The following is a 72,089-nucleotide window of genomic DNA, read 5'->3' on the forward strand; positions in this document are numbered from 1 at the left end:
AGACATCGCATTGATCTATGGATGTGAAAACTTGGTTCCAACATCCCCCCACACTTCTTCGGGTGAGACTTCAGCCTGTGCTACATGGGTTGATGCCGAAAGGGCCAGTAGTGTAGGGTTTTGTTTGATGGAATTAACTCTGAATCTAGGTTAGGACCCAATAAGCCAACAAATGGTTCCATTGCTAGGACCGAGATCCGCTTAAGGAGATGTGTGACGTCACATCACTGGAATTCAACCAAGAAGGAAATTAAGAAGTGGTTGGATAGAAAAACGCACGAATTCATGATCCAGGAGAATAGGAATTTTCACCTATCAAAGGAGTAGTGGTTAGAAAAATATTTATATACAAAAATACATGAAATTTTCTTATGTACCTTCCTGATCAAACTATACGAATGGATAGCTAAGTTGGCATACGACCAAGGAAGGTGGAAGCTTGATGGTCCAATAATGTTGACTCCAAAGTTGGTATGATGATTAGAAGCCTCTGAAGACAAGGTTGCACATGTTTTTGACCACTGGCTCGATCAGATTATAAGAGGATTTGCTATAAAGTTCGTCATTGATACCTCAGTCAACTATAGCAAAGTACAACGACACTTCTTCAAGGGACTTCGAGGTAATTATCTGAGATCTTTGAATACCTGGATTAAGATGCTCTTGTGTGAGAAACAGGTTATGACATTCCCTTCATTTTTGGAGCTACGTGAAGTGGAAAACTCTTTAGAAATTGAGAGAAAGGAGGTCCTGAATATATCCCGTTGATTGGACCTCCTTTGAGTGACAATAAGGGAACGATACAGGCCTCACCATAGAGTGTTTTCCAACTGATAAGATAAGGTTTTCCGGTGATACACCATCCATATACTCCACCTCCACCTTCACCTCCACAACATACACCTTCGCCCACACCTCTGCCACCACCAACTCCATTCAACATGTCAAACTCAATAAAGCTGCCAATTTTGAAGGGTATAGGGAGCAAAGATACAAATCAATTCTCATTTGTTGCGAATGCTGTGTGGACCACACAATAGATCACTGATGATAACATAAAGAAGGTGCAGTAAATTACTACTCTGCAGGATCACACACTGACATGGTATATTAAGTATTGCATTGATCATCCTATAACAATGCTAGCAGAGACCAAGGATGCTTCAAAAAAGGAGTTTAGTAAGCCTAATTCTGACTCACATTCAATGGTTAGATTTAAGGAAATTATGATGAGGGTTGATGAAACGCCTTGGGAGTTAGATCAAAGGCTGAAGTGTGTGATCAGCGAAGCTAATATGCAGATCACATATGGTTAGCACCATGAATGGTTTATAGTCTTGCTTCTACTCCACTTGAGGATTTATTTGTCATAGGAGAAGATAGGAACTCGAGTAGAAGCCCTCTAAATTATGATGATATTGTATGTGATGCCTATTCATGACGCAACCTTGGGGGTATAGAAGATTCACTTGCAGTTGCAAAACCTCTATTTGGAATTGCACAGCTTGAAGAAAGAGAAGGAGACTAAACCCAAGGTGCATGAGGAAGTTTGGTGCCTGAAATGTAAGAGCTAGGGGCATGATAAAGACCATTGTCCCGTATTTATGAACTATATCACAAGAGGGGGACCAATTCCCCTGAGGCCAGAAGCTCCAGCAGGACCAAGTGCAGGGGCCACACTATAGTGTGCTATTTATCATATGGTTGGGAAACATGCAACAAATAATTTCCATTTACTTCAAAAGTTCATTTAGACACCACAAAAATTATTCTACAACTTCTGCGAATCAGTGGACCATGATGAGTGCCACTATCACAACTATGAACTAATGATGGAAAGAATGCCTACCTATCAAATGCAAACAAAAACTCGGCCTCCAGATAAGGGTGCTGAAGGAGCGAGTGGAGGATATTAGGGCTAAGGATAAGGCCGAGGAAGAGGGGGGCCTAGTAGAGGCCGGGGTCAGGTTATTTTCTATAATTGTGGGACACCAGGGCACTACGTGCGGGAGTTTAAAAATCAGACATGCCCATCTTGTCAATACTGTATCCAGTTTGAACACACTATAGAAGAATTCCCTCTGTTGATGGCGAAGATGTAGGAGAAAAAGGCGCAACATCCACAACCTACACAAAACTTAGAAAGGATGAGAGTTGAGCCCTGCGAGGAAGATCCGAATCTGAATATCGGTCTGAGAAGCAAGATTACAACTAGGGATGATAAGGGAAGACAAACTGAAGAGGATGGATGGGTCCACAAGGCCCCAAAGAGAGAAGTTGGATTAGATCTGGAGCGTGTGGAGGAAAAGTTTATGGAGGCCAAGAAAAGCTTCGTTGAGGCATCTACCTCAGGAAGTCAGAACAAAGTACCATAATCTAGTAGGCTTGTAGGGGTTTGTCCCTCTATGCTTACCATGTTCTTGGAAGGCCTGCAGGAATCAATAAACAAGTGTGCTGGTAAAGAAAACACCCCTGATGGACATCGCGTGGTTAGAAAATTTGGCAAACATAAGGTAAGATTAGGGTGCGAGATGAGGCTCACTGTGCAGATAGGAGAGTATGAGATGGATGAGGTCATTTTGTATCTGGTGTGTGACGCAAACATTTTTCCTAAACAAACATGGGAGAGAATGGGGATACCCACAATGCATTGGTCTTTGATCCAACTTAGAATGGAAAACTAGCAGAAGATCATCCCTATGGGATGACTACATGGAGTGACAGTGGATATAGAAGGTACAAGTGCATTGGCTGATTTCGAAGTAATAGAGATCATCGATGAAAACAATCCATACCCTACTCTCCTCAGAATTAACTAGGACATTGACATGAATGGAGTCATCAAATTGAAGAAGAGGATGATGTTGTCTAAAAGGAAATCACTTCAGGTTGTAGTACTATTGGACCCTGCAGAAGGACCGTGCTATACTGAATCAATCCATGATTACGAAGAGAGTGATGATGACTTGGATCAGAACTACAAAATAACTATGTGTGATCAAGATTGGATTAATGCAACAGCTAATGGATAGATTGCATGGGATTGGGAGAGTTCCTATACATATGATTCAGATGAAGAATTGGAGCATTGGCAGAATAGGTTGCATGAAGTATCTATGTTGCGCTGCAACATGATGACTAAATCGCCGCGTTGTGTGTCATCGGCGTTATAGACATTTTTGTTCCTTACAGCATTGAGCATGAAATGTCCATAAACTAAGGGATCCAAAGTCCCTAAACATGTTGTTCCTACCCCTAGAGGAACAAGGCCAACTAACCACAGTAATTCACAGGAGTTCTCCACCTGAAAACACTAAAAAACAAGCCAATTCTGGATCATGTCAACTGCTCCACTGAGCATCTGTGCTGATTGTCAACTGCTACACTGGCTACCTGCGTTGAATGTCAACTCCAACACTAGCTACCAGCGCTGAGCGAGTTTGGACATGTGGCAGAGTCATTCCTCAAGGTGTCAATGCCCAGGAAGCTTCCAAAATGACACTTGCATCAAGGAATTCGACTGGTGATGAGTAAGAGGTTCCAAATCTCCAAGTGGAAGCAAGAACCTCCAAGTGGACTCAAGAACTTAGAGAGGGAGAGGACACTAGTCAGATCTCAAGTTGACTCATCCTCTCTCCAAAATAACTATATATAGATCTCTCCTCCGTGGGACCTAGAGGCTGGAATGTTGTGATTGCAAAGAATTGCTGTTGGTTTGTGGCTGGAAACATTGGGTGCTTAATGCTTTGAAGGGAGCTGAAGAAGGAATTCCATTCTGCTGGGAAGGAGATGCTGGATTGGAGCCCTATGGGTTGTATCTCTTCCTGAACCCTGTTACTTATCAATAAAGCTATCTTGATTCTTTCCTATATGCTGGTGTATTTTTGTATGATTGCATTAGTGTATTTGATTTACTTCTAATCCTGAATCATTTATGAATATGTATATTTGCCTTTGTATTGTGTTCTTCTCTTGTCGCAAGTAGTTGTTCTCTTGTCACAGGTAGCTGTTCTCTTGTGATCTCGTGGGATTCAAGTAGCTGTTCTCTTGAGCAAGCTAGGAGATAAGTAGCTGTGGACACAGAAAGAGAAGAGGATCTAGATCAAGGGACAATCGAAAGACAACGGTAAGTCTGCCAATCTCCCCTCTTTCACATTTCATAAAGGAAGAAATCATAATAGCTGTATTCGTTTGTTGCTAAGGCGCTGTCACACCTTAGGTGGATAGGATCGTCCTGCATAGGCATTTTTCCCCACAACAAATTGGCGAATCCGCTGGGGAAGAAATTGTTTATTCATTTCATTTGTGTTTCTGTCATTTTTTTACTTCATAGACTTGACAGTAACTATTGAACTGCATCTTTCCCGGATGCAAAGTAGAAAGTTGCTGCTTTGATCCAGTTGTTGGACTTGTCTATGATCTAAACTAGATCCACAAATGATTTGATGATCCTTGTGATAGTCTTTAGTACCCTATCAAAGCATCCCTCTGCTTATACCTTGCTTGTGTTTCTGATTTGGCCTGAAATAGTTGATTTTTGAGCATTTTATGACCCAGAACCCAAGGGAAACGAGAGTTTCTCTTTCAGCGCAACTGCTGTGAAGGCAGTTTGCATTTCAACGCAGGTCCCGAAGGGGCTACCTGCGCTAAATGTCAAGTCCTCAGTGTTGAGGTTACGCTGAACCAATTTTACTTTGAGCAGCTGGGGTTCTTTGTCCTCTGTTGCCCTGTTTTGATCTCTGTTTTTTGTAGCCTTTAACCAGCATAGGTACCAGTCTGATAAGCCTTTTCTTTGCTTAGATTTCGCCTCTTTTTTGTACAAAAGACTGTGAATGTTTTTATGTGTTTGTGGCGTCATTTACAGTCTTCCTTTGCATGAGTAAAGTAGTCATCCTGTAGCCTCTGATTCAGATCTGATTGATAGTGATCTTAGAAGAGAGTTCATTGGCTATTTTCAGATTGATTATAGATTTACTTTTGCTTATTGGTTTGAATTTGTCTCTTTCAAAGTGTCAAAACAAGTCTTTATTTCGAAAATCCCAAAGTGATTGTAATCTCTTCTACCCTTGTTGATTTCGAAGAAAGTGAACTTGTTTGTATTGATCATTGTGAAAGCAAATTCAAAGTTGTGCAAAAATCTTTCTTTGTAGGCATTTATACTAAGAAAGTGGAAAACAAACACCTGCATTGTGCATTTTGCATTTGATAGTTTGCATGTTGGATTTAGGGAAAGTGCATTAAAGTGTGCTGATTGCTCTTTGAGAAAAGATAGTGTTATTCTTTTCCCTTAGTAGCTAGGATTTTCAAAGTTGAAAAGATAATAAAGCTTGCTTATCATCTTAGACTGCATTTAGGAATTTGTATCATACATCTCGTGGTGAACCTTGAAAGGCAAAATTTAAAAATATCAACCTAAAATAAACTGAATGAACCTAACAATGCTTTGTAATATAACGCACAACATAGAGGTCTAGGCTAGAGACGTGTTCCGGCGTCGTTAAGCCTAGTGACTGTCGATCTCGAAGAAGGTGGGTGATTCCTCCTTAGAGACGGTGGCGCTAGTACAGATTTGTGCTCCCACGTACCGTCGCGTATATATTGGGAGACCCCTATAGGCATATATCTTTTATCCTTAGGAAGCCGTGTCGGCTGCCCTACTGATCGCAATGCAATGAACACAGCATTCACGAAGATCGACCACCCGTACCGTAAAAAGTATTCTGTGGTTTTGCGAAAAGTTTGGCACACCCTCTGCCTACAACTCCAGAGCAGTTTCTTTTGGCCTTTTTCAGACTCTATAACAGAAAAAGTCCATCCGAGAATTTGTCACTTCGGGCTCGTTAAAACATCGAAGGAGACTAGAGTCATCTTTAGCTTTTTCTCGACTCTTTAAAACTGAAAAAGCAAGTTGTGTCTAAAAGCGTCGTTAACAATTTATTTTAAACGGAACAATCACCCTTTAATTCCTGCGTTGATCTTTAGGTTGAAGAGATGGAGCACACCAACCAAGGAATTCCTCTTGGTGGAAATCCTAGTCCCTTCTCCTCTTGGGGAGATGTTGGTGCGCCCCACATGGCCACATTGTCGCTTCCAGGACTGACAATTGGCCTACCAGTTTGGCTCTTTTCGACCAATGTCGTTCAGAATACCACCATTCCTGAACAGTCGAGTCAACAGTTAGATCAGACAAGAGTTGCCTCCCAGCCTTCAACTTCATCTTCCTCCCCTCCTTCCTCTTCGCTTGACGGAACTGGTCGAATTAAAAACCAGGTTCCTAAGGAGAAGAAGGAGAAGAAGAAGAAAGAAAAGAAGAAGAAGGAGCCTAAGGCGACTGGGGGCAAACAAGTGTCATCTAACAAGAATCCACACACCGCACTCGTAAGGCCTAAATCGCCATGCATCATATGCAATGGAGACCACTTCCATAGAGATTTTCCCTGTATCCCGCGGATACTAAGAGACTGGTCCCCCCGTTTGCACAATTCGGTAGCATCGACCTCTGATAGCCATGTCGACTGCTCACCGTCAACTAGTGGGAGTGAAGCTCCAGGACAGAGCGGGAGAGCTAAATTTCCCTGCAGACTATGTGAAGGTGATCACACCATCCACTGTTGTCCCTTCTTAGATGAGGCAAAAAGAGTTCTGGAAGATCGCCCGATTTTACGAGCGCATCTCCCTCCTGGATCTCAAAGACTCCTGCCAAGTCCCTCACTAGTTGAGAATCCGGCTGAGCCACATAGGTGGTCAGCCGAAGAACCTGTCATTGAAGATGAATCGTCTGGATCCATGCCTGACGAAAGTCAAAAAGGTTGATACGGCAGTTGACCCGGTTTCGCCTTCAGAGGCTCCATCTTCGAATGACACCATCACATAGGAGAATAAAGACGACACCGTCCAGATTCTCTTCATCAGCACTGACTCTGATGATCAAGGGGGAAATGCCACCATTCCTTTGTCGCAGCAAGGAAGTTCATCAGAGCGCTATCCGGCCGTATATTCGGTCCCACCACCAAGCAACCTGGTTGTGTCCTTTGATTGGAACCAACTAGGCAGACCCCGGTTTCCAGCCAGTATACCATTCAGAATTATGTGTCAAATATACAGAATGGTAATGGCTGGCACTATCATTGATGAAGGGGCATCTGTGAGTATCCTTTCCTCTATTTCTTGGAAAGCGCTTGGTTCGCCAGCGCTTTTTCCTGAGATGAGAAGTCTATCAGGCTTTGATAAAGGAACCAGTCGACCTTTAGGGATCCTCCCCAATGTGCCTATAACATTGAAAGGGAAGACTGTTCAAATGAACGTGATGGTCGTTCAAGGACCCTTGGATTATAACCTACTCCTTGGACGAGACTATATATATTGCATGGGAGCTGTAGTCTCCTCACTCTTTAGAGTAATGTGTTTTCCGCATGAAGGAAGAATGGTCAAGCTCGTGGACCAACTTTCGTTTCCCGGATCACACATCGCAAATAGTCATGTGCCATCCCTAAATAGTCTATTCATGCAAGAAGTGTCTCAACCCACGGTCCGTCGTCCTAATGAGCGCGAGTAATCCGGGAGGATATGACTGGAACCTAGGGGGCATGCGTCCTGGTCTGCTTCGGCAGGAAAACTTTGGGTATAGGGTAGGTTTCCGCGGGAGAATATGACTAGTCCGTACCCCGTCCGTGGATGGAAGAGGGGTTGTTCTAGAATAAGATTCTTTTGTCAAAGTTACGTGTTTGGCACCAGAGTCATTCACCCTTGTCTATTTCGGTAGACATTGCCGAGGAAGTGTTTTGTTTGAAACAGTAACGAGACAATCTTTGGGTAACCTGAAAGAGGTAAGCCTCTCTCGATTAAAACAAATATTTTGGCGGAGGGTAAGTAGAGGTAACCTTGAAACTCTGTTTTATACCTGGGGGCATGCAAACTTTTGGAGTGCAAGCAAGGGGCGACTATTTATTTTTTAAATTTTTAGGTCCTCCCTTTAAGCCTGTAGGTCTAACCCTTTAAACTCGTAGGATTAGCCGTTTCCAAACTTGCATAAAGAAAGGATCAGGAGCAAAGCTTAGTGAGATGAAGCTCCATAAAAAATAGAATATTGATGAGACACTCTTATCAAATGACTGGGTAATCGATCATTTTTAGCATAAAGTTCATGCTCGTTAAAAAATAAACGTAAGATCCGAGCAGTTTTAACGCGGTCTTCATGCTCGTTAAAAAAGAAATATAAGCAGTGAGCAGAGTTTCCTCCAGTGTTTAAGCTCATTTTTAACTAAAAAATGAACCTATCCCAGTAAATAACCACTGTGAATGTAATTTATCAGCCGTTAAAGCCTTGGTCGTGTTTTGCACCTGCCACCTCCACTTTTCATTTGGCCGATCGTTCACCTCCATATGATTGTTTACCCATTTTGAGGAACAGCTGCGAAGAGTGATTTCACCTAGCCATCCTTGTGACACTGCCGTGATTGGAAAATTCCAACCTGTACCTGGAATCAGTTGCTATCCCTATTTATCACTCGTTCCTCAAAAAACGAGTCTTCTTTAAGCTCTTTTCAATTGACTCGTAAAATATGAAAAGATTGCCGAGTTTTGGCCTTCCAGCTTGTTAAAGGACAGGAAGAGATATCCCTCCTCTAGATTTTAATCTTTTTGGACCTGAGGGATTATTGCACAAAAAGGTCGAGCGCTTGTTTTATTCGGCTCGTTAAAATTATCGAAAACTCATCCCTTCTGTATTGTTTTATACTTTTTCGGACTTAAGGGATTAGATGACGAAAAAGGAATCTTGGAGTTAACTTTATGTACCTTTTCAGACTCTCTAAAAATGAAAAGGACCGAGTTATCCTTGTCGTTAGACTCGTTAAAATTATTAAATAGCGAAAAACTTGTCTTTAGACGAGAACGAGTTTCACTATCGCTAGGCTCGTTAAAACATAGCGATGGGCTTGCCCGAAGGGCAGGTTATAGAACAAGCATATGATATCCTCCTCAAGCTTGACAAAAATAAAGAGGTACTGGTCAGCAATGACTGGGGAAAAATTGGGAAAGAATCGAGAAAACTTTGATGGTAGCAGGTCGCTCTTGAACATGATACTTTTCCTCCGTACCACATTCGGGTTGGGTTGTTTCATTCACCGGTCACATCACCATGGTCTCGCCATACCATCCATATTTGGGGTAATGCTACCAATCCATCGCATCAGTGTCGCCATATGTTCAAGAGAATTCGTTCAGAAAGAGTCAACCGGGTCCCATCCACTGCCATACATTATCCTTCATCCATTCATGACCGCCACCCTGAATCATATGTCACAGATCGTTTTCACCTCCATTAAAATCATTAGCTCCGTTCCGTGTCACTGATGTGGGATTCATTAAGGCCCTCCTGTGACGAATTGACATCAGCTCATTATCCAAGAAGTTGATCTAGGAACACCCCCTTCAGTACTTTGAAGCTTGCATGCCTCAATGGCAAGCTTCTCACTTCCGGCGACAGGTATACATCAATGACCTTCGACCAGAAGATTTTGCGTGGTGTTCGACGCCAAGTACTTTATTCACACCACGTGAATTGTACTGCAGTACCTTGAGGGTCATCATCATTATCGGTGATTCCTCTCGCGCTTGTTAACAGTTTACATCATTGACCAGTAATCAAGCGATGTCTTTCCATGTTCGACTTCAGCGCAATTCTCACATGGATCGACTTGTACTTAGAGTGAAGATTGAACGAGTTTGAAGACCCCGGATCTAGTTTCATCCATCCGGGCTACGATATATATTCAGGAAAGATAAAGACATTTGACATGTACATCATTGCAGAAGATGATCATCCTACTCAAAGGATGATAATTTCACCAAAATTATCAGTCTAACATCAGACGATCGTCTGTTCTATGTACAAAAATGAATTTATAAAGCTGAGCATGGGAATGCCTGCCTCAGCTAGATCATGAAAGCAATATGAATCATAATGTGTTGTATTGTATTTTATTACAGGTCTCCCCCCAGCAGATGGATGAACTTCGGACCCTCCTGGATAAAGCATTTCACCCGATAAACGGCCTCATACTTTAGGGGGCAACTGTTATAGACATTTTTGTGCCTTACAGCATTGAGCATGAAATGTCCATAAACTAAGGGATCCAAAGTCCCTAAACATGTTGTTCCTACCCCTAGAGGAACAAGGCCAACTAACCACAGCAATTCACAGGAGTTCTCCACCTGAAAACACTAAAAAACAAGCCAATTCTGGATCATGTCAACTGCTCCACTGAGCATCTGCGCTGAATGTCAACTGCTACACTGGCTACCTGCGTTGAATGTTAACTCCAACACTAGCTACCTGCGCTGAGCGAGTTTGGACATGTGGAAGAGTCATTCCTCAAGGTGTCAATGCCCAGGAAGCTTCCAAAATGACACTTGCATCAAGGAATTCGACTGGTGATGAGTAAGAGGTTCCAAATCTCCAAGTGGAAGCAAGAACCTCCAAGTGGACTCAAGAACTGAGAGAGGGAGAGGACACTAGTCAGATCTCAAGCTGACTCATCCTCTCTCCAAAATAACTATATATAGATCTCTCCTCCATGGGATCTAGAGGCTGGAATGTTGTGATTGCAAAGAATTGTTGTTGGTTTGTGGCTGGAAACATTGGGTGCTTAATGCTTTGAAGGGAGCTGAAGAAGGAATTCCATTCTGCTGGGAAGGAGATGCTGGATTGGAGCCCTATGGGTTGTATCTCTTCCTGAACCCTGTTACTTATCAATAAAGCTATCTTGATTCTTTCCTATATGCTGGTGTATTTTGTATGATTGCATTAGTGTATTTGATTTACTTCTAATCCTGAATCATTTATGAATATGTATATTTGCCTTTGTATTGTGTTCTTCTCTTGTCGCAAGTAGCTGTTCTCTTGTCACAGGTAGCTGTTCTCTTGTGATCTCATGGGATTCAAGTAGCTGTTCTCTTGAGCAAGCGAGGAGATAAGTAGCTGTGGACACACAAAGAGAAGAGGATCTAGATCGAGGGACAACCGAAAGACAACGGTAAGTCTGCCGATCTCCCCTCTTTCACATTTCATAAAGGAAGAAATCATAATAGCTGTATTCGTTTGTTGCTAAGGCGCTGTCACACCTTAGGTGGATAGGATCGTCCTGCATAGGCATTTTTACCCATAACAATCGGAGGTAAGAAATTTACCCTATTACGATGGTTTGACGCACGTAGATAAGTATTTGGATGCCTTTGAATGAGAAATCCCTAAGGATCATTGATTCCAAGCACTGGATTTGGCACTGCACGCTATGCCCATACGATGGTGGGGTATGTACAAGGACAGATTCAATGAATGATGAGATTATAGAAGCATGATGAGGTTACGATTTGGTCATCCTAAAGTTTTCCTAACATAGAAATATGATGGAAGAAATTATCTTCTCGATCATTTAGTGAAGTGGACGAAAGCCTATGGAACAGAGCCACAGCTAGAGTGGGTGCAATTATTCTGTCATACTTTGGATACAATTCCTATGAATTGGTATTTGAAAATAGAGCTCCACCATGGCATCGCAGAGTGGAATATATTAAGGGACGGATTATTAATGACCTTCAGTTTTGAAGATGGGTTTGAGAGCACTGATGAAGCCTTGCAGGAGATTAAGGTAGTCATCTTTAAAATTTCGCAGGAACCTTTAGACTTGGTTCAACAAGATTGGAACACCCAACTACGCCATGTGCTGGAATGGTATAATGTGACCACTGAGGGGGAGGATGAAGATCCAAGAAATATCAATATTCCAGAGGCAGAAGACCATCGCGAGGTCAAAGGTCCACAAATGGAGAACCAGGACATCACTGCGCCATTGAAAACCAAGCAAGTGAACATTGGTACTAAAGCAGAGCCAAAATTTTCAAAGATTGGGGATTACTGGGATGATTCCACAATGGATAAAGTTACTAAGTTACTCCACGAGTACCAAGAACTTTTTCGTACACATTTTTTGGACTTGAAGGGCATCATAGGTGACTTGGGTGTGATGGAAATCACCTTGAAACCAGACACGAAGGCTATTAAGCAGAGGCTATATCGTCTTAATCCCAAATACAAGGAAAAGGTCTGCTTGGAGTTAGATACGGTGCTATAAGTAGGCATCATAAAACCTATGCAAGAATCTGATTCTGTGAGCTCGATGGTGGTTCAAGAGAAGAAATAGATGGGAGAAATAAGGATTTGCATCGATCTAAGGAAGCCTAATGATGCCTATGTCCATGATCCTTTTCTGACACCATTTACTGATGAGGTAATGGACAACGATGGAGGGCAGGAGGCCTACTCATTCACTGATGGGTTTTCTGGGTACCATTAGATCGAGATCACGCTAGAGGACAGGAGCAAAACAACCTTCACGAGAAAATGGGGTTGTTTCCAGTATATTGTAATTTCGTCTGGACTTGAGAATGTGCTTGCAATATTCTCTTGCATAGTTATAGCGACATTTAAGGAGTTAATTGATAATTTCTTGGAGGTGTATTTGGATTACTAGACAGTGTTTGGTTTAGTGAAGCGCCATGTAGAAAGTCTATGCCTGATGCTGGATACGTGCCACAGATACCAGATCGCTCTAAATTTGAAGAAGTGTTTATTCTGTGTCCCCTATGGGATCTTGCTAGTTCATCTGGTGAAAAAGCAAGGGATGATGGTGGACCCTGACAAGGTTGAGTTAATAGTGAATTTGGAGGCCCCAAGAAGTGTCAAAAATATCCGTGAAATTCTCAGGCATACAGGATATTACAGGAAGTTCATCAAGACTTATGCTTAGATTACCCTGCCCATTGAGAAACTACTGAAGAAGGATGCTACACTATGTTGGGATGAAGAATGTCAATGCAGTTTAGACGTATTAAAGGAGAAGATGGTCACCATGACGATTTTGGTTTTCCTTGATTAAAAGAAGGAATTCCATGTACATGTCAATGCCTCTTGCATTGCGTTGGGATAGTGCCAACAATGGCCAGTGAAGGAGAGATGGACCACCCTATCACCTTTGAAAGTAGGAAATTATTGAAGTATGTGAAGAATTAATTGACAATAGAGCACAAAGGCTTGGCTATGGTGTACGCACTTCAAAACTTCAAGCACAATATGTTGGGCAGGCATTTCAAAATGTACACAGATCATTTTTCCTTGAAATACCTAGTCAATAAGCATGTGTTGGGGGGAAGATCTGTCGATAGTTGTTTCTATTCTAGGAGTATGCCTTTGAGATGATTATGAAGCCAGGAAAGTTGAATGCAGGACCTGACCATCTATCGCAGATCGAAATAGGAGAAGGACCTACTAATTTGGAGGAAGGGTTGCCTAATTCGCAGCTCTTCGTGGTGCATGTAGTAGATAACTACTTTATAGATATTATTCACTTTTTGACTACAGGGATGGCACCGGAGGGGTATACAAGTCAAAAAAAGAAGGAAATAGTAGTATATGCGAAGGATTTCTTAGTGATTGCAGGAAATTTGTACAAGATGGGTGCAGACAAAATATTGCGACGATATGTGCCAGATTTTGAGTGGTATTGCATCCTCACTGAAGCTCATGGAGGGGCTGCAAGAGGACATTATGCATGAAAGGAAACATCACAAAATATTTTGCACAAAGGTTTATGATGGCCTATGTTGCATAAAGATTCTAAATTGTATTGTAAGGTGTGCGATGCATGTCAATGAATGGGAAAACCAACACAGAGGGACGAGCTACCACTGAATCCTCAAGTATCGCTGCAACCATCTGAAAAATGGGAAATTGATTTCATTAGGCTACTTCAGTCCCCAGGGAAGAATACATGTGCGAGCTATATCATCACTACCACAAAGTATCTAACCAGATGGGAAAAAGCACAACCGATTAAGGATTGCACAAGGTCTACAACAATGAAGTGTTTGTTTGAATATGTGTTAACCAGATTTGGTTGCTGTTAAGAAATCAGCTCAAGAAAAGATATAAAAGATAGATCAATGCCTTAGAATTTAGCCTCTTCGAGGGGGCAACCTCCTTTACATTACATAAATGAACAATTCTTGGATGATTCAAATGACAAAACCTCCTTTCTATATATAGGAGTCTAAGGAGTCACAATATAACCCAGCTGACTTAACAATAATAATATAAAGCCACAAAAGTAACAATAGAGGGATTCTATGGGGCATAGTAATAACAATATGGGGGCAATAGGGGCACAACAATATTAATAAGGGGTATAACTACAATAATAACGGGGTTAATCACTAGTATTATAGGGACCCAACATGCCCCTCTCCTTCAAAAAAGTGTTGTCCTCAATGCTTGAGTAGTTCTAGATACTTTTGTATAAAATTCTCATCCTCCCATGTGGAATCTTCAGTGGATAAGTTCTTCCACTTGATAAGATACTCCGAAATTGATCGATTTCGTAGTTGTCTAGTTCTTGTTTCTGTGACTTCTTCCGGTTCCAATATAATTTTTCCTTCCTCGTCAAGTTCTGGCAATATTGTTTGAACTGGGAGCTTGTCACCTATAACCTTTTTTAAACATGAAACATGGAAAACTGGGTGCAATCGAGAAGTTGCAGGAAGCTCCAATTTGTATACCATAGTACCAATCTTTTGTAACACCTTGTACGGACCATAATACTTTGGTGATAATTTATTATCCTTCTTAGCTTGCTTGAGGGACATTTGCTTATATGGTTGTAGCCATAGGAATACCCAATCACCTACATCAAAACTTCTTTCACTGCGATGTTGATCTGCCTGTTGTTTCATTCTATTCTATGCCAACACGAGGTTATCCTTTAAGAGTTGGAGGACTTGTTGTCGATGTTTGATGTGATGTTCCACTACTTGAACCTTAGAATTTTCTCTTAAATATGATGTGATGGATGGTGGTTGATACCCATAAAGTGCCATAAATGGGGTCATTTTTGTTGCTGTATGCAAGGAAGTGTTATACCACCATTCAGCCAGAGGCAACCATTTGACCCATTGTGTCTGTTTCTCAGATACAAAGCAACGAAGATATCCTTCCAAACGTTTGTTTACTATCTTAGTTTTCCCATCAGATTGAGGATGATAAGATGAGCTATGAGCTAACTGAGTACCAAGGCAAAAAAATAATTCTGTCCAAAAATTTCCAGTGAAAATGGGATCTCTGTCACTTACAATACTCTTTGGGTTTCCATGTAGCTTTTGAATTGTTTCCATAAATGCAGTAGAAACTGTACTAGCTTTAAATGGATTTGATAATGCACAAAAGTGTGCATACTTGGTAAGTCTGTCAACTACCACCATGATGACACTCTTTCCCTCAGACTTGGGTAAACCTGTGATAAAATCCATTGAAAGCTCCTCCCAACGTTGGCTTCGAATGGATAAAGGTTGTAATAGACCCGGTGTCTTAATTGTTTCAACTTTATTTTGTTGGGAAACCAAACATTCCGCCACAAAATTTTGGATATCTGATTTAAGGCCATCCCAAAAAAATTCCTTCTTAACCCTGTGGTAAGTTTTTAAAAATCCTGTGTGCCCTCCTAAGGGAGAAGTGTGCAATTCCATAAGAATATTTTGTTTCAGCTGGGAATTCTTACAGAGGTATAAGCAATCTTTGTACCATAACGAATCATTTTTCCAGCGAAATGTATCAGACGTACTGGAATCTTGTTGTAACTTTCGAATAAGTGCCCACACTTCTTCGTCATTCTTCCATTCCTCCCTTGCTTCGTTTATCCAATCTGGTTGGATAATAGAAATGGCACACAACAATGCTTCCACATCCTCATCCTTTCTTGAGAGTGCATCTGCCACCACATTTTGCTTCCATTTTTTGTAGATGATTTCAAAGTCATAACCCAACATCTTTGTGACCCACTTTTTTGCTCTTCAGAGGATAATCTTTGTTCTAAAAAGTATTTAAGGCTATCATGATCTGTTTTTACCTTGAAGTGTCTTCCCATTAGGTAGGGTCACCATTCCTTAAGTGCATGGAGTATTGCCAACATTTCCTTCTCATAAATAGCTTTGCTTAAAAAATTTCCCTTGATTGGAAGACTTTCAAAAGCAATGGTCTTTCATCTTGCATTAGAACAACACCAATTCCATTTCCTGAAGCATCACATTCCACAATAAAGGTTTTTGTGAAGTCCGGTGTAGCTAAGACCGGTGCTTGGTACATTGCCTCTTTAAGATGTTCAAAGGCCTTTGTTGCTTCTGGAATCCATGAAAATGCATCTTTCTTCAATAATGTTGTTAGAGGTGCTGCTATTCTCCCATAATTCTTAACAAACTTGCGATAATACCCTGTCAACCCGAGAAATCCTCGCAGATGCTTTATGGATGTAGGGAGTTTCCATTCCTTAATGGCTTTAATTTTGCTAGGGTCTACCTTAACTCCATGAGATACAATATGACCCAGATATTCCACCTCCTGGACTCCAAAGAAACATTTGGATCTTTTTGCATATAATTGTTTCTCCTCCAATAGTTGTAGCACCCTATCAACATGTTCAACATGATCCTTCCAAGACTTGTTGTAGATTAGTATATCATCAAAAAATACTAACACAAATTTTCTAAGGAATGGTTTGAAAATTGAATTCATCAAACCTTGAAATGTTGAAGGTGCATTGGTAAGGCCAAAAGGCATGACCAAAAATTCATAATGACCCTCATGAGTTCTAAATGATGTTTTTGGAATGTCTTCAGTCTTCATTCTAATTTGATGATATCCTGAACGAAGATCCAACTTGGTGAAGTAAATTGATCCATGCAATTCATCCAGTAATTCATCAATGACAACAATGGGGAACTTATCTTTAATAGTGAGCTTGTTGAGCTCCCTATAATCTGGACACATGCGCCATGATCCATCCTTCTTGTGCAACAATACTACTGGAGCAGAGAAAGAACTTTGAGTCGGTTGAATTATACCAGCCTCTAGCATTTTTGCAACCATACGTTCAATTTCACTCTTTTGGACATAGGGATATCTGTACGGCCTGATGTTTGGAGGAACACTTCCTAGAATTCGATGAATAGCATGATCATGATCACGCATAGGTGGGAGACCTTTGGGAGTCTCAAATACCTTGGAATGATTGTCTAGGACTTTTTGGAGATCTGGAGAAATAGATGATTCCGATGTGGAAACATCTAGCGAACATAATTGTGCAATTACACCTCTTTGTTCCTTTTTTAGAAGCTTTGTCATACCATTAGAGCTGATTATCTTTCCTGGTTTCCCTGCAATACCCCTTAATTAAACTTCCTTTCCTTCCGTAGAAAATTTGATGAAAAGTTCTTGAAAATTAAAAGCTATTGTACCCAAGGATTGTAGCCATTGGACTCCTAGTACAACATCAACACCTCCCATTGGAATGGAAAGCATTGGGCTAGTCAATACATATTCTCCCATGGATAGCTTGATATTATGGCACTTTCCAGAGCAATTTATTGTTCCTCCATTTGCAATCATCACTTGACACTCTGGTGCTAGATATAGGAAGCAATTCAATTCTTTTTCTACCTTACAATGAATAAAATTGTGGGTGCTTCCTGAATCAATCAACACTATTACCTTTTTCTTCTTGATTTGTCCTTCTATCTTGATGGTTTGAGGAGTCGTAATTCCCGCCAATGCATTACAAGATATGGTCGGATTTATTTGTTCTTCATCTAGGCTTTGTTCCTGGAGTATATCCTCTCCTTTTGACCTTTCTTGCTCCTTTTCTTCTTCCTCTTCACAATCTATGTAGAATAATTTCTTCTCAGCACACTTATGACCTTTAGTGTATTTGCTATCACAACTGTAACAAAGCCCTTTTGCTATTTTTTCTTCCAATTGTTGTGTGTCAACCTTATAGGTTGTGGAAGACTAGGTGTTGTGGGGAAAAATGCTTATGCAGGATGATCCTATCCACCTAAGGTGTGACAGTGCCTTAGAAACAAACAGAGACAGCTATTCTAGTATTCTTCCTTTATGAATTAAGAATGAAGAGAGATGGATGGACTAACTGGTGTCTTCCATTTGTCCTTCGATCCGGTTTCTCTTCTCTTTGAGAGTTCCCAGCTACTTGTCTTCTCGCTTGCCCAGCTTCAACAGGTCTCTGCAAGATCACAAGAAAAGAACACTACACAAAGACATAGATTCATACTCATAACTAGTTCAGGATTAGAAATAAACTAAACATACTAATGCAATCATACATCAAAGATACATCAGTATATAGGAGAAACCAAGATAGCTTTATTGATGAATAACAAGGTTCAGGAAGAGATACAACCCAGAGGGATCCAATCCAGCATCCCCTTCCCAGCAAATGGAATTCCTATCTTCACCCCCTTCAAAGCATTAAGCACCCAATGATTCCAATCTCAAACCAACAACAATTCTTTGCAATAACAAAATTCCAGCCTCTAGATCTCATGGAGGAGAGATCCATATATAGATGTTTGGAGAGAGGATGAGTCAGCTTGAGATCTGACTAGTGTCCTCTCCCTCTGTCAGTTCTTGATTCCACTTGGAGGTTCTTGCTTCCACTTGGGGATTGGGAACCTCTTACTCATCATTAGTCGAATTCACTGAGGCAAGTGTCATTGAGGAAGATTCTGGAAGATTTGTGGGTCTTGACACCTCTTGGAATGAACTTGCCATTTGTCAACTCTCGCTCAGCGCACCCTGGTGGTGCTTCTACCTGCGTTGCAGTGCAGGTAGCCAGTGTTGACTTTGCATTTCAGCGCAGACAGCTAGTGGAACCACTGAATTGATCCTGAATTGACTTATTTTTTGAGCAGTTTCTGGTGGAGAACTTCTGTGAATTGCTGTGGTTTGTTAGCCTTGTTCCTCTAGGGGTAGGAACAACATGTTTAGGGACTTTGGATCCCTTTGATTATGGACATGTCATGCTTATAGCTGTAAGGCACAAAAATGTCTATAACAGTTTCCCCCTAAAGTATGAGGTCGTTTATCGGGTGAAATGCTTTATCAGGAGGATCCGAAGTTCATCTAATGCTGGGAGGAGACCTGTAATAAGATACAATACAATACATTATTTTTCATACTGCTTTCATGATCTAGCTGAGGTGGGCATTCCCATGCTTAGATTTATAAATTCATTTTTCTGTACATAGAATAGAGAATCGTCTGATGGTAGACTGATAATTTTGATGAAATTAGCATCCTTTGGGTAGGATGATTATCTGCTGCAATGATGTACATGTCAATGTCTTTATCTTTTCTGAATATATATCACAGCCCGAATGGATGAAACTAGATCCGGGGTCTTCACACTCGTTCGATCTTCACTCTAAGTACAAGTCGATCCATGTGAGAAATTTTCTGAAGTCGAACATGGAAAGACATCGCTTGATTACCGGTCAATGAGGTAAACCGTTAACAAGCGCGAGAGGAATCACCGATAATGATAATGACCGTCAAGGTACTGCAGTACAATTCGCATGGTGTGAATAAAGGACTTGGTGTCGAACACCACACAAAATCTTTCGGTCGAAGGTCATTGATGTATACCTGTCGCCAGAAGTGAGAAACTTGCCATTAAGGCATGCAAGCTTCAAAGTACTGAAGGGGTTGTTCCTAGATCAACTTCTTGGATAATGAGCTGATGTCGACAAGAAGTGATCCGTCAAAGGAGGGCCTTAATGAATCCCACATCAATGACATGGAATGGAGCTAATGATTTTGATGGAGGTGAAAACGATCTGTGACATATGATTCAGGGTGGCGGTCATGAAAGGATGAAGGATAATGTACGGCAGTGGATGGGACACGGTTGACTTTTCTGAACGACTTCTCTTGAACATATGGTGACACTGATGCGATGGATCGGTAGCATTACCCCAAATATGGATGGTATGGCGAGACCATGGTGATGTGACCGGTGAATGAAACAAACCAACCCGATTGTGGTACAGAGGAAAAGTGTCATGTTCAAGAGCGACTTGCTACCATCAAAGTTTTCTTGAGTTTCTCCCAATTTTCCCCAGTCATTGCTGACCAGTACCTCTTTATTTTTGTCAAGCTTGAGGAGGATAACATATGCTTGTTCTATAACTTGCCCTTCGTGCAAGCCCATCGCTATGTTTTAACGAGCCTAGCGATAGTGAAACTCGTTCTCGTCTAAAGACAAGTTTGTCGCTATTTAATGATTTTAACTAGTCTAACGACAAAGATAACTCGGTCCTTTTCATTTTTAGAGAGTCTGAAAAGGTACATAAAGTTAACTCCAAAAGTCCTTTTTCGTCATCTAATCCCTTAGGTCTGAAAAAGTATAAAAAAATACAGAAGGGATGAGTTTTCGATAGTTTTAACGAGCCGAATAAAACAAGCGCTCAATCGTTTTGTGCAATAATCCCTCAGATCCAAAAAGATTAAAATTTAGAGGAGGGATAACACTTCCTGTCCCTTTAATGAGCTGGAAGGCCAAGGAATCAACAATCTTTTCATATTTTACGAGTCAGATTAAAAGAGCTTAAAGAAGACTCGTCTTTTGAGGAACGAGTGATGAAACGGGTTAGCAGTTGATTCCAGGTACAGGTTGGAATTTTCCAATCATTGCAGTGTCACAAGGATGGCTAGTGAAATCACTCTTCGCAGCTGTTCCTCAAAATGGGTAAACAATCATATGGAGGTGAACGATCGGCTAATGGAAAAGTGGAGGTGACGGTGCAAACACGATCGAGGCTTTAATGGCTGATGATATTACATTCACTGTGGTTATTTACCGGGATAGTTCATTTTTTTAACGAGCTTAAACGCGGGAAAACACTTTCTCGATCTTATGTTTATTTTTTAACGAGCATGAACTATGTGCTAAAACTGCTCGATTTATATGGTCAAATTTTTTATTTTTTACCATGACTAGCTTTGCCCTTTTCAAATATAGTACTGTATCCTTAATTGCTGCATCAAACTAGTTAGAAATGAATAACATATGCTTGAAAATGAGATTAAAACCCTAATATTTCGCTTTGAACTACGTAAAAAGCAATTAAAAAGTGTTTTTACCTCTCATTTTACCATTTCATTTGAACTTGGTTTGTTGGAGCTTTGGAGGTGCCTCTTCGCCCTTGATTTTCATCAGCTGATTCCGGGAGATTCTGCGGACGATTTTCGGCGCCGTCTGGACCAGGTAGGAGCTAAACCCTAGCTCTTTCTTTTCATGGTTTCCTTTTTCCATTCTATGTCGGTTTTCCTATTTCCCTGAGCCCCTGGGGTTTTGTTAGGGCTCTCTGCCATCAGCGCACCTGGTTCACTCGAAACCTGCGCTGAATGTCAAGCTGCATGAAGGCAGTTTGACCTTCAACGCAGGTGGAACACTGGCTAGTTACGCTGGGCACAGAAAAATAGTTTTTGTTGCATAGTTTTTGATGAAAATTTTGCCAGTTTCTCATCAAATCCAGGATCTAACTCCTCTCATGTTTGTTTTTCATAGATTATTGGAGCAAAATGACCCTTACATGGCGAGAACGAGAACACGAAGAAGAGGACATGATTTCCCTCCATGATCCTGTCACGGTGAACGCGCTGCGGAACTGTGGTCTGCTGAAGTTCTTCCGTATCTCTAGTATGAGAGCACAGATCTCCCTACTGCAGTATATGCTTGATGCTTGGGATCCTATCAACCAAGTATTTCAGATTAGGGGCAAATCTATCCCCTTAACCTTGGTAGACATTTACTTCTTGACTAGTTTGTCGAGGCGGGGTGCCCCCATTTCTTTGTCAGGTTCGGCCTGAGGGAATGACTCTGTGAGAGATTATGTCCACCAGTATTGTAGGGAAGGATCTCAGCCGAGTAGAGATGGCAAGGTCGTTATCCGTGAGATTACTGACAGGTCTCGCAGGTCCATTCTGTATACTATTGGTAGGATGGCCGGTAGTGCATCTCTTCATGTTGCCAACAGATCCTATGTGCAGCACGCCTTGGAGTGCCTCCAACCAAAAATATTCAACTGGTGTGATGCAGTACTTCTTCAGATGAAAAGTCAGTTGACCAAGGTAAAGGAAGGGAAGCTGAAGAACTTTGGATTTGGTTCTATTTTGACTGCCTTTGCCTTGGAGAAGATACCACTGATACAGCCTCAGTATATCACACTCGACTTGCCTTCTCCTACACGAGCCACGCATGTAGAGATGGGTTGATCACATGTCTAGGCATGCTGGTCAATCTCAGACTTCTTTCACTGATACCTTCTTCAAGTGGTTTGAGCGTCAGGAGATGGTCTATTCTGAGTATCCATATGTTGGCATGGATTTCCGAGGTGATCCGGACTTGGTACTGCCGAATGGCGAACAGTGGGGCGCTATTGGTAAAATCTTCGACCATATCACTGTTTACTGTTTTTTATTTATAATGTCCTTGTGCTTTATTCTATCAAGACTTTAATCAAACTCATGTGTGCATGCAGATGTTGGTCCTGTTCATCCAGCAGTTTGCCCAAGAGCGCCAGTTGCTGCCCCAGCAGGGGAGACTGCTGGGAGGGTTATTCTTCGTGACCTTGATGTGGCCGAGACCCTCACAGTTGTGCAGGAGCAGGTTGAGAGCCTTACTCTTGGCATTCCGGATGTGAGGATCGACGAGTTACCTCTATAGTTGCAGCGGCATACTACTGGTGTGCCTAGACGATGGACTCGTCTCTTACACATGATTGCACATGCCGTGACGTGCTATCATGAGCATCACTAGGCTAGGGTGCCCCCTAGCATTTTGAGCTTTTGGGTCATGCGACCGATTTTTGTCTTGGTTACAGAACATCATGTATAAACGATAAACAACTTATATATTTTGATTTTCGGGGTTTATTCTGGTTGAGTTATATGATCCATATGTACAACATTGATGATGTGTCTATTTTTATAAATGTCGCAAATGTCTATCTAACACATAGTTTGCTAATGAGTCAGTTAATGTGTTTAAGTTTATGGAAATATGTTGGTATTGAATTAAATCAAATTGTCTTTCCAAAATCTCAACCCTTAGGAACATGCGATAAATAGCTGGGTTGCGGACGGAATATATACCATTGAGTTGTAGTATTACGAGTTGTGAGTCTAGCCTGACGATTAGTCGGCATATACCATGGGTGATGGCATCTGAGAGTATTTCTATCAACGCGCTATACTCAGCGATGCTATTCGTTGATTGCCCGATACATACACCTCTGAAACTTACTAACTCGCCGCTTGGATCAAAAACGGCCCAGGCTACGGAGGACAGGTTCCGCGAACTACGACTCGCTCCGTCGGCATATCCAACACATGTCTCCAGAAGGTTTGACATCTGCAATAAATGTAAAAAGGTGGATTACTTGACCAAAACAAACACTTTAGCGAAAACAAAATACAACAAAAGCATACAGGTTACTATTTAAGCATAGTAACGCTTGAGGTACAACCCATTACGGGGTTGCGCCAGTGGAATTCCGTCATAATCCATTAACTCGTAGGCTCCTTTTGCTAACACTCGTTTAACAATATAGGGGCCCATCCATAAAGAATTAAATTTACCTGCTCCCAATTTATCGGATTCTTGGTCATAAAGAAAGACCAAGTCACCTTCTGAGAAGACACGGGGTTTGACATTTTTGTCGAACTGTGCCTTGACTCGTTTCTTATGGGCTTCATTAGCCAAAGCGGCATCACAACGAGTTTCATCCAATTGGATTAATTCCAAGAAACGGGCCTCCTCTTCTGAAGTTCCGGGGAGGAGATCAATTGCGAGTTTAAGAGACGAGATTTCACATTGGATTGGCAAGTTTGCTTCCAGGCCATACACCAGTTGGAAAGGTGTGAACCCGGTCGCATTCCTTACCGATGTTCGGTAAGCCCACAAGGCTGAGTACAGGATTAGGTGCCACTTTCTTTTGTGAACTCCGATCATCCTTTGCAACATACGATTCAGGACCTTGTTGATTGCTTCAACTTGTCCGTTAGCTTGTGGATAATACGGGGTAGAGCTATCGTGAGATAGCCCTAGCTTGGAAGCTAATTCAACCATCATGTGATTGCGAAAATGCGATCCATCATCTGTAACTATAGCCTGTGGTACGCCGAACCTGGCGACTACATGATTGAAAAAGAAAAGGGCATTTGTTTCACCAGTGTTATCTAATGTAGGCATCGCCTCGGCCCATTTGGTAAAATAGTCAACGACGACTATGATATACCCATGCCCCCCGGTCGAGGTGGGGTTACATGTCATGAAATCGATGCCCCATTTGGCGAAAGGCCCAACAACAACTATTGGCTGTAAAGGTGCGGGTGGTCTTCTAGTTTTGCTATCAAAAATTTGACAAGCATGGAAACTTCTGACTGCGGTTATGCAATCTTTGAACATGGTTGGCCACAAGTATCCTGCTCGTAAGATTTTCTGTTTCTTCATAACAGGGACAATATTCGATACGCAATCGGTTAGAGGAACCGGGTAGATGAAACCAGCATGGAGAAGCTTTTCAACTTCTGCCTTAATAGCAGCGGCTTTCTTGGGGTGTACCTGCCTGAGCCGTTGTCTTACTGGTTTGACATTAGGATACATCTTAATTTCATGTTCAACGATACTCGAGTCAATGCCTGGCATTTCATCATATGACCAAGCAAAGACATCTCTGAACTCGCGAAAAAGAGCGTTATATTTTTCCAGTTCTGAAGGAGAACAACTTTTGCCGACATAAATATTCTCTACAACATTTGTTTTAGTCGAGATATTTATGGATATAGTCTCTTCAATATTGGATAAGTTTCACTCGGAATCCACCGTATTTACAGTGTTTGATAGGAATTCAAAAACTAAAGGGTGGTAAAGGTCATGTTGAGTATCTTCTTCATAATCCGGAAGAAGGGAACGATGGTGGAAATCATTCCATGGTGCCCCCTCAATCAACATTGATTGTAGGATTCCTTCGTCGGTTCCATGCACTCTCGACCAAGGATCTAATGGGGTACCATATTCTCTAGACCTATCTACCCAAACGCTTGATGAGTGTTGATTTGGGTTTGCCTCCCATGCCCGAAACATTGATTGCTACAATATTTCTATAGGGCTTGGGGGCAAAACCATTTCATGATCCATGTTGATATCGTCTTCTGAGATATTCATGGAAGATATTATATTGCAGGCTCTTACCAACGCTACTTCTCCTATATAGATTGGAGGTGGAAGTGCGAAAGTTCCCATTAATGTGGGGTCTTTTAGTAGGCCTACTCCAATATCTTGAAGCGAATGGTTGCTCCCATGGATCATTGGAATGCTTCCCGTAACTTGAGAACCATTAGGGAGGAAGTTTTTTTGGTCGACGATCGTAATCCATCCTTGAAAGGGGAATGCGATATTTCTAAAATAGGTCGACACAACAACTGCCATGGCATAGATCCACGGTCTTCCTAGTAGGATGTTGTAATCAAGATTCCCATCGATGACTTCAACATCTATTTCTACTATTTTTCCCTCTAGTTCAACCTTCAAGTTATTTAGGATACCATACGGGGTATATGTCCTTCCGTCGAATGCTTTTAATGTTGTCGGAGATCGCGACAAGGTTGGAGATCCTAAGGTATTCCAGCAACTCATCGACATAATACATGTAGATGCCCCCTCATCAATAATTGTTCGGTGAACAGTTTTGTTGAGGGCTTTCACTTGAATAAGGAAAGCTAGTTGAGCTGGTAACTGAGGATCATATCCTTTGTGGTCGAAGGATACAAGATTGGAATCCTTAGGATCAACCCCACCAATAGCCGATAACAAAGCCTGCCTTTGGGATGGGCAATTCTGTAGTACTTCAAGAGTCGACATAGCGGATGGAGATTGGGCCAAATATTCCACTATGTTATAATGATGCGCTGCTCTAGCGCGAGGATTAAATGTCGACTTGTGTACTAATCCCTTTGGCGGTTTTATTGTTAATTCAGGAATGATGGGTGGTACAACTTCTGTCGAAGTTGTCGTCGAACTGCTTGGTTGATCTTTTCCCTTGTCGTTTGACAGCTTCGAATTCCCATAATATTTGTTCCTTGTCGAAATCAAAGCATCATTCTGCTGTTTTGAAACCGACAACATAAGCACTTGCGACGGGGAAGCATTTCCACTATCAACCAGATTTTGTCCTGGATTTTGAAACGGATCAGTTAACACAGCTGAAGTTTGTGAACTCTTAAAGAATCTTTTAAGATCAGCTCTGTATGGAAAATCGGCTGTCCAATGATCCTCATCACCTATAAAACATGGATTTTTTGGTTTCCCTTTCCTAGGAGGGTTTGAAGAAGTTTTCTCAGGGGATGACTCACCCTGTTTCTTCTTCTTCCCTTTGTTTTGCTTCTTCTTGCTTCCTGGTTGATTGGTTTCTTTGCCTTTATCTGCTGATACGGCATTTACTTCCGAAGCAAGAATTTCTTCTTTTTCATTTTGATCTGAAGTCTTACGGGCTTTCTTAGACGAAGCCCTTGTCGATTTCGCGTTTTCCGTGCCAATCACACCATCGTCGGCATGAGAGTCACTATTTGATTTAGGAGGAGGAGGAATTGAGAATTCCGGTCTAGGGGCGTCAGGTATTTTGTCGTAGAGCGTGCCAGACTGAGTGTAGACTAAGTCTAGATATTGCGCATGAGAAATAAATTGCTCCTCCGTTACGACTCCCCCCTTGGCCACATCTTCCGTTATGGCAGGAAGTAACGACTTGATAAACCATTCAGCTAATAGCTGATCGGGAACGTACGTTTTCACCATCCTACAACGACAACGCCACTCATGTATATGATCGGATATATGAGTGGCCGTTGTCCGCTTGAAGTTGGTTAAGATTTCTGTTCCCGTTTCATACCTTATCGGTAATTGAAAATGGGTTAAGAAAGTCGTGGCTAGGGAGCTGAAATTGTCGAACGAAGCTCTAGGTAATTCAATATACCATTTAGCCGCTGGACCCGTTAACGTCCTCTGAAAGAGGAAAAGCCTTATCGAATCATCGTTTAAGGTGTTTGATGAACACCATAGATGAAAGGTCATCACGTGATTCGATGGATCTTCACCCGGATTTCCATTAAATTTAGGAATGTCTGAAGGAAGTTTGTGAGGAATCGTTGGCCACCAAGGGGCGTAAGCAATTGGATCATTTGTCAACCGGTGTAAATCGGGTAACTCTAAGGTTTCCATGAATGGTAACTGTTGATTCAGGTTAGGTGAAGCATACCCAGGGTACGATGGAATTGCCTGAGAAGTTGGCCTTTGCATACCAGCATAATGAAATTGATGTTGGTATGACTGATACGGTTGGTGGACTTGACCACTGTAAAGTGGTTGATTTTGACCGTTTTGAATGTATGGTTGTCCACTGTTCGCAAAGATCTACTGCTCAGAACCTTGGTATACTTGTTGGAATTGTGGTTGTTGATATTGCACCAGCCACGGTTGCGAAGCCATGTTCTGTTGTGCTATACTAAGCGTTGGACCAAGGTGTGGGGTAATTGTACCCGTTTGGACCTGTGTCGCCCCACCAGTAGGCGATTGTGGTTGAGTCACAGGGTCAAGGGGCTGTTGCATTACAACCTGAGAAATCTGAGATTGACATACAACAGGCAACGTTTGAACTTGCGACACTGTCACAATAGCCGGTGTGGTCGGGATGTTCGACATAGGTACACATTGTTGCATATAATACACAACCCTTGGTTCTTGAGGTAGCATAGGTACCCAACCACTTGATGTAACTCCAGTATAACCTGAATACTGTTGTGAACTCCCGTATGGATACCCTCCCGGAGGGGGTAATGAAAGGGCATACTGCCCCCCATACGGTGGAAATCCGGAACTCAAGGGGATTGTTTGTCCTTGGGGACTGGATTGCCCAAATTGACCTCCAAATGGACCAATCTGGCGAGTCTCAACATAAGAGTTGCTGGATATTATTCCGAAGGAACAAATTGGAACGGATCATGGTGTGCCGACAAACATTGTCGGAGTGACAGCAGGGAGTTCTGCTATCGTTGTGTCATTCGACACAGTCCTAGATGTTGACGGTTGTTCAGACATTTTGAGTCTATCCAAGAGATTACCTAGTGATTCTACAGGAACTTCCACTGGTGGTAGACTAACTTCTGATGTAGAAAGAAATAGAGTGACCCCGACTCCAAAATGTGTTGGAGTACTTGCTTGCAGATCTTCTACAATTTCCTCTATCGCAATCAAACCAGGTGGAAGGGGAAGACCTTCAGGTCCGTAAAATATTTCTGGTTCCGAAGAAGGGGTTGAATTGACAGCGATAGTTGTTTGAGGAGCAAGACTCTTTGAACCGGTCACAGATGGAACTGGTTCAGTAACGCAAGTATTTGCTCCCAGACTAGGATCAGTGTTACTGTCCCTCTGTGGCTGTTGAACTTCTTCTATAGAGGCAGGGTTTCCAGAAATGTTTGGAGTAACCAGAATCTCAGATGTCGTTGGAACACTTGTTCTAACTTTAATAGGAGATTTCGAACCGGTTAAACGAGTTCGCTTTGTCCGTATTGTTTTCGATTCCGGAGACAAAGACGGTTGACTCGTAAGCCTCCGCGAACGACGAGGTTTCAATTGACTTTCTTCCACGATTGCGGATTACTCGATCAACCAAAATACGAAAGGGGAAAGTGTGTTTCAGAATTAAATGAATTTTTTAGACGCTTTTAGACACAACTTGCTTTTTCATTTTTAAAGAGTCGAGAAAAAGCTAAAGATGACTCTAGTCTCCTTCGATGTTTTAATGAGCCCGAAGTGACAAATGCTCGGATGGAATTTTTCTGTTATAGAGTTTGAAAAAGGCCAAAAGGAACTGCTCTGGAGTTCTAGGTAGATGGTGTGCCAAACTTTTCGCAAAACCGTAGAATACTTTTTAAGGTACGGGCGGTCGATCTTCCTGAATGCTGTGTTCAGTGCATTGCGATCAGTAGGGCGGTCGACATGGCTTCCTAAGGATAAAGGTTTTATGACTATAGGGGTCTCCCAATATATACGCGACGGTACGTGGGAGCACAATCCGTACTGGCGCTATCGTCCCTCAAGAGGAATCACCCACCATCAACGAGATCGACAGTCACTAGGCTTTACGACGCCGGAACACGTCTCTAGCCTAGACCTCTATGTTGTGCGTTATGTTGCAAAGCGTTGTTAAGTTCATTTAATTTATTTTAGGTTGATATTTTTAGAAGTTTTCCTTTTGAGGTTCACCACGAGATGTATGATACAATTCCTAAATGTAGTCTAAAGATGATAAGCAAGCTTTATATCTTTTCAACTATGAAAATCCTAGCTACTAAGGGAAAAGAAAGACACCATCTTTTCTCAAAGAGCATTCAGCACACTCTAATGCACTTTTCCTAAATCAATCATGCAAACTATCAAAATGCAAATGCACAATGCAAGTGTTTGTTTTCCGCTCTCTTAGTATTGATGCCTACAAAGAAAGCTTTTTGTACAACTTTGAATTTGCTTTTAAATGACCAATACAAACAAGTTTACTTTTTCGAAATCAAAAAGGGTAGAAGAGATTACAACACTTAACGATTTCTGAAATGAATACTTGTTTCGACACTTAAAAGAGACAAACTCAAACCAAAAGCAAAAGTAAATGTATAATCAACTGTAAATAGCCAATGAACTCTCTCCTAAGATCACAATCAACAGATCTGAATCAAGGGCTACAGGATGACTATTTCACTCTTGCAAAGGAAAAATGCAAATGACGCCACAAACACATAAAAACACTCACAGTCTTTTTATACAAAAGGAGGTGGAATTTAAACAGATAAAAGGAGTTATCAGACTGGTACCTATGCTGGTTACAGGCTGCAAAAATCAGAGATCCAAACAAGGCAAAACATAGCAGAGAACCCCAGCTACACAAGGCCTAACTGGATTAGCGCAACCTCAACACAGGGGTTTTGACATTTAGCGCAGGTAGCCTTTACGGGACCTGCGTTGAAATGCAGAACCTCTACACAAGGTCTGCGCTGAAGGAGAAACGAGAGTTTCTCACTGGGTTCTGGGTCACAGATTGCTAATTAATCTACGGTTTCAGGCCAAATAAAAGCAACAAGCAAGGTACAATCAAAGGGATGCTTTGAGGGAGTACTAAGATCTATCACAAAGGATCATCAAATCATTTGTGAGTCCATTGTTCAGATCATAGACAAATCCAGTGATTGGATCAAAGCAGCAACTGTCTACTTTGCATATGAGAATAGCAGATGCAGTTCGATTGTTGCTGTTGAGTCTATGAAACAAACAATGATGGAAACACAAATAAAATGACTAAACAGATCTCCCTAGCGGAGTCGCCAATTTGTTGTGGGGAAAAATGCCTATGCAGGACGATCCTATCCACCTAAGGTGTGACAGTGCCTTAGCAACAAACAGAGACAGCTATTCTAGTATTCTTCCTTTATGAATTAAGAATGAAGAGAGATGGATGGACTAACTGATGTCTTTCGTTTGTCCTTCGATCCGGTTTCTCTTCTCTTTGAGAGTTCCCAGCTACTTGTCTTCTCGCTCGCCCAGCTTCAACAGGTCTCTGCAAGATCACAAGAAGAGAACACTACACAAAGACATAGATTCATATTCATAACTAGTTCAGGATTAGAAATAAACTAAACATACTAATGCAATCATACATCAAAGATACATCAATATATAGGAGAAACCAAGATAGCTTTATTGATGAATAACAAGGTTCAGGAAGAGATACAACCCAGAGGGCTCCAATCCAGCATCTCCTTCCCAACAAATGGAATTCCTTTCTTCACCCCCTTCAAAGCATTAAGCACCCAATGATTCCAATCTTAAACCAACAACAATTCTTTGCAATAACAAAATTCCAGCCTCTAGATCTCATGGAGGAGAGATCCATATATAGATTTTTGGAGAGAGGATGAGTCAGCTTGAGATCTGACTAGTGTCCTCTCCCTCTGTCAGTTCTTGATTCCACTTGGAGGTTCTTGCTTCCACTTGGAGATTGGGAACCTCTTACTCATCATTAGTCAAATTCACTGAGGCAAGTGTCATTGAGGAAGATTCTGGAAGCTTCCTGGGTTTTGACACCTCTTGGAATGAACTTGCCATTTGTCAACTCTCGCTCAGCGCACCCTAGTAGTGCTTCTACCTGCGTTGCAGTGCAGGTAGCCAGTGTTGACTTTACATTTCAGCGCAGACAGCTAGTGGAGCCATTGAATTGATCCTGAATTGACTTGTTTTTTGAGCAGTTTCTGGTGGAGAACTTTTGTGAATTGTTGTGGTTTGTTAGCCTTGTTCCTCTAGGGGTAGGAACAACATGTTTAGGGACTTTGGATCCCTTATATTATGGACATTTCATGCTTATAGCTGTAAGGCACAAAAATGTCTATAACACTAGGGGCAACAATACTTCTGTCTTTATTGTTGTGAGTGGTATGCTTCCTGGTTGCCATAATTTTGATTTCCATTTTTCTTGCTAACCTGAATGCCTTCTCTAATGAATCAGGTTCCTGTTGATGCCCCGAAAATCGTTGCAACAACATTGGGGAAACCACCCGGTCCGGACCTTAGCGCAGCTCCTTTTCCGTTTGGAATAGTGGTTCCGACTGGGGATAATGGGACCAGTTTCCCAAGAATTATAAGTAAACGGGATGGATGAGTGATTTATGACATAAGATGGTAATAAGCGGACAGCTAAACTATAAGAGAAATGTAATAACTATAATTTAAGCCCGGGACTTATCACTTGGTAAAGCGTAGCGTTTGATGATCTGTGCTTTAAGGCAGGCATATAGATGACTCTAACACTTTAAGCATAGATGTTTAAACCATTTAAAATTGCTCTGCATAATTAGTTATGCAGAGCGATTAGAGCGAATTACTACACTTAATCATTCATATCATTGATACATGCATGGGTGAAAGAGATAACAAATCATCAAAACATTCAATAGTGAAATGAAATGAAGATTCGCTGTTATATCGCATACATGCATTCAACAATAGCAAAGATAATAACACAGTAATTCATATAATAAGAGAGAACACAGATACAGATAATAGTACCATGTAAGCTGCTCGGTCAATCCAGTATATTAATCACTATGTCGCAGTCCTTCCTTCAAATCAGAAAAGCATTCCAAACAACAGACAGTCGTGCGCAATTGTGTAAAACAGTCTTCTAATCAAAATTAAGAACCGTTGGTCGAGTTTCACAAAAAGAATATAGACTAAAGCACAATAGTTCAAACTTCAGCCTTTAAGTCTATTACAAAATTTTACGACCCTTTCCAAAACAATGAAAGGGTCTATAAATACTATAGTAATCTAAATATCTAAACAACTGAAAAGCTATTAAATTGGCATCAATAAATGTTTTGTTTTTTTTTTTTTTTTCCATCTTTCTTGGCAATCTGGCAGTTGGCGGCAATGCTTCATTCGGTGGGTTCTTTGCCTTTACTCCTTAGTTGACATATCGCCAGCATTGGCTCTACTTCTGGTGGAGTGTTGAGACGCGAAGTTAGCTGGGCGTCATATGTAGCATCTTGAATGTCAGGGATCAGGCATCCGAGGGCATCTGTTAAACACTTGAGAGCAGACCTTTGAGTATGTGGCTTGACTAGAAAGAGCCAATATGCTTCAGAGGTTAAAGTATTTACTCCGGTAATTAACTTCCTCTGTTCCTCCAAGCCATGATAACTTGCTTGTTCAAGCATATCCGCTGTTGTTATGCTTCCAGGTGTGCACTTGGAGATCATGTTTGCCAAATAAAGTGTATCATTGACTAGGTCGATCATATTGCTGGCAATTATTTTACACCTGGAAGCCGCCCTTTCTGCTTTCATTACCTGAGTATTCCATTCCGTGAAGAGTATGTCCTTGTACGTTTCATGGATTCGGGACAAATTCGCCGCTTTCCCTTCTTCAGTGTCTTGCCACTCAACATATTCGGATATGGCATCTTCGGCCTGATCTAGCTCATTTCTGGCCTTCTCTATTTGCTCACACACTGTTGTAGATATTTCGCATAATGGCTCAGCCTTAGCAAGTTGTTGACATAGAAGTCTGATCTGAGACAGTAATGCACCATTTATTTGAGTTGCCTCTGCTCTGAAATTTTTCACATTCTGTGTGCTCTTGATACCTTCGAGCTGTGTTGATAGTTGAGCTATTCGCTCATCTTTCGATTTCATCATCAGCTCATTTGATGCTTTCAACTGTGACAATGCCTCCGACAATTCTTTTGCCTTCTGCGTTTCACTTTGGTTTATCCTTTGTCTTTCAATTTGCAGTTGCTGGGTTAACAAATTGTTTTCCTGCTGTTGAGCCAGCAACTGCTCTTCCACCTGTGCTGCTTTGTTTTTCGCTTCAATTACCTCTGCCTGTAATGCATATATTTCATGATCTTTAGTCTTCAACAGAAGACTTACCTCCGATGCTTTGTCGATAGTTGCTGCAGAATAAGCTCCCGCGAATTGAGACAGTTTTGTTAGATCATCGGAGGGATCCAAATCCTCCTTCCAGACCATATTGCCCGTGACTGTTTGCTCAGGCAAGATAGAAGGTTGATCAAGCCTTCGTCTTTTCTTAGAGCGCTTAATAACGGCTCTATGCTTTGGGCTATAAAAAATATCCAGGGGAGGAATTTCTTCCACCTGGAGAACAATTTGATCGGAAGGGTCCTTATTGATTATCTCGACATCCTGTGAAATGGGTGGGCCGCTGGTTCCTCCAAGAACCTGAGAAGAAGTGGTATCGGGTGCATTGCTTGTTTTAGAGGTGTCTGTATCTTTGGAGCCTTCTTTACCATTGATAATGGAATCGAATTGGTTCCATTGTGTAATCAATTCAGGATCGATGGAGGTTTGCTTATGATGTTCTGTATGGGTTTTGCTCCGTTCTTTTTCTTGTTCTAACTTCTGCTGTTCTTCAAGTGCTTTTCGCTGCTGCTCCTCCTGCGTTTTCCGCTGCTGCTCCTCCTGCGTTTTTCGCTGCTGCTCTTCCAATTCTTTTTTCTGCCTATCTGCTAGTTCTTTCTTTAGTTTCTCTTCTTCCTTCTGTTGTTTGTCCTGTTCTTTAGTTGTAACAGGAGGTGAATGTATCTGTTGCCGACTAGGCTCACTTGAGGAAGACGCTAGGTTTGTGGATAATAACTCTAGGGGCAGAGTTTGCAACCTCTGCTCCCTAAGTTTATTAAACTCTGTCAACGCCTCATCATTGTATTTCATTATGGCAAGTTGTTTGGCTTGGCTTATTGTCTCGGCACCTACGAACAGGTCATCAAACATATCCTCTTGATGATCAACTTTTGTTAATTTTGCTTGTTCTAGGGCAATGTAGGCAGTTTGCTTTGGATCATAGAGTCTGCTTGGGATAGTGGCCAGGGATAAAGTTTGGAGTTTTGTCGCTTCTTTTTCTGCATGCTTGTAATTAAGCAGCGTAAAAACCCCAATTCTTAAAGGAAAAGAGGGCCAACCTTTCTTCTTCTCCTCTTTGAGAGTTTGTGTGACACTCTCGGCCATAATCTGGTAGCAGATTTCCCGGGCTAACAGCTTGTCTGGGATATATAAAGGGAGGACATGTGGCCTAGCCTTGCTCCCAAAAACTCTGATATAGGTGAAATACTCTTCCCCGAACCAACTTGCTACGGCTGGTAAGTCAAAAGAAGCTTCATAGGAAATTCTGGAAATGGGTTTGTCATAAATAGAATAGTAAATGGGTACCATGAAACCATTACAAATTTGGTACAAATGGTCCTTGTAAGAGGACTTCCACAATTTCTGATGGTATAAATGAATGGGTGTTGGATCTTGGGTGGTCCATCTCCAACCGAGGACAGGAAACTCAGAATTAAGACACAGGGTATCCATAATGTAAGCAGAATAATAAAATGGCGGGATTTTCCTTTCGGTGACTATAGTTTTGGCTCTAAATTCACGAACAGCTACGACCAACTTATCAGAAAGAATAGTGGCCCAATCCATGATTATACTATTGATAGCCGCTTCCATTAGGGGAACCATGTCAATATTGATATTAACAGAGTCATGTAATCCTCACAATCTACACATCATAATCCCCACATAGCAATAGGGAGAAGCCAAAGAAACGTTGGAGTACTTACCCGAACTTTCATGCTTGTGCTTGGCTGGGTTCTGCCTCCAATCTCGGAGGGGTTCGGATGGTGATTCATTTTCTTTTGCAAATTTCTCCACGAAGGCTCTGTTGTAGACTAGCTCCGGTAAAGGCAGATGATACATTCGCCTCAGGTCATCAGGCTTGAATGACCCAAAAATCCTTCCGTCCCTTGTATGAAAAGTTCTATCAGTGATGGGGATTTCTTCAATTGCCCAGCGCACCACATCTGTATAAGGGAGAACCTGCTCTCTGGCCGCTATTCTGTGTAAAAAGGAGTCGGCTAAGTCTTTGAGAGTTGCATCAGACTTCCTTAGTACATCTACACTAGCCGTTCTCACTGTCACTTTTGGTTGCTCGGCCTCCAACAGATTATATGTGCCCTGCCATGTGGTCCTAGCAAGACCAGTGCACGTAGTGTCCGAGATTAGGCCTTTCTTCGAAATTGAAGCAGCTTGACCTGCAACAGGTGTTGTAGTAGAACCAGAACTCCTCTTATTTTTCTTCCCCATCATGTTCAGGCTTTTCTCAACAAACGAACTCTACACAAGTGCAAGAGAAATCGTAACACGAGAAATAATGAAGACAAAGCATAAAGGGAAAGATATATATCACTTGAAGCGTGGCGATATTAATTTTCAAAAAGTGGCTGCGGATCCAATCACTGGTAAGAGATCGCATATGCATTAATGGTGTTTTTAAGGCCTGCTACCCATTAAATGACCTTTACGTTGTTATTCAGTTGAATGACCTCCTAACGCGTGCAACAGATATGATAATGCCTTAGACGCAAGTATTCGTTAATCGAAGGGGCAAAGTTATTAAATACGCATGCATTACCTTATCCCTGCATTTAACGGCATTTTGAAATCTGCGCTTTATCAACTGGATTTAAATATAACTTTAAAGCTTAAAGCAATCATTTTTTGAAAATGCCGATTACCGATGAACAATATCGCATCGCATCGGGGAAAGAGTTGCATTATCGTTTGAAAGTAGTCCTGGCGAACGCCGATTGCGACATCGCATCGGACTAGCATGTGAACACATTACCAGATGCATATTAAGTGATTTGCCGACTTCCGATAGCGATATCACATTGCATCGGGGAAAGACCTGAGCGCCTTATGAGAGTGCATGGGATACCGCCGACGGCCGATAGCGATATCGCATCGGGTCGGGGTTTGTAACTTAAAGCGTTTTCCCACAAGAGGCAGTGCCGATAGCCGATTGCCGATATAGCGTCGCATCGGGGTATAAGATATGTGCTCTTTTTTGTGTATGCATTGAATACCGCCGATCGCCGATAGCGATATCGCATCGGCAAAGACCGAAGTGCCATTTAAATGCGTCTCTCTTGTTATTGCGATATGCGATCTTGCGATCGCTTTATCGCAATAATAAAAGATTGTTTTATTTTGGGAACATTGTTATTCGAAAAAGGCTCCAATTCACAAACACTTTTGATTATCATTCCTTCTTCGAACAAATTCATTAATACCAATTAATTTTTTAAAAGGGACCCATTTCATATGTTGATTGTTTATAAATACAGATGATATGAAATGGGGGGTTGTTGTAGGGCACAACAATTGGCGATTCGTTGGTAGAACCAGTTATCTCTGAAATTAATATAAACACTCAAGCTTTTCCAAAAATAGAAACTCAATCAGAAGGAGAAATTTCTAATATAACTAGATATTCATGTGTTCTGAGTAAAGTGAATTCCATTTTGTTAACTTCGTCCCATTTAGTTTCAAGAAACTGAATACATAATAAGTTTCTAAAATAAGTCTTTATTGGTTTATAGTGATAAAATAGAAAACTTTCCCAAATCAGCTTTTATAATTAACTCCTTTGTCATAGGTAGAGCCTCTGTTGCCAGCAAACATTTATAGTCTCGACAGGGATACCTTTTAACCATAGTATTGTCTACTTTTCCATTCACATAAGAGTGTGATTAACAGAATGAATCCATAAAATGTTTTCATATTTTATTTTTTCATCTGTTTTTCTTTGTAATTAATAAGATAAAAAGCCACTGTCCTGGTTTGGTAGCCAGCTTATGACAATGCCATTCACTGGTAATAATTTAACTGATCAAGCTGGCTCGTGATGAGACCCCTTGTCTTGAAATTTCAAGCCATTACCCTGTTTTGATAGGCAGTATTGGTAATGTCAGTTAACTTATTTCCCTATGAACATGGTAAGCAGGCTTATGATAAGACCTCTTATCTTTAATCTTTTATATTTTAGAATTACACTCTGAATAATCATAATCTTTAGTGAATGGGGTGAACAATTTTCTCCTTAAGAGCAAATGGATGACAGGTGAAGAGTTGGAGATACTGAAAATGGGTTAGCTTCTATCTTTTAACAGATAACCTTTGGAGACTAGTTTTGAAAACAGAAAATGATTCAGAACTTTTACCTCTTGAGAGGAGTCTTCAAAATTTAGATTATAATTTCAGAACACAAGGATATCTAATTTCCTAGAAACTATTTCTTTTGATTGAGGGTTCTATTATCTAAAAACAAATATTTATATTATTTTTGTGAGACAGCTTTCTCAAACACAACAAAAGGTCAATGGAGATACTCGACAGTTTTATTTCCTACCAATCCTACAAACTACGCAAATCTACAAAAGGAGAAGGGGTTACCTTCTCAATTAAAGAATTTCTTCAGGATCAGGCCATTGACGGGGAGAGAATCTCTCAACCCTGATAAGTCTTGCAATATAAAAGTTGAATGGCCTATCTTTTCACAGATCTGAAATGGTCCAAGCCACATTTTCTGAAATTTGGTATGCTTACCTTTATCCTCATGGGCCTTGTCCCATTTGAGAACTAAGTCACCAACTTGAAGTTGTTTGGAATCGGATGATGCTGAGTCAAAAGATGCTTTGATGATTTGTTGATGTTTGGCATGAGTGATTCTGGCCTTTTCCCTTTCTTCTTCTAATTTGAGAATTTGGTCATGTCTAAGTTGGATAGAAGAAGACGGAGTCTCTTCAATGTGCTGTACTAGGGCTAAAGATGGAAGAACAAGATTTGTAGGCAACACAGCTTCTTTTCCATATACCAAATTGAAAGGGGAGGTCCCTATAGAAGCCTTTTGTGTTATTCTATCAGCCCATAATGCAAAGACCAAAGATTTATGCCAGTTTCTATGATTCTGTTCAACAGTTCGCTTAATGATTTTGATGAGATTCTTATTAGTAGATTCGGCTAAACCGTTTCCCTGGGGATAATAATTGGAAGAATATTTCAGTTTAAACCCCCTTTTAATAGCAAAATCATATATAGCGTTTCCTGAGAAATAGGAAGCATTATAAAAAACAAGAGCGTTTGGAACACCAAACCTGGTAATGATGAACTGGTCAATGAACTCGATGATTGCCTCTGCGTTTGCCGCCTTCAAAGGAATAGCCTCTACCCATTTAGTAAAATAATAAGTAGCAGTAAGGATATACCTATGTTGTTTGGAAGATGGTGGAGTAATTTCCCCGATGATATCTAATCCCCATTGTTCGAATGGTTGTTCAATGTTGACAGGTTGCAGAGGGAAAGCTGATTTTCGTTGTCTTCCACCAGATGTTTGGAAATTAAGGCATTTTCTTACGTACTCATGGCAATCTCTAAATAGAGTAGGCCAATAATATCCAGCATGAATAATCTTATGAGCTGTTGTGTCAGCTCCAAAATTTCCCCCAGCTGGTCCATCATGTAGCTCCTGCAAAACCTTTTGAGCTTCAGGTTTCTCAAGACATCTTAATAGGATAGAATCATAATTTTGTTTAAACAACACATCATCAATGAGAGTGAAATTCTTAGCTTTTAACCTAATGGCCCTTTTATTCTTGTAAGATAAATTTGGAGGAGCATAACCGTTCTTCAAATAAAATATCAAATTAGCATATTGAGATTCAGAGTCAGTGATACTTATCTGATTGATGGATTCAATCTGATCCTCATCGCTTGATTTGTGAATGTTTGATGCTCCTGCCAATATCCTGCAAAAACCTTGGCCCCTAACAATCTTTGCTGGCTTTATTTCTAAGTCATACTCTTGAAGCGCTGTAACCCAATTGGCTCTTTTTTCACCCAATTCTTTCTGAATTAATAGTTGTCTTACCGCTGGGAAAGGAACTATAACTTTCGTGTGGGTTTTCAAAAGGAAGGGTCTATAATGTTTGACTGCTTTGAACACAGCAAAGGCTTGTTTCTCCACATCAGAATAATTCAATTCGGCACCTTGAAGATTTGAACTGAAAAATGATATGGGTGCTTCTAGGTTGTTATCATTCAGTTGTGTGAGTACTGCGGCATATGAAGTGTTGGATGCAATAGTATATAGTGTAAAATGATTAGAAAAATTTGGAGTATTCAAGGCTGGGGCATTGATTATTGACTGTTTGATAATGTCAAAAGCTTGTTTTTCTTCTGATCCCCATTTGAAGACTGAATTCTTCTTGATCATTGTCTGAAGTGGTAATACAATCTGCGAAAAATCTGGAACAAATCGTTTGACAAAATTAATCTGACCCAAAAATGACTGCATTGATTTTTTATTATGTGGGAAAGGGATTTCAGAAATTTCATTAATCCGATCAGGATCAATATAAATACCATCTTTGGATACTATAAAGCCTAAGAGTTTTCCTTGGTCAAGAGCAAAGAAGGACTTTTTTGGGTTTAAAGAAATACCATATCTTTTGCATCGCTGAAAGATCTGATTTAAGTCGTGCAAATGATTATCTCTCTTCTTAGAATACACAGTAATATCATCTAGATAGACGACTACTGATCGATTAATTAACCCTCTGAAGGCCATATCCATAGCTCTCTGAAATGTCGCTCCGGCATTTATAAGACCAAAAGGCATTTTCTGATATGCGTAGGTTCCCCATTTTGTTCTGAATGTAGTTTTAAGCTAGTCATTAGGATGTACCAGAACTTGATTGTACCCTGAAAAACCGTCTAGAAAAGACATCAATTCAGAACCTGCCACCGATTGGAGAATTTGCTCCATAGTATGCAATGGGAAGTTGTCTTTTAAGCTCGCTTTGTTCAAATTCCTGAAATCAATACAAATTCGTATGTCGCCATTTTTCTTTCTGACTGGCACCATATTAGAGACCCAGTTTGAATGTCGGACTGGAAAAATAATTTTGGCTTTCAAGAGCTTATTAAGCTCCGACTTAATCTGGCTCTCCAAATTTGGGTGTATTTTTCTTAATTTTTGCTGAATTGGTTTTTTATCAGGAAGCATAGGAATGGTATGCTGGATAATAGATGTATCATATGTCTTTAAGTCATCATAGTTCCAAGCAAAAACGTGTTTGTTTTTTCTTAACAATTTAATAAATGCTTCCTTTTCATTCTGAGATAGTCCTGTTCCTAAATTGATGTTTTGAGGAGACTCGTTGGTTCCTAGATTTATCAATTCAAACCTAAGGGTAGAACTCTGAAGCTTTGTATTAATTCCAGGTTTAAACCTGTCTTTGATATCATAAAGATCTTCTAATTTTACCACTGGTTTAGGGATCGAATTTTCTTTGGGCACTTCTTTCATTTGGGAATCATGATCATCTTCCTCAATAACTTGCTTATCATAAGAATTCTCAGAAGTTAAAAATTGCAAAATATCATCATCATGATTAAATACTCTCCAATTAGTGACATTGTCGAGAATTGAAGGTCTGAAAAGTAATTCTACAGAAAATCTATCAAGGCTGTAGTCTTCAGAAGGCAGAAGCTTTGAAGCTACATTGGCTAGTAAATCTGCGGCTGAATTTTGAGATCGAGGTATAGAAGAAATGTTGAATGCCAAAAAGTGTGAGGTAAGCTCTTGGACGAGCGATTGGTAATGTTTAAGGTGAGTCGAAAGGCAATGAATTGCATTTCTAACCTGTTTGACAATGATTTCCGAATCGCCGAATACCTTTAGATATCGCACCTCCAGGCCGATTGCTTTGTATAATCCTTGGATTAAAGCCTCATATTCGGCTGTATTATTAGTGCACTCAAACTCTAACCTACAAGACAACATTGTCTTTTCTCCTTGCAGACTAACCAATACACATCCAGCTCCTGAACCCTCAGAGGACTTAGAGCCATCAAAATACAGAGACCAAAATAAAGGAATATTAACAAAAGTATCTACATTTTTCTCAGCATCATTAAAACATCTGGACCTGTCAGTTTGTGAAAATTTTTCTATTTGAGATGTAAAATGATTGACTGAAAAAGGAGATGGTTGGGCAACAAAGTTGCCAAAGAATGATTCTGCCGAATAGTTCCCCAAAATGTTGTTGTTGAATGCCACAGGTTGGTTTTCTTGCTCGAATTCAGTAACTGTGTGGGTCATATGTTTCTCACGATCGATCCTTATTTGATTTGGCTTTCCCTTGTAGGGAAGCCACATGTGTGACCAATCTGTAGAAATATACCCGTGCAGTTTTTCGGACCAATCTCTGCTTAATATTAAACCATAAAATTCAGGTATGTCAGCGATTAAGATGTCAATTCTCTGGACAATTCTGGGGTCGGCTGACAACCTGATGGTTACAGAATTAATTTCTCCCACAACCTGCACTTTAGTTCTATCCAACTGTACAATATGAATGGCAGACTTCTGGGGTTCAATGTTCAGCTTAGAGCAAACTGAAGCTGGCATTATATTAGATGAGGCCCCTGAATCTATTAAACAGTTGTGTAGGTTTCTATTATAAATCTCATAAGTGAGCAGGAAGGGTGGAGTGTGAGAATTTGATTTATCTCCGATTAAGACTGAATCGGTAATTTCAACCATGCCTGCAGGAGGCTGGCCTGAGTCGTTGGCAGCTCTTCCACTGGGAAGGGGGATAGAGGGAACAACATTTAATTCTTTGAGAAGTAGCTTTTGCTGATGTTTCAGTTTACTAAGTTCAAACATGGTTATATTTGCCTTGGTTTTCTTCATATCATCAACAATGTTATATTCCATTGAATCGGATACCACTAGAGTCTTGGATGTTGAAGGAGAACTAGAAGTTGAAGGCTGGTTTTGAGGAACTACCACAGGTGACTTCTTTGGGGGAACTCTTTCCTTTGCTGTAGTAGCGCCTGCGCTCCTCTTCTTTGAAGTTGCCTGGGGAAGTTCAGAAGTAATTTTACTTCTTGTAGTAACCGGAAAGGCTTCTTCTTCATTCTCAGTATCAGAGTTTGGGAGTATAAAATCCCACATTCCGTGACATTCAGCTACTTCTTCTTCATCATCGGTCTGTGAAGGTGTTTCCTCTTCCTCTTCTTCTTGGTCTGAATCGGCGTTAGATATAACATTAGGTGGCTTTGATTCGGTTTTCTTAAAAGTCCTAAATGGTCTTTTGCTTGAAGTTTCGGCCACCTGCTTTTTAATCTCAACCATTTCATTAGACAAAGTTTTAAGGACCTTTTGTAAACCTTCCATATCATATGGGTCCTTTGGGGTTTTCTTCTTGGAATCTTCTTTAAACGAGACTTTTTTAGCTTTTCTATCTTCTAGAGCAACTTTCTTTTCAAGAGCATTGATGCGCTTTTCAATGGCAAGTGCTTCTCTCATATTTTCAGCTAAGGTAGGTTTGCCAGCCCTGTCTACAAAGATGGCTATGTTGGCAGGTAGGGCAGTGATGTACCATTCGCTTCGGATTTGCTCACTTGGTTTAGAAGCGGTAGGGATTTTATTCAGTAGTTTATTAAATCTGGCATTAAACTCCTTTATTGGTTCCCTGTGCTCTATTCTCAAATTGGAGAGGTCATTTATTAAAGTTGCTAGGGACCTATCATCTCCATATTTGGTGAGAAACTGCTCCTGGCATGTATTCCAACTGGTTATCGAACCAGAAGGTAAGGAAAAATACCAAGATCCTGCTGATCCTTGTAAAGTGTAGGGGAAAAGTCTTACAACAACATCTTGCTCTGTCACTCCTTTTAGGTTAACTGCTAACATGAAGTTGTTGATGTGTTCTTCAGCTTGGGTTCCATTATCTGGATTAAATTTAGGCAGCCATTTTTCGGGAGCATCTGGTAGATCGTGCAATGGTCCAGGCATGTTGACTGCACCCGGCCTAGTCCATGGATCTGCCATTATGCTAGCGACAGTGGTTCTCACTACTGTCGGGATTCCAGATGTTTGGTGAGGTAATAAAGATGAAGAGTGAATAGGTTGGGATATTGAGGCTTCTGTTCCCTGATGAACAACAATTTGTAATGGAGGAGTGGGTGGTTGACTTTGCAGATGAGGAGATGAAATGGAGGATGTGGAAGAAAAATCCCCACTATCAGATCCTTCAGTATTTTTCTTTGGCTTTTTCCTTTTGGGTAAAGGAAACTCAGTGGGTTCAATACCAAGTTTTTCGCTCTGAAGTCTGGTAAGAGGATGAGTGAGGTTGAACTGCGAAGTCGCACTGCTTTCTGATATCTCAGATTTCTATGGTGAGATCGAGAAGCTCTGAAGTTTATGGATTAGAGACTGGACTTCAGGAGATTCAAGACTTAGCTGTTCTGGGATATGATGGGATTGAGCAGTGGTGGTAGATTCCTCTTCTTCTTGGTTATGGACTGGCGAACCAGCATGTAATTGAGAAGAACGAGGAGGTTTGTAGGGAGAATTACTCTTAGAATGACTTGCCGATTTGGGTCTGCTTGCCATTCATAGTCAAGGCCCTCCTTCTAGCGCCAAAAATGTTGATGCCCCGAAAATCGTTGCAACAACATTGGGGAAACCACCCGGTCCGGACCTTAGTGCAGCTCCTTTTCCATTTGGAATAGTGGTTCCAACTGGGGATAATGGGACCAGTTTCCCAAGAATTATAAGTAAACGGGATGGATGAGTGATTTATGATATAAGATGGTAATAAGCGGACAGCTAAACTATAAGCGAAATGTAATAACTATAATTTAATCCCGGGACTTATCACTTGGTAAAGCGTAGCGTTTGATGATCTGTGCTTTAAGGCAGGCATATAGATGACTCTAACACTTTAAGCATAGATGTTTAAACCATTTAAAATTTCTCTGCATAATTAGTTATGCAGAGCGATTAGAGCGAATTACTACACTTAATCATTCATATCATTGATACATGCATGGGTGAAAGAGATAACAAATCATCAAAACATTCAATAGTGAAACGAAATGAAGATTCGCTGTTATATCGCATACATGCATTCAACAATAGCAAAGATAATAACACAGTAATTCATATAATAAGAGAGAACACAGATACAGATAATAGTACCATGTAAGCTGCTCGATCAATCCAGTATATTAATCACTATGTCGCAGTCCTTCCTTCAAATCAGAAAAGCATTCCAAACAACAGACAATCGTGCGCAATTGTGTAAAACAGTCTTCTAATCAAAATTAAGAACCGTTGGTCGAGTTTCACAAAAAGAATATAGACTGAAGCACAATAGTGCAAACTTCAGCCTTTAAGTCTATTACAAAATTTTACGACCCTTTCCAAAACAATGAAAGGGTCTATAAATACTATAGTAATCTAAATATCTAAACAACTGAAAAGCTATTAAATTGGCATCAATAAATGTTTTGTTTTTTTTTTTTTTCCATCTTTCTTGGCGATCTGGCAGTTGGTGGCAATGCTTCATTCGGTGGGTTCTTTGCCTTTAGTCCTTAGCTGACATATCGCCAGCATTGGCTCTACTTCTGGTGGAGTGTTGAGACGCGAAGTTAGCTGGGCGTCATATGTAGCATCTTGAATGTCGGGGATCAGGCATCCGAGGGCATCTGTTAAACACTTGAGAGCAGACCTTTGAGTATGTGGCTTGACTAGAAAGAGCCAATATGCTTCAGAGGTTAAAGTATTTACTCCGGTAATTAACTTCCTCTGTTCCTCCAAGCCATGATAACTTGCTTGTTCAAGCATATCCGCTGTTGTTATGCTTCCAGGTGTGCACTTGGAGATCATGTTTGCCAAATAAAGTGTATCATTGACTAGGTCGATCATATTGCTGGCAATTATTTTACACCTGGAAGCCACCCTTTCTGCTTTCATTACCTGAGTATTCCATTCCGTGAAGAGTATGTCCTTGTACGTTTCATGGATTCGGGACAAATTCGCCGCTTTCCCTTCTTCAGTATCTTGCCACTCAACATATTCAGATATGGCATCTTCGGCCTGATCTAGCTCATTTCTGGCCTTCTCTATTTGTTCACACACTATTGTAGATATTTCGCATAATGGCTCAGCCTTAGCAAGTTGTTGACATAGAAGTCTGATCTGAGACAGTAATGCACCATTTATTTGAGTTGCCTCTGCTCTGAAATTTTTCACATTCTGTGTGCTCTTGATACCTTCGAGCTGTGTTGATAGTTGAGCTATTCGCTCATCTTTCGATTTCATCATCAGCTCATTTGATGCTTTCAACTGTGACAATGCCTCCGACAATTCTTTTGCCTTCTGCGTTTCACTTTGGTTTATCCTTTGCCTTTCAATTTGCAGTTGGTGGGTTAACAAATTGTTTTCCTGCTATTGAGCCAGCAACTGCTCTTCCACCTGTGCTGCTTTGTTTTTCGCTTCAATTACCTCTGCCTGTAATGCATATATTTCATGATCTTTAGTCTTCAACAGAAGACTTACCTCTGATGCTTTGTCGATAGTTGCTGCAGAATAAGCTCCCGCGAATTGAGACAGTTTTGTTAGATCATCGGAGGGATCCAAATCCTCCTTCCAGACCATATTGCCCGTGACTGTTTGCTCAGGCAAGATAGAAGGTTGATCAAGCCTTCGTCTTTTCTTAGAGCGCTTAATAACGGCTCTATGCTTTGGGCTGTAAAAAATATCCAGGGGAGGAATTTCTTCCACCTGGAGAACAATTTGATCGGAAGGGTCCTTATTGATTATCTCGACATCCTGTGAAATGGGTGGGCCGCTGGTTCCTCCAAGAACCTGAGAAGAAGTGGTATCGGGTGCATTGCTTGTTTTAGAGGCGTCTGTGTCTTTGGAGCCTTCTTTACCACTGATAATGGAATCGAATTGGTTCCATTGTTTAATCAATTCAGGATCGATGGAGGTTTGCTTATGTTGTTCTGTATGGGTTTTGCTCCGTTCTTTTTCTTGTTCTAACTTCTGCTGTTCTTCAAGTGCTTTTCGCTGCTGCTCCTCCTGCGTTTTCCGCTGCTGCTCCTCCTGCGTTTTCCGCTGCTGCTCTTCCAATTCCTTTTTCTGCCTATCTGCTAGTTCTTTCTTTAGTTTCTCTTCTTCCTTCTGTTGTTTATCCTGTTCTTTAGTTGTAACAGGAGGTGAATGTATCTGTTGCCGACCAGGCTCGCTTGAGGAAGACGCTGGGGTTGTGGATAATAACTCTAGGGGCAGAGTTTGCAACCTCTGCTCCCTAAGTTTATTAAACTTTGTCAACGCCTCATCATTGTATTTCATTATGGCAAGCTGTTTGGCTTGGCTTATTGTCTCGGCACCTACGAACAGGTCATCAAACATATCCTCTTGATGATCAAATTTTGTTAATTTTGCTTGTTCTAGGGCAATGTAGGAAGTTTGCTTTGGATCATAGAGTCTGCTTGGGATAGTGGCCAGGGATAAAGTTTGGAGTTTTGTCGCTTCTTTTTCTGCACGCTTGTAATTAAGCAGCGTAAAATCCCCAATTCTTTAAGGAAAAGAGGGCCAACCTTTCTTCTTCTCCTCTTTGAGAGTTTGTGTGACACTCTCGGCCATAATCTGGTAGCAGATTTCCTGGGCTAACAGCTTGTCTGGGATATATAAAGGGAGGACATGTGGCCTAGCCTTGCTCCCAAAAACTCTGATATAGGTGAAATACTCTTCCCCGAACCAACTTGCTACGGCTGGTAAGTCAAAAGAAGCTTCATAGGAAATTCTGGAAATGGGTTTGTCATAAATAGAATAGTAAATGGGTACCATGAAACCATTACAAATTTGGTACAAATGGTCCTTGTAAGAGGACTTCCACAATTTCTGATGGTATAAATGAATGGGTGTTGGATCTTGGGTGGTCCATCTCCAACCGAGGATAGGAAACTCAGAATTAAGACACAGGGTATCCATAATGTAAGCAGAATAATAAAATGGCGGGATTTTCCTTTCGGTGACTATAGTTTTGGCTCTAAATTCACGAACAGCTACGACCAACTTATCAGAAAGAATAGTGGCCCAATCCATGATTATACTATTGATAGCCGCTTCCATTAGGGGAACCATGTCAATATTGATATTAACAGAGTCATGTAATCCCCACAATCTACACATCATAATCCCCGCATAGCAATAGGGAGAAGCCAAAGAAACGTTGGAGTACTTACCCGAACTTTCATGCTTGTGCTTGGCTGGGTTCTGCCTCCAATCTCGGAGGGGTTCGGATGGTGATTCATTTTCTTTTGCGAATTTCTCCACGAAGGCTCTGTTGTAGACTAGCTCCGGTTCAGGCAGATGATACATTCGCCTCAGGTCATCAGGCTTGAATGACCCGAAAATCCTTCCGTCCCTTGTATGAAAAGTTCTATCAGTGATGGGGATTTCTTCAATTGCCCAGCGCACCACATCTGTATAAGGGAGAACCTGCTCTCTGGCCGCTATTCTGTGTAAAAAGGAGTCGGCTAAGTCTTTGAGAGTTGCATCAGACTTCCTTAGTACATCTACACTAGCCGTTCTCACTGTCACTTTTGGTTGCTCGGCCTCCAACAGATTATATGTGCCCTGCCATGTGGTCCTAGCAAGACCAGTGCACGTAGTGTCCGAGATTAGGCCTTTTTTCGAAATTGAAGCAGCTTGACCTGCAACAGGTGTTGTAGTAGAACCAGAACTCCTCTTATTTTTTTTTCCCATCATGTTCAGGCTTTTCTCAACAAACGAACCTCTACACAAGTGCAAGAGAAATCGTAACACGAGAAATAATGAAGACAAAGCATAAAGGGAAAGATATATATCACTTGAAGCGTGGCGATATTAATTTTCAAAAAGTGGCTGCGGATCCAATCACTGGTAAGAGATCACATATGCATTAATGGTGTTTTTAAGGCCTGCTACCCATTAAATGACCTTTACGCTGTTATTCAGTTGAATGACCTCCTAACGCGTGCAACAGATATGATAATGCCTTAGACGCAAGTATTCGTTAATCGAAGGGGAAAAGTTATTAAATACGCATGCATTACCTTATCCCTGCATTTAACGGCATTTTGAAATCTGCGCTTTATCAACCGGATTTAAATATAACTTTAAAGCTTAAAGCAATCATTTTTTGAAAATGCCGATTACCGATGAACAATATCGCATCGCATCGGGGAAAGAGTTGCATTATCGTTTGAAAGTAGTCCTGGCGAACGCCGATTGCGACATCGCATCGGACTAGCATGTGAACACATTACCAGATGCATATTAAGTGATTTGCCGACTTCCGATAGCGATATCGCATCGCATCGGGGAAAGACCTGAGCGCCTTATGAGAGTGCATGGGATACCGCCGACGGCCGATAGCGATATCGCATCGGGTCGGGGTTTGTAACTTAAAGCATTTTCCCACAAGAGGCAGTGCCGATAGCCGATTGCCGATATAGCGTCGCATCGGGGTATAAGATATGTGCTCTTTTTTGTGTATGCATTGAATACCGCCGATCGCCGATAGCGATATCACATCGGCAAAGACCGAAGTGCTGTTTAAATGCGTCTCTCTTGTTATTGCGATATGCGATCTTGCGATCGCTTTATCGCAATAATAAAAGATTGTTTTATTTTGGGAACATTGTTATTCGAAAAAGGCTCCAATTCACAAACACTTTTGATTATCATTCCTTCTTCGAACAAATTCATTAATACCAATTAATTTTTTAAAAGGGACCCATTTCATATGTTGATTGTTTATAAATACAGATGATATGAAATGGGGGGTTGTTGTAGGGCACAACAGTTCCCAAAGGTGAACATCATGTTGGATATTATCCTTTAAAGACCTTATGAACACATCAATCCTATGCTCCTTTGGAATATCTTTTACCCTTATGTTCAATTTTTGGAACTCCTCAATGTGCTCCATTATTGAACCCTTTTGTTTGAGACTTATCAATTGGCTAAAAAAAGTGTTGCTTTTTGTATCCTCATAATGTGTTATCAATTCTTCCGTAAAAATTTCCCAAGTGGTAAATTGTTTACAAGAGCAAAGCCATTGATACCATACAAATTGATTTGGTTCCAAATATAAAGTTGCCATACGTACCTTTTGTGTGTTTTGCACATTATTGAGATCGAAGAATTGCTCCATCTGTAATATCCATGTGGCGGGATCCTTGCCTTAAAACTTCCTCATATCGATTTTTGGAATATGGAGAGTCTTCGATCCAACATTAGAGTCTATGGAATCATGATTAACATTTCTTTTGTTCTCATCATGAGTTTCCTTTAGTACCCTTTCACCATTAGTGACCATTTCTTGTAGCAACTTATTCATATTTATCTTCAATTCTTCCATCTTATCATCCATGCCATCAATCTTAGCTTCTACACCTTTCTTTAAACAATCCATATTAGCTTCTACACCTTTCTTTAAACCATACATCTTAGCTTCTACATCTTTCCTTAAACCATCCATCTTAGATTCTGTTGCTTTTTGTGCAAGTGACACTTGTTGCACTTGTTCTTGTAATTTTGATATATCATATAGCATTTCTTCTTCTTCTTCATGAGCCATGCTAGAGCTTTCAAGTTCCTTACTAGGTGTTTGCATTTTCTTTCCTCGGGGAATCAGTTACCGATAATGATGCTCTACTAGCCCTTTGAATTCCTTCAAAATAAATTTTCAAACCACTCTTAAGCAAAAATTTAAAAGAATCTACACACCTTTTTTTCACTTTGTAGGAGCCCGATATTTCCTCTGATGTATCTCTATAATTTTAGATCATCCAATTTTGAATTTGTGACTTGCAGTAACCCTCTGTGTCCTCTTTCCAATTCCACAAGTCTGACCCAGATTGGATTCGCCAAGGAAGAGTTATGCGAAATCTCCCACAGTGACTTGATTATAGACTAGTTTAGTAGAGAAAAATTGTACGACATGCCACGAGTCACTGTTTCAATCTTTGGATTTGAAAAACGCATAAAAGAAACTAAAGTCCGTCCTCTTTCTGTAGCTTCTTACGAAATTTTAATCTGATCCCCAGAGAGAAGGTTATGACGATTTTCCCCAGGTCACCTGTTTGGAATGTAATTCAGGAGTCTGCAAAAAGACCAACTTCCTCTGGTCATATCTCCGCACATATAGCGTGAAAATATCTGAAATTCAGACCCAAGGTTCCGTGCAATTTATTATCAAATGGGTTATTTTTGCAACTTTTGAAACATCACAGAAAAAAATTTATAGCGAAAATTCCACGATGACCTATTTGGAGCAGCGAAACCCTAGAATCCAAAGCTCTGATACCAAATGTTAAGAAACCAGCTCAAGAAAAGATAGAAAAGATAGATCAACGCCTTAGAATTTGGCCTCTTCGAGGGGGAAACCGACTTTACATTACATAAATGAACAATTCTTGGATGATTCAAATGACAAAACCTCCTTTCTATATATAGGAGTCTAAGGAGTCACAACATAACCCAGCCGACCTAACAATAATAATATTAAGCCACAAAAATAACAATAGAGGGATTCTATGGGGCACAGTAATAACAATATGGGGGAAATAGGGGCACAACAATATTAATAAGGGGTATAACTACAATAATAATGGGGTAATCACTAGTATTATAGGGACCCAACAGCTGCCCAAAAGTGTTGATGAGTGATCAAGGTACGCACTTCCTAAACAAGAGAATCAATGTGTTGACAGAGGAGTTTCAGGGCTACCATCAGAAGAGCACAATGTGTCATCCTCAAGCTAATGGAACAATTGAGGCCTTTAATAATATTTTGGAGAACATGTTGAGGAATATTTGCAACGCATGGCTGAGTGACTGGGATGTGCGTGTATCTGCAGTGTTATGGACATACAAGATTACTTATAAAAAGCTGACAGGACAGACACCTTTCAGATTGGTATATGGCATAGAAGTTGTGATGCCTATGGAATATATTGTGCCTAGTCTACACATAGTAGCTTTCATAGGCATGGCAAATTTCGAAGTCTTGGAATAATGGCTCATGTCGTTGATGGAGCTTGAATAAGACAAATTATTTCCTCGATTCACTCAACAACTATAGAAGGAATGTGAAAAAGCATGGCACGATCGACACACCAAGTTGCGCATGTTCAAGATAAATGATTTGGTATTGTTACATGATATTAAGTTCACTAAGTTTCTGGGGAAATTTCATATGCATTGGCTGGGTCCATATATTATCAAAGAAGCCATAGATGGAGGCGTACTTAAGCTAATGAAGCTGAATAGAGAACCTTTTCTGAGAAGGGTGATGGAAACCGATTGAAGCCATATACATGGGATCCTGCACAATGAGTACAAGGCGACAGGACAGTCTTAGTGCTCTATGTAGTTGAAAGGGAGTGTGAGACTATAAACTACATTTCCAAGGTTGGAGGATTACATGGTAGGAAGGCTGCATGAAAAATGGTGAAGTTGCAGTATAAGAAGTTGCACATAGGTAGTTGGACTATGGAGGGAGGTGCTCCGCAGCACAGTAAGAAAGGGACCATTGGAGTCATTGTTCATGATTTGACAGCCAAAAGGCGGTTAATAGGAGAGGGATCATGACATTTAAGGCCATAATCTTTGAAGATCTGCTGCCAAAACAACATTCATGATCAAATTCTGGGGAGAACAGTTTGATTTGAATTAAAAAAACCCTATAAATTATGCATGCTGCTCCAACAGAGAACACTTTGCACCCTTATATTTTTTGAGTTGTGCTGTCTGTTGCTCATGAACCGCTCCTTCTTTGAGGATTTGGTCACAAGCCCTGCATTTTCCAATTTACCAGAGTTGAATCATAAATTCATCCTTGAAACCATGTTAGGACCAAGCCCTCCTAAGACTATGAGCATTGGAGGAGATATTGTGTCTGAAGGAGCTGCTCGAGAGGTAGTGAGTATGGAAGCTCTAGCTCCTGTCCCTATGACGCTGAGGTCGCTTAGGCAGAAGCCTACCCTTGTTAGAGAAACCCCGAAACCGAAGAAGGATAAATAGAAGAAGTCGGTTTCGGTGCACGAATCGCCCAAGAAACACTCTGCAACTCAAAAACAAAAGAAAGAAAAGCATCTCGAGAGGGTTTTCAATTTGGAGTTTGAGGAAGGACAGGGAACTGAGGACATAGATGCTGAGGGATGGGAGCCCCTTAACAAGTTACCTAACTATATCCCTCCATGCAAGGGGAAGGTGAAGGTCACCAAGGACCTAGACTCGGACAAATTCATCATTTCTATGACCCTGCTACTAGAGTAGGATCCTTTCGAAGGTCTGCACCTTGCACGGATCCCCATATTAAAAATGGAAGATTGGGATCTAGAAGATCATGAGCGGTTTGCTGACCTAGTGATAACCAACTATCTAAAGCTCGTCTACTACTCGGACTTAGGTGTCATAGAGCTAGAGACGGTGGAATGGATCCATAGTGTAGAGAATTCAGGGTTGTTGAACCTGCTGTGGGTGCCCCATTTTCACCACACCACTATGAACACAACATATGTGCGTCAATTACTTACTCTAGTACACAATGGGTGCTTATGGCTAGGAGGGCCTATACCCATCACTGACATTCTCATCCATAGGATCATGCACCTGCCACATGAGCGTTTGAATTCGACCAAGGAGTTTGGTAGAAATACAAGAGAAAAGGATTTGGTGGACAAGATGAAGAAGGAATTTTCCCTCATGAAAAAGCTGCCCGAATATTCAATCACTTCTATCAATGACCCCACGGTGCAGATTGCCACACAAATCCTAGTAGGGAAGGTAATGAGGAAGTTTCACATTGACCAAGTTCCAGTGCCCGTGGTTTCTTTAACTGCACAATGAATGAAGGATGTGCAGTTCCACTCGTTAAGTTACTTGTGTAGTGAATTCCTCGTGAATTTCCGCGAGGTCTAGGATGAGACCAAGCAATTCCATTATGCTTGGTTTCTTCTCTCCATTATGTTGGTCACATGGGAGCTACCAGAGGACAACCAGTTTCCTCTATTGGAAGAAGGATTGCCAAAGGCCACATAGTTTGCCTCCCTATGGGCCATAAGGGACCCTGCATGGGTCACAAATACAAGAATATTTTGAGTTTTTATGGAATCATACACCCGCATGCCCATCAAACAACATCCAAGGTTGTCCCCGACCTTGTATGAGCAGTTTTTATCTTATGCCACGTTCAAGGCCGACTTGCACTGCGTCTACATTCAGGCATGGAAGGATCCATAACAGAAATGGTACGATTTACCATACTTGTTCACAGATACAGATATACAAGAGATAATCAAGTGATGGCCACTAGAGTGGCGTTCCCCATCAGACTTGGATTCTGGAACCAATAAGGGCATGGAAATCTCAGCAGCAAAGAAAAGAAAGGATGTCACCAAGGAGGTTGCACAAAATTTGGCCGTGCAACAGAAGAAGGAAGCTGGAGAGAAGGCTCAAATGGAGAAGGAGTGTGCTACTAAGCATCAGGCTGAGCAAGAGCAACACAAATCATAGAGAAATGGTAAATCCCCTTCACCCACGACCAAGGAGGAAGAACAGTCTGAACAGGGCAATGAAGGAGATGAGGGGTAAAGCACCCTGTTTCAACTAAATATGCATGGATAGGAGAAGCATAAAGGTCCCTACAAAAAGCAAAAATCAGACAATTCATAGGGTGATCCCATGGTATTAACATAGGGCGATCTTAATGAGATCAATGACAAAGTCCAAGACACTACAACTGAATTGCTGCAACAGGTCGAGTAGTAGTATATGCAGATGTTGGGGATCGTCCAAAAGGATATATGCGAGATGCAGATCCAAACTAGCATGATACACGCATGCATAGGTCAAGAGAGTGCAACACAAGTGAGGATGGCATCGGGGATGAGTCAGGTTGCGGAATTGGTAAGGAACCTAGACCTTCAAACTATTGCTTTACCAGAAGGGTCCCTATGCACAGAGTTGGCTGATGACCGCATAATCTTAAGTACTCTTAAGACCATTAGGTTGAACATTGCAGTGCTCCCTAATGAGCTTCTTCATGCACTATAGGGAGGGGTGATAGAGGAATTGAGATCTCGGGAGCAACTCGCTCTCAACACTACAAGAAAAAAGGACATTGGTGAGGGGAGAAAAATATCACCATAAGCTTATTGGTGACGGTCAAAAGAGCCTTTGTCACCAAAAACTGAACGTCACCAAAGGTGGCATCGCCAAAAATATAGGTGTTGTTGTGACATTCAAAGTCCGTCACCAATAATGATTTATAATGACGGATAGTGACCGTGACCATTTCATATGAACAATAGTGATGGACCATAACCTCTGTCACCAAAAAATGAACTCACCAAAAGTGGCGTTGCTAAAAGTATAGGTGTTGTAGTGACATTCAAAGTCCGTCACCAATAACGATTTATAATGATGGATAGTGATCGTCATCATTTCATATGAGAAATGGTGATGGACCATAGCCACCATCACCAAAAACTGAACGTCACCAAAGGTGGCGTCACCAAAAGTATAGGTGTTATGGTGACATTCAAGGTCCATCAAAAATATTGATTATAATGATGGATAGTGACCGTCACCATTTCATATGAACACCAACGATTTATTGTGATGGATCTTCCATTGCCATCACTATTGGTGCATATATATGGTGATGTTCATTGACCGTGACCAAAAGACGCATTGCTAGAAGTATAGGTGTTGAGGTGACATTCAAGGTCCATCACGAATAATGACTATAATGACGGACATCGACCGTCACCATTTCATATCAACAACAACAATTTATGGTTACATACCTTTGAGAGTCATTGCTATTGATGCATATATATGGTGGCGTTCGTTGACCATCACCATTTCATATTTGGTGAGGGTCAAAAAATGTCACCAAAGCTCATTGTTGATGGTCAAAAGGGCCTCTATCAACAAAAATTGATCGTCGTCATTCCATATGGATGTTAGGGCATGATTGAATCAAACCACCAACTTCCTGCTTGTAAAGCAGGTGCTCTTCCATTGAGCTAGCACCCCTTAAAGAATTAGACTTAAAAATTAGACCTTGAAACTTCATAAATTGTAAATTCTACAACTTTCAATAATTTAAAGTCTCGACAATATTTTACTAAACAAGAAAAGAAACATCGAAGCTATAGGTCCCTACCTAATGGTTATGGAAGTTATGAAAAATGGGTTGAGGGAAAAATAATTATGTATAAAAGAATCAATATGTTCAGTTGAATAATCAATTAGAAGTGAAACTATGAAGACATTTTATAATATATAAATGACCTATAACTAGCAAATGCACCAAATATTGAAAAGGAAATTTCATAAGTGGATAGCATATGGAAGAAGAATATTGAGGAAGGCAGATGCAATATGTTATAGGTTGAGTGAAAGAAAAATCTCAATGTTGTTGTTTGGTGTTTAGATATCTGAATGATATCTAAACTTCTATGCAAATGTAACATGGTTCTCCAGAAACCATGAATGGCATATGATAGAAAAAATTATATATATTTATGTTTCCACTTTACATAAACCAACATGAAAATTGGAATTTCACAAGTCTACACTCAAAACATGACAACAACCAACAAATAAAAGAAATTGACTTGGACAGAAAGCAATAGCTTCACCTTCATTCTTGAGTTGTTTTTTTTTATTTGAATTTGACTTGTGACATTCTTTATTTGACAAGGAATCAAAATCATCACTGGTATTAAATTCATCCAACATGAACTTTCATGGAGATCTCACTAACATCTGCGTTTTTGTTTCCATGCCTGAAAACCATGGAGATCCATGTCGATAGTAGAATAAGATGTGTGTTTGCTACTCAAGAACACATTCCTTATTAACCATTGTTACCTGATAGAAACCAAAGAGACAACACAATATCAGCATACACAAAATCCCCTACTGAAATATAATCATAACTTACCTAAGAAGTCTAAAAGATGTTCTTAATTAATAAACTTTGTATTTGGAAATCTTTTTTCTTTATATTTAAAAAATAATATGTTGTACAACACTTCTATTTATTTATCTAGGAAATAATATCATAGCATATGTCACATGGTAGACATCTACAATACCTAAAGTGAAAAGAAAAATTTGCTCAAGAAAATAGATTTAGAAAAGAGCCTTGAAAACAGAAGTTTGTCATCAAAGGTTTAATTAATTTAACAACAAACTAGTTGGATTTTGAAAATCAAAATCATTCATAGGAAACGAACAGGACAATGGCCAAAGTCGCTTTCATACAAATAAAGCTAGAGTCACTATTGTCATTGCAGATAACTAAAATTTGGGCAGTGGTCTAATAGTTAGAGCTTATTTGCAGGGAAGACTCGTCAATACCATCATTTTTTTTTCCACGGTCTATTGTGTCTCTAGATCCAGATCAGATAGCGTGTTATTCTCAAGTTCTACCTTTCAAGTGTTGATTTCTGGCTTACCCTTTAAAACAAAATTCTACCACTCCATTTGATTTTGTTTTATCAAGAGAATTGGTAGGACCTCCCATCCTCTATTTTACATCAATCAATAACCATCCATCAATGATATAAATAATAACAGATACACAACAAAGTCCAAATATGCACTTGTCATATAGTTGTGTTCTAGGAATCATTTGACCTTACTAGTGCAAAGAGCTCACACTGAAAAATTAGCATCCACGTGGAATTTTCAAAACCAATCAAAATATGAACATCCTTTTAATTAATAAAATCTCAGACTTAAAACAAAAGTGGCCTAGAATTGAATGTTATATCATCCATTTTAAGTAGCTAACGTCAGGTAAGAAATACAAGCCATGCATATTGAATTAGTGAAATAATTGACGTGATAAAGCTCAAAATCAAACAGATGACTTACAGCTAAGAAACACAAATAAATGACTTACAATTAATACATGAGGTTATGCTTTCAACCCCATCATTAAATAACTCTTCCTTATGTCACAGACCATTAAACTTTTTCTGCTACCAGGTGGAAGTGGCATTGTAACACTAACCTCTGATAGAGTCTATGTCCATGACTACTTCTCAAGATCGAATCCATTACCAACATTTGGGGCTAGATAAGATACATGCAAAACCCATCAACATGAAAATGAAATCTACATCCTTGTAAAAAAATGGGAGGAAAAAAAATCCACAAATTGAAACAGACTGTAGGATAACTCATTCCTACACCATGATTATCCTGTCATGAACAATAAAAAGGGAAATCAAGAGAAATGTACTTTTTGACACATTTTGACAATCATTTCCTTTTGCATATTCTATGAGAAATTGATGAAAAAAGTCAGCTAAAGCCTGTCAACATCAAGATTATAGTAAAACATAAAGGAACCACTCCAACACATATAATCCTAGACATAAGTATCTATACATATAAGTATTTATTGAGGACATTTTATTTTGTGAAAATATGGAAGTCAAATCTTTGAAATAATACAATTTATGATACCACTACCTTATGAAGTCCATTCATTCGAGTATTTACGAAGTCCATTCAAGAATTTATTCAAAGTTCAAAGTTCAAACAATTAACATGTAGCCTAAAAAAAATCAGATTTGAAAAAGAGATAACCCAAATATGTAGAGTATATATCTCACATTTATATATCCTAATTTCTAGACATTGAAATGACACTTTTTAGCATACTATTGTGAATTCAACCCAAAATGCTAGAAAAAAATATTGATGGTTATTTTTGTTAAAAATGGAAACTAGGGCCAAATTCCACTTTGAACAACTCCTTTGGGGAATATAATTGTGGCATTGAATTCCTCTTTTTGAGAGGACCAAAATTGATATAAAGATCGTCAAATTTAGATAAGTACAAGTGGAATTTTGAATTTATGTTTCTCTAATGTAAATTATTTAGGTCGACCTCAACTATATGTCAGCTTAAGAAGATAACAATTCATGTCCTCTCAACTCCACTGAATTGTATATATAAAGGAGAATTCTCTTTCATTTGGGATACATCAATCAAAAGAAAACGATATCTTTGTGGCAATGGAGATTAAGGAAGATAAATTCTAGTTATTGTTGGAACTGTTTTGGTTAGGGGTTTGTCATAATAGGTCCAAGTTTGGAAGAAGTGCTTCAATATGATTAAGGACAATCTTATATATGGGTCGTGACTTGTTTCGTATGGGATTTCTTCCTATAGTTTGGCCGCAGCTAGAAGATATTCTCACAGCTTGACCACAGGCCTTGAATCACTTGCCTAAGAAACTGAATAAAACAGAAAGTCGTTGACCTTATATGATAGTATTCATGTGCTTGTTGAGAATGACATGGAAACTTAAAAACAAGCTAGGACTACTACAAATAATAGAGCCCTTGTAAGAAGAAAAAGGTCGTACTGTTTACAGAATTCAAGGGTTGGAGCAGCATGCTTAAAAAGCCCTAATCCAGAACCACGGAGATAATATCAATGGTGACTTTAATGTGGTCATAAACGGATCTGAAACTGAGGCTCTTAGGCTTCTTTTCTAACTTACAAGACCCTCTCCCACTTCCAAAGCTTTAAATTTTCCCAAGTCTATTAGATTAACCAATGCGGAAATAAGAAATGCTTGACAATATAGGTGTATGCTTATATTTGTTTTTACCTGATTATTTACTTCAAAATCTGTTGTTTGTGCTGATATGGGAAGGTACTTAAATTGATATATAAATGCATATAACAGTAGTTAAAGCAAAAATAAAAACAAACACATAAGACAACAATATAATATGGAGTTCACCCTGATATCTTGGGCTACATCTCCTTGAGCTCTAATCAACTCGATTAGGCTCTCTGGGATTATGACAATAGTTCTTTTACAAGTGCTACACATAAATCCAGTGTTTTATACAAGAACATTAGGCTCAGAACACCATCTTATTCCTTGGCTTCTGGAGCTCTTCGGCTTTCTAGCTCTGGCTTTAGCTCTTGCTCTAGCTATACTCTGACTCTAGCTCTGGCTCTGGTTCTTGCTCTCAACTCTCGCTTCGAGCGCTCACTCTGGCTCTTGGCTTTGGCTTCTCTAAGATCTTTCTCCCGGCCTTTTACATGGCTCTATGAGTCGCTCGACTTCCAAGCAACTCCAACAACAATATTCTGTTGTCAATTGAGCTCTCTGGCTTTTCCCACTCAACCTCCAAGTGACTCCCTAAACTCTCTGTGCATTCCACGTCTTTTTGCTCTTCGCTCTCTCTTCTATTGTTCTCTCTGTTCTTGGCTTAAGGCCAATCTATCTCACGATTATTTGAGTCCCTTCTTTCGGTTGTTACAGTCACTGCATCACCTCACATGGAAACGGCCACCTATTCTGTAACAAATAAGTGTCAGGTTCACCGGAAACACTTGATGGTTTGAAACGACCGTTATTTCTATTTTATTCCAAGAATGCTCGCAAAACATGAATCTTTGGCAACTCATCGTCCACATCGGACTTCAAATCTGTATGCATCGTGGCTTATTTCTCCATTGGGTCCAGTCTTCCATCAGGTGAAATCTCCACCATTAGATCTGGAGCCCCCAAATCCTACGATATTCGCTCATTTCACGCGGTTGACTTGCTCAACTATTAGCATGCGATGAGAGGTGGTTTTATCTCTCATCCGCCGGACACGCATCGTGCGCTGAATGGAATTGCTCGGTTTCAGCCGAATCTTCTTACCACCCAAGGGTGCCTCCGATACATACCACCGGTTTTGGAGCACGAGACTCGCCTTTTTCCTTAGTGCTTTCCCCATAGTTTCCCAGCTTCCCATGTGACCGAGCGCTCAGGGCCTTTCCTTCTTGAGGGGTTTTGTCTAGTGATGCACGATTAGCATTTTGCACTAATCGCGCATCAGAAATAGCTTCCATTTTTTGATCTAAGCCTCCTAACTGCCATTTTTTCCCCATGTACAGTCCCCATGGGCCACCGGTCAATGCGTTTTGATCGAAGGTCCTCGTTGCTCTATGCCAGCTGCAAATTGTCATTTTTTAAAGGTTATTTCTGATAGGCTTTGACATCCATAAGACTTTAAACTCTGGTATGAGATTTTACAGAGTTCGGGTAGCTTTAAGAGAGTTTAAGGATCCAATTTTGGATCATGCCTTCCCACTAAAAGAACTTTTGGTCCACCAAAAGACTGATATACTGATATGAGTAGTAAATGAGAGTAACAACACCCTCTTCTTTCAGCCTCCCAACACTTGCCTTTGCATAGTGCCTCTGAGCCAAGATCTCTAACCACTTCCTTTCTTGGATGGGTTGGTCGTCTCAGGAAGAACTGTTTTCTCCTTGACTTCATGTATAACTTCTGTTGTGAATTTTACAGAAGGTAGCTTGAGATTCTTTTCCTCGGTCCTTGATCCAAGGTGGCTCAAACAAATGTGAAGTACATCTGCTCCACAAAACTTTCATTTGTACCTGTTTGAAAACTGCCAACAACAATTGTTAACAACAGCAGGCATACAAACAACAACTGCATGGGCTAACTCTTGCTTTAACAAAGAAACATATTTCACATCTTTTGAACTCTTCCATGTCTTATATCTGCATACAAATGACAAGCCAATAAAACATGCCTTTACAACAAATGATCCTTCAAGTCGAGCATGTAGGAAAAAGACCTTTAGGACTCTTTTCCAAAAGATGAAACACTTCATCCTTATCTCCATTTTAGGAAACCAAGTTAAATTCTCCTAAGCCAGCATCACATGCATCTCATGCTTAGGCATGCATTCCATCTATCAAATTTCACTTAAGTACATTGTACTTTCGAAGCTAAAATGAACATATTGTTGCAGCAATAAAGTGAGTTTCCTACTCAACTTCTTTCTATTTACCATTTTGGTAAGGTTCTGCAACTTGCATTTATTCCACAATGAAATGAAAATAGATGCATCAGTAGACATCCAGCCTTAATTGGACAAGAATTCTAACCATTTCTTACCAATCCATTTCAAAGGTCCCTCCTTTGTTTTCACATCCGCATTAATAAGTGAATCATCGTGAACCACATCAACCATGGAATCTTTATTTCCATCCCTGCCATTTTCTTTTTCCACCTTCTCCTTCAGCTTTGGTGGAAGTAGTGCTGGATTCAAAGTCCAACACCTTTCAGCAAGATGCCCTTTCTTATGGCAGTAAGTGCAACACACGTGCATCCTTTTGACAACATGATTTGCCTTGTCCTGTGGACCTTTGGCTGCTTTCTTCTTTTCCTTCAAAAGTTTCCTATATGTGGCCATCCTCTTCCAACATCTAGAAACATAATGGTTATCCAAACCACAAAAGGAACATGCAACTCTTTTTCCATGCTTTACAAGATCAAAAGGAATGTGTTTAGAACCAGATTTATACCTGCCTCTTTCACCTTTATTACCTTCATGAGGAGGTGAAGCAAATGAAGAAGTGGCTCCCTCTGGAACACCATCACTTTCTTCAAGATTTTCAGAGGTTCCACAACTCTCTGGTTCAAGTGTGTGCTTCTGAACACCTCCATCATGTGAATGATGTTTCAAGCTATTGCATTCCTCCTGAATATAATCCTCACACTTCTAAGGTAGAGGACCTGCAATGAAACTCCTTTTCGGAACTGTTTCAATGGCCTTCATGGCAGCTTTGGAATTCTCTCCATAAGACTATCCATAGCCAAGACCCAAATACTTAGGCCTTTCCTCAACCATTATTGGCTCAACAATACCTTGTGCATGTTTACCCAATCCTTTTCCTTCATAGCCCATCTTGGACATTAGCTTGGAACCTATGCCTCTGGTATGTTTTTCAAAAGGACCAATATAAGCATTCTTAGAAGAATTTGAAGAAAAACGGGAATGGTTTACCTCTTCGTCAAGCTAATACTTGGCCAAGGCTTATTTTGCAACAAAGATTTGTGACTCCAACTCATGCATCCTTTTTAGGTTCATACTTGTAATATGAAGTTGCCTCTCCATTTCCTGCAATTTTTCAGAAAGCATCTGCTTCTCTTCCTCTACAGAATTCAACTGCTCTCTAAGTATGCTGCTCTTCCTTCCATCCTCATATATTTCTCTCACCATATCCATCATGGTGGACAAGTCTTGCTTGATTTCTCCATCAAAGGAACTGGAGCAAGAAGAATTTGAGAACTCACTTGTAGAAGTTTTCATTATACCAATGAACAAAAGAACTCCAAACAAGATTAATAAAGAGCTTATTCAACAACCTTTTGCAACAAACCTCTTGTGCTTCAAGGATTTCCTTGAGGTCGTTTGGGATAGAAGAATGCCTTCAATAGCTTTCCCTTCACCTTTCAAACTCAAGCAATAGTAATTCTGTAACCAAGCATACGATCAAAACGCCTTTCAGACAAGCAATCTTTGCCCTGTCAATCAAGCATTCTGTTACAACCTTCTTTGAAGGTGGGGTTAATCAACCTGGCTATGATACCACCTAATCTAAAAATGGGGCTCTTAGGCTTCTTTTCTAACTTACAAGACCCTCTCCCACTTCCAAAGCTTTAAATTTTCCCAAGTCTATTTGATTAACCAATGTGGAAATAAGAAATGCTTGACAATATGGGTGTATGCTTGTATTTGTTTTCAGCTGATTATTTACTTTAAAATTGTTTTTTGTGCTAGTATGGGAAGGTACTTAAACTGATATATAAATGCATATAACAGTAGTTAAAGAAACAATAAAAAAACACATAAGACAACAATATAATATGGAGTTCACCCTAATATCTTGGGCTACATCTCCTTGATCTCTAATCAACTCAATTAGGCTCTCTGGGATTATGACAATAGTTCTTTTACAAGTGCTACACTTAACTCCAATGTTTTATACAAGAACATTGGGCTCAGAACACCATCTTATCCCTTGGCTCTTGGAGCTCTTCGGCTTTCTAGCTCTGGCTCTTGGCTCTGGCTCTGGCTCTTGCTCTAGTTGTGGCTCTGACTCTAGCTCTGGCTTTGTGGCTCTAGCTCTGGTTCTGGCTCTCAGTTATCACTTCGGGCGCTCACTCTGGCTCTTGCCTCTGGCTTCTCTAAGCTCTTTCTCCCAACCTTTTAAATGCGTCTGTGAGTTGTTTGACTTCCAAGCAACTCCAACAACAATATGCTGCTGCTAATTGAGCTCTTTGGCTTTTCCCACTCGACCTCTGAGTGACTCCCCAGACTCTCTGCGCATTCCACATCTTTTTTCTCTTTGCTATCTCTTCTACTATTCTCACTGTTCTTGGCTTAAGGCCAATCTATCTTACGACTGTTCGAGTCCCTTCTTTTGGCTGTTATAGTCACTACATCACCTCACAGGGAAACGACCACCTATTCCGTAATGGATAAGTTTTAGGTTCACCGGAAACACTCGATCGTTTGAAAAGGCCGTTATTTTTGTTTTATTCCAAGAATACCCGTGAAACATGAATCTCTGCCAACTCATTATCCATGTCGAACTTCAAATCTTTATTCACCGTGGCTTATTTCTCCATCAGGTTTGGTCTTCCATCGAGTGCAATCTCCACCATTAGATTTGGAGACCCTAGATCCTACAATATTCGCTCATTTTGCGTGGTTGACTTTCTCGACCATTAGTGCGTGAAGAGAGGCGGTTTTCTCTCTCATCCGCTGGACATGCATCGTGCACTAAATGGAATCACTCAGTTTCACCCAAATCCGCTTACCACCCAAGGGTGCCTCCGATATACACTGCCCGTTTTGGAGTGCGGGACCTGCCTTTCACCTTAGTGCTTCCCCACGGTTTCTTGGCTTCCCATGTGACCGAGCACTCGGGACCTTTCCTTCTCGAGGGGTTTTGCTCAACGATGTGCGACTAGCATTTTGTGCTAATCACACATTAGAAACAACCTCTATTTTTTGGTCTGAGCTTCCTAACTACCATTTTTGCGCCATGCACAGTCCCCATGGGCCACCGGTCAATGCGCTTTGACCGAAGGTCCTCGTTGCTCTGTGCTAGCTGTAAATTGTTGTTCTTCAGAGGTTATTTCTGATAGGCTTCGACATCCATAAGACTTTAAACTCTGGTATGAGCTTTTACAGAGTTTATGTAGCTTTAAGAGAGTTTAAGGATCCAATTTTGGATCATAAACCAGCGCTTTAAGCCAATTAAAGTGAGCATCATGTGAAATAAGGAAGGTCGCAATAACAAGGAGGATTTTTGGATCAGTCAACTTAGAAAGCAGTGGACTATTGTTGCCCTAACCAGACTGATCTTGTACAACAATATGATTTGTCCTTTATGAAACAAATGCCTAGTTTACATGATTGAATGGATATAAGAGAAGTGATCCCTGATATTCATACTGGAAAGTTACCTTATACCATTTTACTCTCTCTCTTTCTCTACTGAAAATTTGATGATAATAATAAGAAGATTTGATAAAGGGTTTTCCTCATCTTGGGGTTTTTCCCTAACTTGAGCCATATTCTCATGTATTTCTGTCTTGGCTTGTCTTTTGCATCTATCATTTATGTTATTTCGTCAGTTACTGTTATATAATGTTTATTTTGATTGGTAAATGGATTAATGGGCATATGGTTGAATGAAGTATCTAACCTAAGAAAAGAACATGTTAACTGAAAATTAGCATGGTATCAGAGCTTAGGTGAGGACAAGCCCAAGCTTAAAGTGATTGCAATCACTAAAGAATTCCATTGATGCCTCCAGCTCTCTATGGTAAATCAAGCCAGAGTTCAAATCTGGGTTATTTCTCAAGGCCTTCTTCAAGCCCTAATCAATAAACATGGGCACCAATCCTAAATATATTCAAATATCATGAGAAAAAGTTGGAAGACAACAACGTATGTTCTGTACTTTATAACAGTCCTACTCATCAAGCTTAATACTGTATCATCATCGTAAGCTTATGGAAAGATATTTTCTATGATCCCTAAAGGTAAGGTCAATCCTCTACAAATATTTCTTTGAAATAATATTCTCATCTCTAGAGGATTGATCAAGTGTAGGAGATATCTATCTAAGATAAATCGAATAATTCAGATAACAAGTATAGGCTTGCATTCATTCTATCATTACTTTTGAAGCTGAGATTCATTCCTAAGAAGTTACAGTCCTGGACGTCGATCAAGAGTACCAAATCCTAGACCAAAACATGTTTTAGAAGGGTCCGGGAATCTAAAATTCCTCCATCAAATTCTAAGCATGATCACCATGATCATTGATTAGTATCAACTATTCAACACCTATTCTCTCTATCAGTGCCTCTAGTTTTGGAAGATTTCGCTTTGAAGATAGAATTTTTTTGTGATAGGGTCAAGTCACTATGATGCCTTGCTTGAAGGATCAAATCATCTAACCTGTTGCAGGTATAAGATCGAGGGATTGCACAAGAGAAAATTTAAATAAGGATCATATTGATCTTAAGAGACATATAATGGTTATGTTGGAGGTATCCCTAAAACAAGTTTATCGATAATCTGAGCACAGGAAGGTTTGATTAGTCAAAACTGGGAACTCGATGGTCATTTTACACAATCTCTCAACCTCCTTGAAGGTAATTTTTGTAGTGAAATTATAGTATATTCATGTTGGTGAAAGTTGTAGTGACTATGTATACTTGGTTATTATTATTTGGAAGGCTCATATTTGAACCCTGTGGCATATTGAACTTGCTCGCTGATTGCCTGATAACCTTGTCATTAACATAACTTCGTGACCTCCTTGAGAGAGAATTGATTCATTATACCATCCTACAACTCAGAAGTTGATTGGCTATTAACTTTAGATATATGTGAGCATGAAATTTTAAATAAGTCATCTTTGTCAAGACTCTAACAGAGCTAAACTGTAGCAGCAAGACCAAGATGAGTCTATATGATGGAAAACAATAACAGAGATGAGACTAAATGAAAACAGTCCACATTAAATTGGGTTTAAAATTTTATTTTTGAATATCTTACAATTGTGATAATTATCATCAACACATGTATCTATTGTCCTTTGATAACACTACAATTTGAGAACTTAAAAGAAATATAGTTGAAACACAAACAAAAAATTTACTACATGTAGAATTGCTTGCCAAGACTCTCATCATATTTGTAGTCATGAATTTGTGCTTTATTGTTGTGACACTCACTATTTCCAAACTAAGGAAAACATGGACAAAGATAAAACTAACTTGGTGAAGTTGAAGGCTCTATTTTCCTTATTAACATCTTCCTTTGACAAGGATATTGGTCATTTATAAGTCTTTGGGCGCTCAACACTGGATATTAATTGGATGAATGCACAAGGTTAGATTCATGATACTTCATTATCTCCATTATCTACTCAGATGAAAGAGATCTCTAGGTAGTTCTAGGTGATCATAACCTCTCATGTGTTCAGAGAACTTAATAGCACAACATATACTCTCTCAAAGGAAGGACTGCAGTTGTAGGAGAACTAAGTTCTGGAGAAGGAATTCATTGGTGGTCATTTATCTTATTTAAGAGAAAAGCATAATAGGTTCCACAACATGGATACCTTCCTTTAGAGCATTCATATCAAACTACAACTCTTTAGCATTTTTAATTTGCAGTAAATAGAGAAAGGTAATTTTATTGATGTCTAACAAATGGCAAAAAAATATGCCAATGAGACTAGAATGTACATTCAGTAATTACCAATTTGTAGGGGTGTCCCGGGCTACCTGAAAGCATAAAGAGAAACTTGTTTAGTTTTGTTAGAGTGCACTTGTGCCAAAGTTTTAATTCTAAATTTGGTTTCTCTTTATAGACAACTTCCACACAAGTCTCCCTGAGATCCCACTTTTATCAATAAATGATACCCACATTTAGTGCAAAAACCACTAGTGGAGTTTTAAGGCCTCCTAGTCATTAGGGAAGTTGATTATTAGGATTACTTGTGACATCCTATGTATTTTTCAAATTCCAATACACCATATATAATTCTTATGTATTTTAGAAACTCCAATACAAAATCAATATTACTAGGAGTCATCAAGGCCAACAAATATATCTTCAACCATATACATAGTGAAGACATACTTGTTTAATAGTGATGAGATGATATAACATAATATGCTTTGGTACAAGTATTTGTTGGTACAAGTGTCTATATGCTAGAAGAAATAGGCCTATAATGCTGTAGTTGAAAATACCACTGGAAAATGTGCCTAGACTAGTTATACTATGCTTCAATCTATTGGGAATGGGAGATCTATTGCATAATTGCCCTAAAACAATAAAGTTGTTTCATGATTATCCCTAAGGTTGCAATGAAACCCTAAAACCACATGTGACATGGTAAAAAAAATCCCTAAAGTAATTGGCAACAATTGTGGCCAAGGTCAATCTCTAAGTTCTCTCTGCACAGAACATTTTTTTTGAATAATTGAATAATTTTGTATAACAACAATAATATATCCTTTGTACCAAATACATTAGTTTTACCTAATGACTTTCTTATTGGAAGGTATTCTGGGGCTATCTGCTCCATAATACCAAAAACAATAGTAGTGTCATGTGAATCCCTTTGGTCTAAAATATTTTCCAATCCAAAGTCTCCCACAATGTCTTCAAAATGTTCATGCAGTAAAATGTTTGTTTCTTTGACATCACAGTGAATTATATTGGGGTCACATTGATAATGCACATATAAATAAAAATGTCCCCTTGCTGCTCCAAGTGATATCTATTTGGGAGTATACTAATACAGACTAATTTCCCCACCAATATGATCGCTTATATGATAGGTCACACTTGTAATTCATGTCTACTTTGTTAAGGAAAATCACATAATTCCAAAATAGAATGAAAGCACCACAATCTTATTATCCTTGCTTCATAAATATCAGAATGCTATTGTACCTCCTTGTACCTTTGTTTAGTATTTCCATCATCAAGTGACCTTAGATGCTACCTTAAGACCTCTAATAGTAAGCCTTAGTAGAGGGTAGCAATGCTCTCGCATGCATCAAAGCTCCCTGAATTCATATGAAAAGTATTATCTGATTTCCCCTTTGTTTCTATATTCAATGCATTTATGAGTGCAACGCCTTTTCTCACTACTCTCTAGCTATAAAGTGAGGGTGTTTTTTGTTTGTTATCTTGGGAATTCCAAGACAAATGTCAGTAGTGGGAATACACAATTTTCTCAAATTTCGATAGACTCCTTTTTCAACTTAATATTCAATTGAAAGAAATTTCTTCAAAGATATCATCTTTTCTCTATGGGATATCAATTTGAATTCTTGTGGTTAGATACAAATGTTGTTTATAACATAAGCTTTATAAAATATTCCCAGGATTAAGAATACATACATATATACAACTTGAAGAATTGAAGAAATCCCTCAAATACTCTTATACTCCTCATGTAGTTGAGCATGTATTGTCATATACAAGTTAGATATGGTGTGTAGTACAAAGATGTATGACAAAGCATAATTCAGATTTCTTAATGATTACAATGGATGGTACAAGTGTCAGGTGGATGTATATAGAATCTAGATTAGGAACTGCAACAGGATTTTAAGGAATGGCTAACTACAATAGGAAATAGTGATGTAGCAATCATATGTAAAAGGAGCTCTCCTTGGAGGGATTTAGCAGGAGATGGTGTAAGGCTTGAGTCTTGACATAGCATTACATATCAGTTATGATGGCATGACTATGCAGATTTGGAATACAGGAGGCTCTTGCTTGTTGGTGTCTCCATCCTATACATATCATCTTTTGGCTAAGTTTGAATATAGTGACTGTTGGGTAATTGTAGTTGTTTTTTTTCTCACAAGATTTATGGGAAAGCTAAACATGAAATATTTTTTATCATGATTTTGTTGATGTTGAGCTTATGATGCTTCTTGAATTGCAGTTGTAGAATAGGTAATCTTATGTTACAAGTTTAGGTGGCACCTTGGTGACCTTTAGAATTTTCTTGTTTAAATTATATTAATTTAATAATTTGTGCAAGATCGGGGAAGGAGAATCACATTTCCTTCACTAAATTTATATGTCAGATTAATTCTACTCACATCCAAATATATGCTTCTAAGAAATAACTTGTAGGTTATTAAGGATCATTTAAGATGTAATGTCCAAATCATGCAGGTTAATTGTGTGTGCAAGTGTTGTAAAATTTAAATATACCTAGATCTGGTGTGCAGTGCTCTATTTACATTTTCCTAAAGGAAGATATCATCATGTACCTCATGTGGAGTGCTCTGTTTACTTTGTCCTAAAGGAATATAACATTGACTAGAAGTGCTGAGGTATACTCATCTAGATAATTGAAAAAATCTATTTTGTTTACTGTCATGTCTTGAGGTTCCACTTCCCAACATACTACAAACACTTGAAACAGTGTTGGTGGAAAGTCGTGACACCATGGAAAAGGTTGTACCACACATGTCAATGAACTTTTATGAACCTGAAGCTTCTAGAATTCCTGGAAACTATTTTTATTGATGTTGTTGCTTACCCTTCCCCTACTTCTCAAGATACTGAGAAGCATATTGGCCATTATTCTTGCACTTGATATGGCTCAAATTATTCTTATGTTGGTTAGAAGAGATTGAATCTTCCTTCTTCTTCTAACCCTTCACAAATCCTATTTTATTTCCTCCTTTCCTCACCCTCCCAATGAGGGTTAGCTCTGTTACATCCTCATCACTAGCTGAAACCATCTCCAATCTCATTTCCTCCTTGATAAATGCATCCCACAAACTTTCGATTTAAGGGTAGATTCTCACAAGCAAATACAAACTGTAAAAAATGGTGCTAAGATGATCAAATCCATTCAAATTGATCCAAATTAGTCCATTCTCTTCTACCTTTACATCAAGTGTAGCTCGTTGATCTCTCAACTCTTGATCTTTATCAGATAGATAACTATTATAGTAGTGTTGCTCATGCAAGTAATGGATGATTTATTCATTAAGAGCATTCTCCTAGACATGTTCTCACTCCAATACAATGTAACCAAGGTAATATGCATTTCCATATCAATATTTTTCTCGACAATGAAAGGGGTTAGATGATTCTTCACCAAATCAAAAACTATTCATTCCAGTTTGACCAATTTCTAATCATGCTTAGCCAACTCCTTGGTTTCTGCTAAAAGTAAAATATCCTTCTCCACGAGGTGCCACAATTCAACCTCTTCCAAGAGATGCTACATCCTGAACTATAATAGAGTTGGAAGTGCCCTCCAACATGTGACAATCCTAAAGACCCTAACTACTTCTGACATTTTGGGAAAATTATTGATGATAATACCTTGTTCACAATCAGAGTTGTGAACAAGTCATGACCATGGGTAGTATGGTGCCATTTGTATCTCTCTATTGATCTACCGATGGGTTGATTCAATATCCCAAACAGGTTGAGTGAGTTTCCAAAGGAATAAAGTCCTAGAGCTACCTATGGAGGATTCATTCCGAAAACAAAGATGCAGCCAAAAATTCAATGACAATTTCGGCACTTGGATATTTAGACCATGCTTAAACATGACTGATAATGACAAACATTAATTTGGCGACACTATTCATGTGTATAGAAAGCACATATATGTCATCAATAATCCTAGATATGATCCAGTAATTTGAAATAGAAGCAAGACAGAGATGTGCCCTGGTCCCTTCTTCTAAAGAATATTTTAAATCATGTCAATGTCAAGCATTCCTCTAAAAAAAAAAATAAAAAAAAAAATCTAATATTACAGATCTCAAGCAGAAACATACTTTAAGGCATTATCTTTGTGGTCTGAGTTTACAAGGCTTTGTGAATGTGTTTGACTGAGGCAACTGGTATCAAAGAATTCAGGGAATGAATGGCATTGAACTCATCACCTAAAAGAAGCTACATGTTCTAGATCTTATCAAATTTTATTATGTTATTCAACAAACCTTGTGTCGAGATCATTTCAATATTTCTTTCAAAGACAACATTCAACAAGATTGAGTTTTCATTATTAGTGATGATAACATATTTTGATGGTTTTGAAAGAGATATATTGTGAGTGAATTGATCTACAAGAAGTTATAAATGCATCACTTATAGAGATATACACCATTGAATTGGGTGCCAGAGTATGGGAGCCTTTGATTATATATAGACTTAGTTTGAACTTAACACAATGATTGGATTGACATTGGATCACATCAATCACAACTACAAGAGTAAAGGCTGCTTGCACCCATTCCAAGATTGTATGCTACACTACTTCAATCAAAGTTATATCACATCCACTAAAATGAAGGAGATCACATCAATTCAGGTGAGAGTTGTTTGGATTTCTACGAAACAAACCTAAGGTTGCAATGAGTATACTCCATCTCCTCAAGTGAAGTAACTCACAACTATGTCCACAAAGGATTGTATCCATTTCTAATAAAAGTTACTTGCAACAATTGCCAACAATATTTTCTCTCGCAGGTTAAAGCTAAAGAAATATCAGTCCTCTAATGAAAATGGGAAGCCCTAGTCAAAGGGCTGAATACATATGCAAATTTGGTGTGGAAACATATTTTCAGGCAGATCAATATTGGTATCATCATTTTTACACACATGCATCATAAGAAGAAGCATTGAAATGACACTCCTCCAGTTCAAGGCAGTTGTGACATTTTGGGCAAATTATTGATGATAACACTGTTATAGCTCTGATACCACTTGTTATAGATCTAACCCAGAAATATTATAGATCTGATATAAAAATATAAGACAATGCAAATAACCCAAGAATAATATGATCCAAATATAGAAATGCTTCACTTTATTGATATCAAAAACCCTTAAGGTAGGGCAACACCATACATTCACTCCTTAAGGAAGGAGAACACTCCACA

Source organism: Pinus tabuliformis, chromosome 8, assembly GCF_031772625.1.
Source record: "Pinus tabuliformis cultivar Carrire ecotype Pingquan chromosome 8, CPIR1, whole genome shotgun sequence".
NCBI lineage: Eukaryota > Viridiplantae > Streptophyta > Pinopsida > Pinales > Pinaceae > Pinus > Pinus tabuliformis.